The sequence below is a fragment of the Pantherophis guttatus genome, chromosome 9, assembly GCF_059756535.1.
Source record: "Pantherophis guttatus breed Tessera chromosome 9, ASM5975653v1, whole genome shotgun sequence".
NCBI lineage: Eukaryota > Metazoa > Chordata > Lepidosauria > Squamata > Colubridae > Pantherophis > Pantherophis guttatus.
Genome location: NC_142071.1, coordinates 9,410,032 through 9,482,120, shown reverse-complemented (window position 1 = coordinate 9,482,120; position 72,089 = coordinate 9,410,032). Strand labels below are relative to the sequence as shown.

Genomic DNA, 72,089 nt, shown 5'->3' with positions numbered 1-72,089 from the left:
TGGCTGGGGGATTCTGGGAGTTGAAGTCCACCCATCTTCAAGCTACCAAGGTTGAGAAACACTGTTCTAGAAGAAAGATATGAGTCCCCAAGTGATAGATACAGATTACACAAAATTTAGAGATGACATCAGGAAGAAATATTACTCAGCCTGATTTCTTCATTGCCAGCCTCTTCCAAAACAAAAATAGAAGAATTTAGATTTTTTTTTAAAAAAAAATAGAACAAAGTAAAACTGACAGATTTACCCAGCCCTAGTTGAAAAACACATTTTTATAATAAATGTTGCCCATATATTGTTACTATAAAGCAATTTATGTAAACGCAACCCCTCTCATTATTTACCACTCCTAAAGGGTTACCCAAGAAAGTCATATAAATTTTATGTAAACTCTCTTTTATCAGATATGAATGATTCAGCAGCATTAAATATTACTACTTTTGTCAAACGGCAAGTAAGAACAACAAAATACGATTTTATTAGCTGAGAAATAGATACACATGAAGACGAGCTAGTAAATTTGCTGAAATTGCTGGAATGACTGTCTTTCTATTTTTATGCTTTTATTCTACTGGCCAGTGGCCCTAATAAATATTTCTTCTATTAAAAGAAATGCTACCAATGGAGTTTGCCTTCCATTTTCTTACATTCTCCCAGTGTTTTTAATATTTTCAAGGGAGTGACCAGAATAGAATAGAATAGAATAGAATAGAATAGAATAGAATAGAATAGAATAGAATAGAATAGAATAGAATAGAATAGAATAGAATAGAACAGAACAGAACAGAACAGAATAGAACAGAACTTTATTATGGTCATCGACCAGCAATAGACATACAATAAATTAAAAATAATTCTGACATTATTCGTGAATAATAACATCTCTGTGATAAAATGAGGAGCCTGAGTGGCGTAGGAGGCTAATGCCTCCTACTAAGGCAGCATTTAACATCCAGCTGCCTGCAATTACTGTGAGTTCAATTCTCGCCAGGCTCAAGGTCGACTCTGCCTTCCATCCTTTCTAAGGTGGGTAAAATGAGGACCCAGTTTGTGGGGGCAATAAGCTGACTTTGTATTGCTATTGCTATTGCTTAACGCATTGTAAGCTGCCCTGAGTCTCCAGAGAAGGGCGGCATATAAAAATAAATAAATATAAAATATAAAATACATGATCTCAAACCTAATTTACATGCGTGTAAGTATGTGAGTAAATGTATTGTTATCGATCTCAAAAAATTGGCACCAGTTGATATTATAATTCGGTAACCAATTTTTTTCTTGTGGACATTGCAGCGACACAGAGTTTTGCCACTGCATGCGTGGAAGCCGGATTAGAGTCTTGGAGGAGAAAACCTACATAAAAGTCATCTTCCTCCCTGGCAATCTCTCTAGTAAGGGGAGAATGTATATTGACCTACATACTCTGTATAACTCACAGTACAATAAAACATGTGAGATATCTTCGACTTCTCCCTTTCCACATATACATACCCGTTCTGCTATCAGTGTTCTCTTGTACCTACCCTGGAGAAGTGCTGAGGGGAGAATATTAAATCTGGCTCTGACGAAAGCTATTCTTTATTTTGGGAAGATCAGATCCTTTAGATATCTTGCTGATTCCCACACACCCTGCTTGATTCTGTCCCTACAGTGGAGAGGCAACCTGCTTAGTTCTTCTTGGAACTCCGTGTCCTTCATTCTATCAATTACCACTTGCTTTGCTTTGTCAAAGCCGAGGGATGTGAGGGCGATCTGGCTGCGACATCTGTCAACCCCATTGATCGCCAGGGTTGATTCGGAGTGACCAGAGGAAAAAAAAAAAAGACTGAAATATATCCTGTAGGACAGCAGTCCCCAGCCTTTCTGTCTTTGTGGACTGCCACCTCCAGAGGCAACTGGGGCAGGGGGGGAGGAGATGGTTTTGTGCCCATGCCTGCCCTTTGCACAAACTTCCTGCTACTTGTGTGGCCTGGTTCTTTATGGGCCACAGCCAGGGGTGGGCTGCTCTGGGTTTGCAGGGATTCGGGAGAACCTCTAGCTAAGACTCTGTGCAGTTCGGAGAACCCCCAAATCTCTGGCTGGCCCCGCCCACCCAGCGCCTCCCAGGAGTCCCCACATGGCCCATTTTGGATGCAGGTAAGTGCAGGGTGCACACGGAGGCTCAGGGAGGGCAAAAAACTGGCCTACCTGAAATTCGAGCCCTCCAGAGAGCCTCTGGAGCCTGGGGAGGCTGTTTTTATCCTCCCAGAGGCTCAAGGAAAGCCTCCGGAGTCTGGGGAGGACAACCTCCCACACACATACCAACTAGGCCACACCCACCATGACCACGCCCACCCAGCAACCGGGCAGAATTGGTAAAATTATTGAAGCCCGCCCTGGCCACAGCCCAGTATCAGGCCATGGCCTATGGGTTGGGGAGTCCTGCTTTAGGACATCTGCAAATAGAAATACAATCCCTGGACCTATTATGACTTTGTTGTTATTTTAAACTCTCTTGGTTAGATTTATTTACTGAATCATGACACTGATAGTTCCCTTTCCCTGTAGATCCTGGTAATCTTGAAAGTATTCTGAGCTAAAGTACAAAGACTCAAACCAGATACTTCTACAGCTGACGGTGGATCACATGTCTTCAGTTCCATTGCAATTGTCAGGTCCTTGTCAGAATGCTGCCATTCTAGGGGTGGGGGTGGGAGGCTTCATGGGTTTAATGTTTTGCATGCTTTCACTTTTGCTGTAACTGCTTAGGAGTTTGAGGGGAGAGAATCAGCCATCTGCACAGGCTCCCTCTCAACCGGTTCTAGCCTGGTATTCAAGGTGGTGGCATTCCGAGGACAACCTCATCTCACCATCCTGCCTTGGAGTTTCCAAAACACCTTCGCGGCATTTTATTGGCTACCGATGGACATGGGGTACGGAGGTCAGGGTTGAAGGGGAATGTTAGCCGAATGCTTCACGTGAGAATTTCAGACTCCGCCTAATGTAAGGACCTGCCTCAGCTACCTTTTCAAGAAAGTAAATATCTTGAAGCGGTTTGCATTTCAAAAGGAACTTTTACTGAAAGATTATATCATGGAAAACTCTTGGGTGTTGGGGTGTTAGGGTGTTTTTTTCCCCACTGTTGTTTTGATGTAAGTGATTCCTTGTTTTTGTTTTATTCCCCCAGGCTCACATCACAATCCTAAAAGTCCCATTGAACTTAAAAATGTTTTATTATGTATGTACACATTAAAAAGTCATTCTTTAAATCTTGAGGGTTGCTATCCTTATTTGCTTTAACCTTAAAGTTGCTTTGCTTTTGCATTTCTTTAAAAAAAGAAAAACAAAACCAAACATTTGCAAATATCTATACACCCAAATATGTTGGTCAATGTTTCAATGGGATTACTATTCTTAATGTACTTTTCAAGCATTTATTTATTTATTTATTGGTTCGATTTATATGCCGCCCTTCTCCAGAGACTCAGGGCAGCTTACAATGCATTAAGCAATAGCCTTCATACTTTTGTATATACCTGCTTAGTAGGGCTTTCGGCCCCCCCTAAGTGGTGTTCTTTTTTATACAAAGTCAGCTTATTGCCCCCACAATCCGGGTCCTCATTTTACCTACCTCGGAAGGATGGAAGGCTGAGTCAACCTTGAGCCTGGTGAGATTTGAACTTGCAGTAATTGCAGGTAGCTGGCAACTAATTGCTACTTTAACAGCACTTAGTCCACTGTGCCACCAGGCTCCTATTTGAGTCCTATTTGAGTGTTATTTCTCTGTATCCATTAAAAAAAAAAAAGAGAAGGGGGCATAGAATTGCTGATTGCAATCTTGACGTAGATCATGCTACAGTATGCTTTCTCTGGTGGTGAAAACAATTCATGGACTAAATTGAGAACAGGAAATTTTTCATCCCACTGTGCAACTGAAGAACCAATCTGTTTCCTTTCTGTTCAAAGCATTTTCCTTATTGCTACAGTTCTTTATTTAACAATGAAAATATCAAACAGAATTAGTAGCAGAGACATATGAGCCTGCTAAAGAAGGTTCTCTTAAGCACACCATCATTAAAAAAAGGGATGTCAAGGTTTTTAATTAGATTAAAGTGGTGGTTAAGAAGGAAGTTTATCTTTTACAAAAGGTTTACAAGCATTTGTCCTTTGGGGGCTAATTCCTACTTCGTTAGTTGTGTTTTAGCACTTTGGCCAATCATATCTCAGAAGGGAGAGAAGGCTCCCTTCCTTTTTCCAAAGGCCATTCATCCCCATCATGCCATCCATAACTGGGTACCATTCATAGGAGGAGCTAAACTGCCATCATTTCATTTCCTCCTGACATCAGTAGCTCCACCAGATCAGTTGAAGGATGGACTGAGTGTTTTGGTTAAGTCCAGTTTCTAGCTTCTCATATAGTGAGTTGAAATGAGCTCTCAATAATGCATAAGATTAGTTTGACACAGTGTTTCTGGACCTCTGCAATTGTAAGATGCATGGACTTCAATTTCCAGAGTTCTCCAGATATATATATATGTAAATAAGTTGGTTAAAATATTTAAAATTCTGGTTAAAATCCCAGCTTAAAATCTTCTAAAAATCCCATCGCCTCTAAATGAAACAAGAGCCTGAAGATGACAGAGTTGTGAGCCTGTCGAAACGTTGCTATAAGAAAAACTTTTAAAGTCACTGGTAGGATTTTAGCTGAGGTTTTAAAGGACCTTGCAGAGTGCTCTGTAAGGATTTTTAGAAGATTTTAAGCTGGGATTTTAACCAGAATTTTAAATATTTTAACCAACTTATTTACAATGACGCAGGAAAACACCCGAGATTTTAATTTTTTGCATATGCACACCCGCATATATAAAATATATATAAGTTTATTAAAAACAAATGGACATGGCAACAAAGAACTGGTTATTTTACTTTCGTATTGTACACACAGTCTTCATCAGTTAGTTGGATTTGCTGTTGGAAATTCTGGGAGTTGAATAATATATCACAAGAACGTCAAGTTGGGGAAAGCAGCAATTACTAACAGCAGCTCTCCAGGGCTTTGAAATGAAGACTTTTCCAACTTTATCTTTAGAGAAATGAAGGATTCAATCTTGGAACTCTGACATATAAAAGATGAGTTCTGCTCCTTAGAGTCCTTCCAAACTATGATATCAGAACACAGATTTTCAAAACTAGCTTGGCTCCTTTCCGCATTGGTGGCAAACGGATGTATATAAAGCATCACAAAACTCTTGGGCAGATGGGCCTGGTGAACAAACCATGTGCCTTTAGTCACAAATAGCATGTCATTTGCATCTGTCACTTTGACAACGACGAAGGAGATCCATCCCCAAAATGTACGAGAGATGTTCAAAGCAGACTGCATCTGCCTACCCTTTGAAACAATATTGTGTCCTCGGGGAATCCTTTGCGGGTAGGGCTTTGAGAATTGGCACCTGTGTGCTCCATTTTAATATGCATTTCTTATTCTAATCAAACCTCTGTAAACATCAACCCCTTGAAAATAATAATCAGCATCAAGAGGTGCCTTGGCAAGCTCAGGGAAGACAAATTAAGATGCTTTTCTTTTTCCAATGCTAATCTTCTCCTAATTAGTCTCTATTAATATTATGTGGCAGACGGCTCTGCTCTTGTATATGCTTGTGTGTTTCCCTCCACTGCCTTGCCAGTAGCAGAAATCAAATTGCAAATGAATGCAATTTTTGTACAGTCCAATAATCTATATCTCCAATCTCTCTTTCATCACCATTCTGCATCCTCATTTTGGGGAACCAGGTGGATTTTTTCCCCCCTTTTCTACCCTTGTGTAAACTTTCTTTTCTTTCTTGATGAAATGCGACATTTTGGTACGGTGAGCTAACTGCAACACTATTCTCAGTAAAAACTGAGAAATCATTAGGAGATAAAAAGATTATTCGGGAAGTGAGGGGAGCCGAATGTCAACTTGCAAAGCTTTCAAGTTGCCATGAGCAGGAGGGAGGAAAAACTGATAGAGCTGATTGATTTCCCTAACTGAAGTGCATTCCATACATTCTTCCTGACCGCAATCAGAAGGAGGGTGTTGGATTTCACAGCCAGCCAAAGTGGTTAATTGGAGAATGTGATTTATGACATGGCCAGAGAGGAGGGGAGAGACAGGGTTATAGGGGAACGTAAATCTACGTGGGATTAGTTCTAACTGCATCCGAATATTGCCGAAATGGTGCCCCTAATAAATGATTGTATTTCTTTTGAAGTTCGGCTCACGCCTCATGAATTAATTAGGGGATCTTTCGGAAACTTCACAGATCGCTATTTTTGGTGATGTTTAACGGCTTTTTGATTGGGACTGTTTGATGGTGGTTATTTCTGGTAATGTTTAATTGTTTTTTGACTGGGACTGGTCTTTGATTATTTTGAAGATAGGAAATAAGAGGGGATTTGTTTAAATGGAAAGGAAGGATTTAAATTGGGTGTAAAATTATTTGTAATAGTTATGTTGTTATTTCTGATAAACCTTATGGGACTTTTGCTGATTAATATGGGGATCGGGTTTTAGAGATATGCTTATAAAAATGGGGGAGGAATATGGGATAAAGAGGTGCTTGCTTGTCTTTTAAGAGATAATGAGAAGGGAGTTGTTTCTTTTTCTATTTTTCTTTCTCTCCCTTTTCTTTCTTTTCTTTTTCTACAGTATTAAAAAAAAATCAAAGAATTAAATGTATTTCTGTATTATGTACTTGTATTAGTTTTATTTCTATAATATAATCTTTAATGAAATTATGAGAAAATAGAAGACAAAATTATAATCCTCAGGCTATATATAATCCTATGAATCTCGATATTAGTTTTATGTCACATTGCTAATGCTTCAAAATGAATTAGTTTATGAAGCCCCTCAGATGAATGAAAAATCATATGCTAAAAAAATATGTGCTAAAAAAGAAACATTACCTTGTCAGTTATCTGAAAGATATCACAACTGAAAAGTTCTTTTCCAGGGAACATGTATCCCAAATAATTGAATTTTAATTGAATTCTGCAATATCATCTGAGTATAGTGGCATTAGAACTTAGTGATGATTTTAGATTTTAGCCATGATTCAATGAAATTAATGAGTCATAACTATTTTAAATTCCACTGTTTTCAATGGAATTTAGAAATAATTAGTCATATCTAATTTCCTGCATCTTACACAAGGAAATAAGGTTTAAGTTTGCATGGTATACTAAAATAGATTATCTGCCAAGTGGATAAATTATCACTGATTTTTTTTTGAACATTTTTGAAACTTATTAGATATTTATGGGGAGTTAAGGGTGGAAATGGGAGAAATTGCTCCTGTTTTCACTCTTAAAACTCACATTCATCCCCTTCCAAATAATATGAAACCATGCTCCTCTAATCTATTCACAAAATTGCTGTATCATAGAAATACATAATGATGCAATTTTAGGCCACTGAGAGAGGTCAGGCTGGACATTAGAATGCTTTTCATGAGCTCCCTCTCCCCATTCCCACGTTTAATGCTGCTTAAAATGCCATATTTTACTATAAAATTTGATAATGATCTCAAGATGATTGGGATCTTGGAGGGCTGCATATTGTTTAGAGGTTCTGTGGGTTTGATCCGGAGGTTGTGTAAGTTGATTTAAACATCATCCAGGAGCTCTGGTGGCACAGTGGTTAAAGGGCAGTATTGCAGGCAAACTGTGCCCACATTCTAGAGTTCTACTCAGCCTTCCATCCTTCTAGGGTTCTGTAAAATGAGGACTCAGATTGGTGGGGGCAATGTGAGGACATTGTAAATCACCCAGAGAATACTGTAAGGTGCTATGGGGTGGTATATAAGCCTAAAGCTATTGCTATTGCTAACCAGCCTTGAACTGAGTCAAACCATGATTAAGTTGAATGGGTTTAACCCAGATTGAAGAATTGATAAATGTGCTCATTATAAACAGGTTTATTGCCAATCCAGAGCAAAAGTTTATTCTAATTAATTCTCTCTTCTGCCCTCTGAACAATGTGATATAAGGTTAGAGCAGCTGTGATATGCGGCTGTTCTAGCCATCTCTTTGGTTTAGCTTCCTTTTCATTTTGACTCTCTTGAAGTCATCTCACCTTATCCAATTATGACTTGGATACTTCTCTAGGAGAGGAGTCCACCGTCAATTTGTTAACAAGGAGCTCTCTAATCATAGACTGAAGGAAAAATGGGAAGCAAAAAAAGATTTTTCTTAGTGTATCTGAAAAACAAAGGCAGTTTTTCTCAATCTCCTTATTCTTCCTGCTGTTTGTCTGGAACAATTTAGCTGAGAAACAGGAAAGTGATTAAAATAATCAAGTAACAATGCATGAGGCTATCTTCTCTGTTGCATTGAGCTGAGTTGTTTGAGTTGAATTTAGTTGATTGAGTTGCAGTCCTTGGCCTTCCTTGATTCTTACATCCCTGCAGATACAACCAAGCCACTGTGAGCAACATGCTCTTGGTACTCCTTTCCATATCATCTCATCATTGTTTTTTTTTAAAAAAAAAACAAGGGTTCTTATACTTTAACAAGGCCCTTTATGTACCCAAAGTCTCCACTAGAGCTCTTCTAACTCTAGGAATACACATCTGGCTGGGGAATTTTGGGAGTTGAAGTCCACATTTCTTAAAGTTCCCAAATTTGGAGATCCTTGATCTAGATCACAATTCAGTTGAGGCATATTCATTGTGTTCCCCAGTTCAGATTGAACCAACAACTAATCATATATCAAAAGCTACATTTCTATCTCTTTTTCTAGCTTGGTTATTCTAACTAGATTTTACCAGTCCATTTCTCTGTTTGTTTTGTAGAGTAACACTTTTTGAATAGAGCTGTTTTTCCTACTCTGTTTTCATCATATAACCAATGTTCCTCTTTCCCTTTATATGGAGATATGAGCTAACCTTTACTCTCAATAGATACATTTCTTCACTTTGCAAAAAAATAGTTTTAATGCCCCATAGCTTGTCAAATATATCACAACAGAATGCACATTAAACTATTGCTATCTCTGTGTGTCTCTTTCTGTTTCTTTCTCACACTCTCTCTTTAAAGGACCCTACACAAAGCTTAAGATGTTTTTATTTTCTTGGAAGAGCGTCTTAATATTGACTTAGCAAGCAGCAACTTTATTTAATAGAACTTAGTTGGAGCTCTCCAGGGTCCTGTTCCTTTGCCCTTTTTTTATCTGAAGTCCTCTGTTTTGATTTATTTATTTATTTGTTCTCTTCCTTTTTCCTCAATCTAGGCAGAATATCTATTTTTCCCCTACCCTGTTTCATCATATGACCAAAGTACATGATTTTCTCCTTGCCTTAAGGGAGCAACTGGCCTTTATCTGATCTAGAGCAAATTGATTGGTTTGTTTTGCAGCCCATGGTAACCTTAATAGATGTCTCCAAAGTTATAATTCAAAGGCATCTATCTTATTTTCATCCCTTCTCAATATTCAGTCAAACATTGCTACTGGACAGTTAAATGGGCTTTAGTTGTAACATTTTTGTTGTTCTCTTCTATAATTTTGCCCTTTTTTGTCTTCTTGGCTATATCTATTTGTTGCATTACATTTTCTGGCACTCTAATCCATTTCATTGTTGTCTGATTAGGCATGTTTTACTTATAATGTTGGAGATCAAAGCCAAATTTGGTTTGATTTGGTTTTAGCTGCTCAGAAACATTTTTCACTGAATATAAAGAAGGGATGAAAAAGTGAAGGATTATTTGGAAGTCAAAGCCTTGTTAACAACTGGCTGCAGATGAAGGTCCCTTTTGTTTTTGAACAGCTTATCAAACACAAATCAAGTTCTAAAGGTGGCAGGTCTCTGTTGTTTTGCACTTCACAACCTTGATATTAGCATTCACCTATCACTTCCAAGGCAACCCCCTCTCCAAAATAAATCCCTAAACAAAAGTCTTTCCTATCCATTTCTCAAGTATCTATCAGCTATTGACTTAGAAGCATTTCCTGTGCTATAATAATAATAATAAAAAATCAAGCCATGTCATTTATAATGGGCATCTGACCAATATCTAGATATTGTTACTAAAACCTGCTTAATGAATATATTTATGTCCAGATATATTTGCTATTCAGAGCAATTTAATGTGAAGTCCTGTAAATGTAATGGTTATTACTAGCCAATCATACTCTACCATGGGGTTTACTTCCTATTGTTTCAGAAGCAGATAAGGATATGATGTTCCTCTCCATGTGAATAAACATATCTCAGAATAAGCATATTTTGTACTCCCCCAAATTTAATTTAAGAATACAAATTGCTCTGGGAAAACCAACCTTTTTGGTGCAAAATCTCACTGTAGAGATGCTTAAGACAGAAGTCAATGAATGACTGCTGTTAGTCTTGTTATTTGTACCAGCAGATACCCCAACAGGAGTACAGTCCTTAAAGCTGTTTCAGAACTTGCCATTAACTTCTTATGAAACAAAATACATATGGAAAAAAATTATTGTGTTTAATTAATTAGACCAAATTATATAAGTGCTATTGCTATATAAAAATTAGGATTTCTTCCTGTCCTCACTATTAACTTGCTCTAGCTTTCTCTACCAGAAGAGATGGTCTACTCCAATTTATACATCGGTCTCACCCAGATTGTCAATACTAAATACTTGGCATTTAAAAATTATTTCTAAAATGACTACTACTACCACACGTGGTGGTTATGCCCAAAAGCAAAACAATTTTGGAATAAAATCAAAACCCAACTGGAAGAAATAACAGCACAAAAAATACCATTAAAACCGGAAACATATTTATTAGGTATATTTACTAAAAATTACAAAAAAGAAACAATATATTTAATCACACACGTTTTGACCGCAGCGAGAATCATCTTCGCACAGAATTGGAAATTACAAGAAATCCCAATGCAAGATAAATTAATATCGAAAGTAATGGAATGTGCCGAGATGGACAAACTCACCATAGAACTCCAAGAAAAGGAAGAATCTGAATACAACCTGGTTTGGGAAAAATGGTATCAATGGTTGGAGAAAAAGAAAACAAAGTAAAAGACAACCCTAAAAACTTGAACTAATTCATGTACTAAACGAGACATATTAGAGTTAAAATAGAACTTAAAAATATCATTATATAAGGAGAGATGTGCATACAGATATTGAGAAATGTAAGTTACCGATGTACTATCTTAAGAAATAAGACACTAAGTTTAAATGTTGTATATGTAATGTATTGTTTTATTTGTATTTTTTCTTTTTCTGTATGTGTGTATGTTTTTAAAATTAATAAAATAAAAAAAAAATTTCTAAAACATTCTTGGCTTTTGAAAAGCTAGATATGTGCCCAATCCTTTATTCAAATATTCAGGTTGTGTTTTATTTCAAAATTCAAATATGGAAGGAAAAGCCTTGACTCTACATCCTTACTCAGCAAGTTGACATCCAACTGATACCTATGCACTTAGCATAATGTTTCCCTTCTGTTATGCCAAAAGCTTTATTTATTTTTAACCTGCCATGTATCAAATTATATCCAATAGGATCTGGGTTTAAAGTGGTTCTTGATTTATCTTGACAGAAATGTGCAGCACCTAAAGAGAAAGATGGGATAAAAATTAATCCTTGACAAAAATGTGGACCACAGGGAGATAACTAAAAACTTGACCTGAATGAATGATTTTGGGTGACAATCCAAAGAGACTCTGAGCATTGACCCAAGAAGAAGTTGCTATCCAAAGAGTGGGATGCTATTAATATCACTGGTGAACCATTTTTTTCTACTTTCCTTTGTCTTGAGATCAAGTCAGCATCATGATACTGTGCCGACCTCTGTCTAAAAGTATGTAAGAAAAAGTGGTTTGGGATAGCATTGATTTAGTGTTCGTTTGCATATAAGCTACCTGAAATGTAACCAAAGCTCCCACAATAGAAGAAAAGAAAATGGTGAGATGATGATAGATTGATGCAGTGGTGGGATTCAGCTGGCTCACACCAGTTCAGGTGAACCACTTGTTAAATTACCCAACCCCCACTATCAAAGTGGATCCTGGGCGCTGCGCTGCACTGCAATGGAGAAATGGGCAACAGAGTGGCCAGCACAAGGAAGGAGAAGGCCGCTTTCCCTCTTTCTTCTCCCTGCTCCTCCTCCTTCCCTCATGCCGGCCATTCCATAGCCCATTTCTCCATTGCAGTGTAGTGCCCAGGATCCACTTTGATAGCCAGGGGGGAAGAGTAATAATTTGTCTGGCCAAACTAACCCTGCAGTCTCCCCTACATTGGGTCCAGCTGCTGTGACCGAGGCCCACATAGTGATTACCAAACACAATTCAGTCCTGAACAAACTTATTTTATTAAAACAGCTGTGAATTAATTCATTCTCAGCTTAGTCCAAAACAAAATTCTTCATAACCAGTCCGTCGATCTTATCACCAACCTTTGATGTCTTTGGCAACCTGCCAAAGGCTTTTCTTGACAAAACCCCCACAAAGTTCAAGAGACGCTGACAAGAAGCACGGGAATCAACGTTGCTTTTCTACAAAGAACCCAACGGCTCGTTGCTCCTCTTTAAAGCTTTCTGGGAGGGGCCAATCATCTTCTGGCCTTACTCCTGGGTCGTCCTTTTTGCTTCAGCTGCTCTTGCATTCTGGCAGCTCTTCACATGCTTGCACTAGGAACAGGGTCCTCCTGTTCCTCTGCCTCTCTGCTGTCCGCCTCTAGAGGTTCCGGAGTCTGCGCATCACTCCCAGGTGGCCCTGACCCCATCTCTGTCTCCGATACAGAGCCCTTGTCCAGGCCTTCCCCAGACTCCAGGACTGGCCCATTGTCCTCCCCACCCTCCTCACTGACCGACTCCACTGCCAGGTCTGCAGGCTGCTGGTGGACCACAACACCATCTTCGATCGTGCTGCCAAATTAATTCCTCACCCCTCTCATTTTTGCCCACAGACTGACCAACTGTAGGTAGCTCCATGAGGAGGGAGGAATCCCTTCTCCCACTTCCTCCCAATTCTTCACCTTCCCGCACAAGCTCTTGGAAACATCAACTCCTTGTCTCTATGGTAACCCCCCCCACACACACACACCCCTGTTCCTTGGAAACCTCTTAAAGGAGCTGCATCCAGAAGGCTGAAACAGCCAGGAAACCAACATGCAAACAAGCACCTTCGGAAACAGCCTTTTGGCAAAGGGTGGAAATTTAACAACCAGTTCACCCAGGGTCAGGTTGGCTACCGCGGGAGGCTCATCCCACATGTGCGATGGAGCTGGAGGACAGGGATGGGCCACACCTCCCACAACAGCCAACCTGACCCTGGGTGAATCAGTTGTTAAATCATTTGAATCCCACCACTGGATGGATGGATGAATGGATGGATGGATGGATGGATGGATAGATAGATAGATAGATAGATAGATAGATAGATAGATAGATAGATAGATAGATAGATGAGAGATATGATTGACAGACAGATGGATTCAAAAGCAGTTTATTGTTAGCATCTCTTGTGGGCAATGTTAGTCTGATAGAAATTGGTTTGGGTTTAAGTTCTTAGTTAGGGTGAATGTGGGAGGAAAAAAGCCTAAATTTCCCAGAAGTTTTCAAAATAGATTATTCACTTAAATTATTCAATATAGTTAAAAAGCCTTACAAAGCCTTAGTAAAACCACACTTGGAATAGTGCATCCTATTCTGGTCACCACATTATAAAAAAGATGTTGAGACTCTGGAAAGAGTGCAGAGAAAAGCAACTAAGATGATTAGAGGACTGGAGGCTAAAACATATGAAGAATAGTTGGAGGATTTGGGTATGTCTAGTCTAGTGAAAAGAAGAACTGATACCACTGTTCCAATATTTTAAGGGCTCCTATAAAGATGAGGGGACCAAGTTATTTTCCAAAGCACCAAAAGGCAAGACGGGAAACAATGGTTTGAAAGTAACTAAGGAGGGAAGCAACCTAAAACTAAGGAGAAATTTCCTAACAGTGAGAGCAATCAACTAATGGAATAGCTTACCTTCAGAAGTTGTGAGTGCTCCATCACTGGAGGCTTTCAAAAAGAGACTGGACAACCATTTATCTGAAATGTTATAGGGTCTCCTGCTGAAGCAGGTGGTTGGACTACAAGACCTCTGAGGTCCCTTCCAACTCTATTATTCTATGTTCTAAAATATTGTTTGACTGTTCCATTGGAGTGTCTTTTTACTTTTTAAATTCCCAAACAAATAATACTACCAACACATCATTGGAAAAGACTAACAGGTGATCATGACCTATTATATCTTGTGATATGCAAGGCAACTGTGAGCATGAGAAATGTGATTGAAGGAAATAGACTACTGTCATCCATTAATTGAACTTATTATTGATGCACAATATATATTTCCAATGTAGCTTCCTCTTATAGCCAAAGCAGTTTATGTGCATAAACAAGCAGAAGTTCATGGGAAGTTACAGAATTGAAATGAGTAGTGAATTATGTGCCAACAGTGATGACAAACATTGCATGGATATATTTACTTAGTACTAGGATTTAGCATCTTGATAGGCAGTCATCAGCTGAAAGCATGTGACCTGTAGCAATCAACTTGGAATAATATTGATAACAGTTAGTTGTATATAACAGATAAAGGCTGTGCAAGGTTAGGTTTTGCATTAACTCAGTCAAGAAACAACCATTTGAACTGGCAAAAGAGTTCCCCACATAGAAAAAAGGGCTAATTGTTGATACTGTATTAACTTTGAAACTCAACCTTCTGCTGATAGACATTTTTATCAGATTTTGACTACAAAATCAGATCTGAAAATCTGTGCCATTATTGCAAAATTTAATGTCAGTTTTATTGTTTGCATATTTTCAGATCAAGAGCTTAATTCATATAATACTAATTCTCTCCCTCCTTCCCCCCTTCCCTCCCTCCCCTTTTCTCTTTCTTAATTGGAGATTTTGAATGGATGAACACTTTGGGACTGTTAGCTAGCTAATTTAATATGAATTTTGAATTGAAATATAATGACCCACCCCAGCTACTTTTTGCTTTTCATCTGATTTTTGTTGCATGTTTACTACTTTTCCCACCTAATGCACTCATGTATATTTATGTGACACTCTGAAATAGCCAAGAGCACTTTAATCAGAGGACTATCTGCAACGTAATCAGTGAAAACACTAATCAGAAAATTCAGAATATATTCCTACTCCAATGCAGCAGGGGAATTGTTTCCTGTTGTTTATAGCTCCTGCCTTCCAAATAAGAGTTAGCATTTTTTTTTTGATGGAGAGATGGCAGAAACTATTTATTATTTTGTATGCTGTAAATTTTTTAGATCTGCACTGCAGTGGCCAGCAGTTGGTAGATAAGGAAAAGTGTTACGAAGTTTTGCCAAGCCCAAGCAAGACTGCAATCCACCATTTTCCTAGTGTTCTAGGAAAAGAGGGGAAAAGACATAAGATAAAGCAAGGCTTGAGGCAAAGAGTAGAGTAGAGTAGAGTAGAGTAGAGTAGAGTAGAGTAGAGTAGAGTAGAGTAGAGTAGAGTAGAAGAACCTTGGAAGACTTGTAGTCCAATCCTCTGCTCAACCAGGAGACTCATATCAGACAAATGGCTGTCCAATCTCTTCTTCAAAGCCTCCAGTTTTGGAGTACCTACAACTTCTGAAAGCAAACAGTTCCACTGATTAATTCTTATAACTGTCACAAAAATTCTGCTTATTTCTAGATTGGATCTTCTTGATTAGTTTCCATCCATTGCTTCTTGTCTTTCCTTCTGGTGTTTTGGGCAATAGGCTGACTGACCCTTTCTTCTTTGTGGCATCCCTTTAGATATTAGAAAACTGCTATCATGTCACCCCAGTCCTTTTTAGTAAAAGAAACAATCATCATTTCATAAAACATGTTACTACCAACTAGTTAACATGTTGCCTACTTGGATAATGAAATGTCTTTGAGAAAACAGCCAAGATCAGTAAACATCACGGATTCCACAGTTTAACCTTGAGTTACAGATATTCTCTTCCAAAGTACTTCCTTCATTATGTTGTGGTCCTCCAGCAGCCTGCAGACCTGGCAGAGGAGTCGGACAGTGAGGAGGCTCGGGAGGACAATGGGCCAGTCCTGGAGTCTGGGGAAGGCCCGGACGAGGGCTCTGTGTCAGAGGCAGAGATGGGGCCAGGGCCATCTGGGAGCGATGTGCGGACTCCGGAGCCTCCAGAGGAGGACAGCAGAGAGGCAGAGGAACAGAAGGAGCCTGTTCCTAGTGCACACATGCGAAGAGCTGCCAGAAGGCAAGAGCAGCTGAAGAAAAAAGGACAACTCAGGAGTAAGGCCAGAAGATGATTGACCCCTCCCAGAAGGCTTAAAAGAGCAGCAACGAGCGGTTGGGTTCTTTGTAGAAAAGCAACGTTGATTCCCTTGCTTCTTGTCAGCGTCTCTTGAACTTTGTGGGGGTTTTGCCAGGAAAAGCCTTTGGCAGGTTGCCAAAGACATCAAAGGTTGGTGATAAGGCTGAGGGTATGACTATTAAGAATTTTGTTTTGGACTAAGCTGAGAATGAATTAATTTTCAGCTGTTTTAATAAAATAAGTTTGTTGAGGACTGAATTGTGTTTGTATAATCACTACTTGGGCCTTGGTCACAACACATTACTGAATGGAAGTGTGGGAATCAGGGAGACTGCAGATCACAGAGAGGGGGGGAGAGAGAGGGAGAGAGGGAGAAAGAGGGAGAGAAAGAGAAAGGATTGTAGTGTTAATATTTACCCCATCATAATCTAACCACGAAATGCATGCAGAAACATTGCACTTCTTCCTTTGAATGCACATGCAAAAACAATTACTTTTCATAAAATGGATGAAAGGTATTATGAGGAAAATCCTGGAAATTTTCTTTGCCAGAGTTAATACAAATTTTAGGGTGAACTTTCATCTCAGTTATGAAAGAACAAGTGACATTTAAATGCTAGTGGAACTTTGTCATACAAATGGTCGGTTTTGCAACCTTTATCCATCTGCAGGCATCCTATCAAGTTTCTTTTAAAAACAGCATCCGCACATTTAAATGTTTTTTTTAAAAGACCACAAAGAACAAGGTAAAAACTCCTTGAAGTTTTAAAATCTTAAATTAAAAAATAAATCCAAACCCATAAGAGGTTTGAAACTGGCAAGGCAGAGTGTATATAACACATCGCCCTTGTTCTTTGAGTGTTTTCTCTGACACCAAAGAAGGTGACGGTTCTTTCTCCTGAATTTATAAAATGATTCACCAGGAAAGCTGTCCCTTTTTCAAGACATAAACCGCCTTGGTTCTTTTACAGTGTTAGCAGCAGTATATATCTATGTATACATTTCTAGAAATCACTTTTCCTCAAACAATTAAAAATAATTCTTCATAGGAAAAACCCATATCCCTATAATTCCATGAATAATGTGAATTATTCATTATCCAGTGAGCTGACTTGGGACATTTATCTAGCATCTATCTATTTGTCGGCCTGCCTCCCTGTCTGCAGTCTATCATTTTCTTCTTCAAGTCAGACAATTCCTTATAGTTTTTTGGCAACATTTTCAGAAGTGGTCAATGGGCGATGAAAGAAAAAGATTGGTCCAAAGTTAACAGCTTCTGTGCATAAGACAAGACAAGACATAAAACAAGAACTCAGGGTCAGGATTCAACTCTTTATCTACATTAGACTCAACTCTAATGTACTATTTGTTAATCATTTCTTAGAGGAAATGATTAAAAACAACTGCTTAAGAAAACCTTTAATTTACACTGTAGATGTTACAAACAATTTTTTGTTTTTTGATTAGTTGTTTCATTTGGTTATTATTTTTTAGATAGATAGATGGTAGATGATGATAGATGATAGATAGATAGATGGATAGATAGATAGATAGATAGATAGATAGATAGATAGATAGATAGACAGATAGACAAATAGATGATAGACACACAGACAGACAGATACAAGAGAGAGAGAGAGACAAAGAGAGAGAGAAAGAGGTGGTAGAGACCATAAACAACACAAATATCACTTAGCACATTGTAAGCCACCCTGAGTCTCCGGAGAAGGGCGGCATATAAATCAAATTTATATATATTTATATATATTTATATATATTTATATATATTATATATTTATATATATTTATATATATTTATATATATTTATATATATTTATATATATATATTCATTTTTTGACTACTGGCATAAGCCTGATGATGGCAGATGGGATTCTGCCGAAACGTCGCTTCTACCCTTTTAGGGATATATCCACAATTACACGGGAAGAAACCCGAAATATTAACTATACACACATACATACCCGTGAAAACTTACATAAACATATATATATATTCCATAAATAACTGATGATACATGTTTACAGATTGAATTCTTGTGATCTGATTTAAATGTTCTGTGTATTTCAATAAACACAGAGTTTGCCACAAATAAAGTGATCTCCAATGAACAAATCTAACCATTCTCAAGTATAAAATCCTCTTTAGCAGTTAGTTGGCAGGTCCTGCTCCCTACAGGGCTATTTGTTGTGGTCTGCCAGCAGCCTGCAGAGCTGGCAGTGGAGTTGGACAGTGAGGAGGCTGGGGAGGAACATGGGTCAGTCCTGGAGTCTGGGAAAGGCTCGCACGAGGGCTCTGCATTGGAGGCAGAGATGGGGCCAAGGCCATCTGGGAGTTATGCGTGGACTCAGGAGCCTCCAGTGTCACATATCAGAGAGGCAGAGGAGGAGGAGGAGCCTGTTCCTAATGCGAGAATGCGCAGAGCTGCCAGAAAGCAAGAACAGTTAAAACTAAAGAGACGACTTGGGAGTAAGACCTGGAGATGATTGGCCCCTCCCATAATGCTTAAAGGAGGAGCAAAGGCACGTGGGCCCCTTGCAGGAAAGCAATGTTAATTCTGTTCCCAGTCATATCTGTTTGATTCTGGAATCCATGTGGCTTTGCCAAGTAGGTCTTTGGCAGCATGTCAAGGAAGATAAAGGTTGGTGATTATCCCGAAGGACTTCTCCCGAAGGACTTTTTGCAACTAATTGGGACTCAGCTGTGAATGAACGTAATTCACAGCTGTTGCAATAAAAGAGGTTTTTGGGACTACTCGTGTGTTTTAATGACTCAGGAAGCCTAGATCACAACACTATTTTGGAGATATACCACAAGCAGAACTGTCATAGCCATGTGAAGCTGAAAAACCCAGATCATTAATTCATGCCTTTTTCATCTATGACGTTTATAGAGAAGAGCAGGCAAGAGTTGTAACCCATTGTATAAGAATTTGCAACCACAAAGAGTCTGCTTTTGTCAGGAAAGCTTCTGTAAGCAGTCTATAGAATAAGTGATACCCACGGTTATGTGAAGTATTTATTACTGGATTATTTTAATACTTTGAAAAATATTTCTAGGTTCTGTTTTTGTATTCACTGTGTCTTTTATTATATAAACACAGATGGATCCGAGAATGTAACAAATAGATCAAGGGAAATGATGAAATCAAACATTTCTTGGAGCAATAAATCTAGCGCATTAAATTTATAAAAAATATTTAGGGCTTACATGGATATGTGTTCAATATTTTGTATATTGAGTGTTGTAGATAAATATATAGATTTCCTTCTCAATATATGACAGCTTTGCCTTAGAAAAAGGCTTTTTCCCCAGTTTCTGCATGTAAAAACTACATATTCAAGGGAGCTTCCTACTATATCCAAGTATACCAAAATATTTTATTCACATGTTGGAAATATATTTCACTGAACTCGGTGGCATTTACTGCTTGACTGGTATTTATAAGATTGTAATTTTAGTCTACTAAAGAAATATACATACATATGATGCTAGGTAAATTCAAAAAATGCATTCACCCCAAAAAAAGAAAATATGACTCCTTGAATTGAGTCTCTGAACTTTTTGGGGGCGAGGGGAGGATTTCCCAGATTTCTTTCAGAATCAGGTAGCACCTTTTAGATTAATAAATGTTATTAAAAAGTATAAGCTTTTGTAAACTGAAGGTCACATCTTCAGGTGCATGGAGTGGCTAAACTGATATAATATTTCAGTTGGGAAGGCGGGGGGAGACAAGACAGGTTGTTTTTCAGGTGCAAGTTACACGTGAAGCAATCTTACCAACTTGCAATTGAAATATGTCAAAAAATGTGTTTGTTTAGACCTGATATGTCCCAAAACCTTTTGAAGGATGTAACTTCAGCAATCTTTGCTCAACTCTGCTGGTAGAGTACTGGAACATATGCAAGAAAACAATCAAGCTCAGGGAACAGTAAGGACCCCGCATTTCAACCCTGAGCTACAAATATTCTCTTTTATTGGAATTTTTTCATTCCAAAACACTTAGAAATATGTAATGCAGTGTCCTAGGAGGTTAAAATGTTCTGATATTACTTTATACATTTTTTGACTCTGTGTGTCTGCAGCAGTGAGCTGTAGTTCATTAAAGTTTATGCCTTTTGATAGAAATTGTCAGATTGAAAAGGTGTTACTAGATTTCTTCTGATTTTGGCTACTATATTAATAAAGCTTTCTTCCTACAATGTCTGTCAAGCGAAGAGCAGTAAAATATACATGTCATCTTTCTTTTGAACAATAATTTATGACATGCATGACTTCTAACGGCTTTTTCAAAACTTCAAACTACAAAGTTTTGAGACAGCTATTACAAGTCATACATTTCATAAATTATGGTTTTCCTAACCATGGTTTATAGATTGAGCTTCTACTGGCTAAACTCATAGCACAGTACATTTGTCAATAAACTATAATATGCAACAACAATAATTGGCTCCACATTAAAAGTAGAAAATACATCTTAGTGCAATGGTTTCATTAATCCATGCACATCAGTGGTGGGTTCCTCCCAGTTTGGCCCAGTTCCGCCGAGCCAGTAGCGGTGACGATATGATGTCACCGAACCGGTTCTGCCCCCCTAGCCCCACCCGGGCCCACCCACCCACCCACCCCCGCGTTATTCTTATCTATTTATTTGGCCCCACCCCCAATCTATTGCTGCCTCCTGAGTCCCAGCTGATGGCTAGAGGGAAAAAAATTGTTTAAACTCTTGTTGTGGGGCTTCAAAGGGCTGCCCTACAGCTGATCAGTGTTAAAAGAAAACAAATGAGTAGATCGGTGCCTGCAAAAATACATGAGTAGATCAGTGCCTGCAAAAATACATGAGTAGATCGGTGCCTGCAAAAATACATGAGTAGATCGGTGCCTGCAAAAATACATGAGTAGATCGGTGCCTGCAAAAATACATGAGTAGATCGGTGCCTGCAAAAATACATGAGTAGATCGGTGCCTGCAAAAATACATGAGTAGATCGGTGCCTGCAAAAATACATGAGTAGATCGGTGCCTGCAAAAATACATGAGTAGATCGGTGCCTGCAAAAATACATGAGTAGATCGGTGCCTGCAAAAATACATGAGTAGATCGGTGCCTGCAAAAATACATGAGTAGATCGGTGCCTGCAAAAATACATGAGTAGATCGGTGCCTGCAAAAATACATGAGTAAATCAGTGCCTGCAAAAATACATGAGTAGATCGGTGCCTGCAAAAATACATGAGTAGATCAGTGCCTGCAAAAATAAATGGGTAGACCAGTGCCTTCAAAAATAAATGGGTAGATTGGTACAGCTCTGCAAGCAGTTAAAAGCCTGGTAGACCAGTACCTCTACTAAATCCTAAATAATTGTCACATGACTATCAAGCCACGCCCACAAAATAAGCCACAGAACCGGTAGTAAAAAAGTTTAGAAACCACCCCTGATGCACATGCATATTTTTTTTAAATGTTTTTCAGGTTTTCTACTGGTTTTGGATTTCTTTTTGAAGCCATATTACTCTTGAGGTTTTTTTAAAGGTTATTTAAATTTCTAATAGTCCAAAATTGTTCTTATGCTCTCTGAGTAGAAATATTCAGCAGTAAAAAAGGGGAGGAGGAAGGAGAACATATGAAGAATGGTTACAGGAATTGGATATGTCTAGTTGAATGAAAAGAAGGACTAGGGGAGACACGATAGCAGTCTTCCAATATCTGAGGACTCCTACACAGAGAAGTAAATCAAACTATTTTCCAAAGCACCAAAAAGTAAGACAAGAAACAACGGATGGAAACTAACCAACGAGAGAAGCAAGCCAGAACTAAGGAGAAATTTCCTAACAGTGGAATAGCTTGCCTCCAGAAGTTGTTTGGTGCTCCATCACTGGAGGTTTTCAAAAAGAGACTAGAAAATCATTTATCTGAAATGGTATAGAGTAGTATATCTCCTACTAGAGTGGAGGGTTGGATTAGAAGACCTCCACGGTCCCTTCCAACTCTATTATTCTATGTTCTCTATATACTACCTTTTTACATATATGTTAACTTCATTCATCTATCAAGTGTATATTATTAATAGATCCGCATGACGCATCTTCTTGCTGAACACAAAGATAAAAATTTAAAAATATACTTGTTTTTTAGTCAAAGTTGCTCTTTTGCTGACTTATATCACCGTGTAATAATGTATACAGAAATAATGAATATGATCTCCACGAGCAGAAGTTCATTTCAAAGTGGAAGCTGACTCTCACTGATAAGGAAATGACTCACAGAAAAGACATTTCACTGAATTAGCATCAAATTTTAATTACTATCAGTTGAAATTAATGGATACTTTTCTAGAATGGCTAAAGAGGGAAGAGGGAAGATTTATCCCGTGAGTGTATCACACCATGAAATTCAAATCCTCTCACTGTTCCCTCCATTTGGACAGACATGCTACTTTAACGCCTTTTCTGTATCAGCCAGCATTTGATCATTTATCTCAGGGATCTCCAAACTTGGCAACTTTAAGCCTTTTTTTTTAATTTTTTATTGAAAATTATTAAAAAATACAGGGAAAAAAGTATAACAATATGGATAGAATTGCAGAGAGTAATATAATACATACAGAGTTTTAAAGTATCAATTTTCGCCTAGAGAAAGTACATATCTCCATTAAGCCAACTCATCAAAAGAAAGAAAAGTTTATCCAGGAGAAAAAATTCTCAACTGTCATGCAATGCTCCTATAAATGTTTACCCATGTTCACATTAAGGTTAATATTTTCATTCTTAAGATTTCTTTTTTTTCAGCCAAGCATACCATCTGTCCCAGCTCCTATATAACCCCGATTCTTGTCTATCTCGCAAAAGTCCAGTAAGCTTGTCTGCTTCTGCACAGATGATCTTTGCGATTAACGTAGCCTCCAATGGAATATTTTTGGATTTCCATTCTTGCGCGAACGAGAGATCCTGGCTGCAATGATGATGTGGAGAGCGAGATACCAATTAGATTTGTTTAAGTTCTCTGGTTTCATGCCTAGTAAAAACGTTTCCGGGTTCAAATCTAATCTCCCAGAACTCTGGGAGTTGAAGTCCACAACTCTTAAAGTTGCCAAGTTTGGAAACCCCTGGTTTATCTGATTAAAAAAAGAGGATGAAAGGGGAAAAGAAACTTTCAATTGAAGACACTGGCTCAGATGGAGTCTGGTTCTCCTTCAACATTATTTGTTTGTTTATATATCCTCAGGCCACCCATAAATTCTTTTTCATTTGTCCATTGGTCTGATTGTAACCAGACAGAATTGTTGGGCCTTGGGTGGCTCCAAAATTCATTAAATAAATAAATAACACAAAGAATGCCAGGAATTTGTTTTGTTTTGTTTTTAATTTAGGTTAATTTTGTACAATACAAGGTGATGCATATAATTTCCCTCCTGCTGTTTTCCTCATAGCCCCAAACCTCTGCATCAAGTGCCCTGAGATTAGTAATTAGCAGCTCCTTAGATGTAGGTTTCACCTGTACCACTTAAAAGAAATAGCCACAGGTTAAACAGTTGGGAAAATTGCAGATTACAACAATGTCTTCCTTTATCCGATAACTGTTCAGATAAGCAAGAAATTGTTCCATATATCAACATAATGAGAACCAGCTAATACATCAATCACATAGAAAAAGCACTATTCAAAGCATCCAGCCAGCCACATACAAAACTGGTAGGTTAGGCAATGATATATTCCCTTCGCACTTATTCAGAAATGAATCACCTGGAATCTCAGAGAACTGGGATATAGTTCAATTCAAGAACAAATTCCTTTTTAAAGTGCCTTCTGGATCTAACTAAACAATTGCATGTGTCTGGAGACAAAATTAATTTCCTGATTTGAGAAAAGCAGTAGAACACAATATACCACAGTAAGTAGTGAAACAAAGGTGAAATCACAGAATCTGTGGTTATAGATGGGGGAAAGCATGCTGATTATTTCCTTTAACCATGAAGGCAACATTAGTTTGCAATGTCACAGGAAACTGGCAGAGTACATGTGGTAAAAACCAGTGCTAGGAAACATGTGATAGAGTGAGTAATTATAAGTGTATGGAAAGAGCAAACTATCAGATCAAACTATCAGATTAAATTTACTGGTTCACAATCTATTTCATAATTTTATTAAATTACAAGGATTTTCTTCTGTTTGAATACCTTCACACCTTTGAAAGAGCAGTAGAACTGTGTTTTCTGTATCTTTTTTATAATATTCTTCACAAAACAAAAGAGAATCTGGTTTTCAAAAAAGCATTTGTTTGCCTTAACATTAAGCTAGTCTCTTGTTGATTTTGTCTTGACGGTTGTTTAATGTCACATTTGTAGACCATATGATCAGAGCGGCAGTTTGGTCTACTGGTTAACGCACCAGGTTAGAAAGCAGGAGTCTGTAAGTTCAAGTCCTGCCTTAGCCATGAAAGCCAGCTAAGGTCAGTTAGTCCAGGGGTCCCAGCACAGGGCCCCAGCATGCCAGAATCCGTTTGTGCAAACAAACAAAGCCCCATCCACAGCATGAGAAACCATGCTCTCCTTTTTTGTGGAAAAACCTGTCTCCATGGAACGGGTCCCAGGGCCCGTTGAATTAATCTATTCAACCCAACCCATTTCACAATGTTGTTGTTCTGGGGGAAATAGAAAAAAGGAAGGTATGTTGGATATGTTGGCTGTCTTGTGTTATTTAAAAAATAAAGGAAAGAAGAAAAGGGAGGGAGGGAGGGAGGGAGCGAAGGAAGGAAGGAAGGAAGGAAGGAAGGAAGGAAGGAAGGAAGGAAGGAAGGAAGGAAGGAAGGAAGGAATCCACTGGAGAACAGTGGTCCCCGTTCAGATGCTACTAAAACAGAGGCCAATAGAAGACCAATGTGATAAGCATGAGTTAACAATAGTTCAAAAGTAGCCAACGTATGTGTTTGAGAATGAGAAGACAACAACTGGATGAGGGCAGCTATAATCCAAATGTCTGTTTGGGAGAAAATAATCACAATGATCTTAACTTTCGCACAGGGCTGCTTTTTTTTTTTTTTTTAATGTTCCGGTTCAATACTCTTTTTTTTTTTTTTTGCTTTTGCTATGTAGGAGGTACAAATTACTGCAATTTTGGTTGTTCCCATAAAGACTTAGCTGACCGTGGACTTTGAAGTAAGTTGTTACTCTTTTACTTTACTTTTTTTTTTTTTTTTTTTACTTTTATTTAATTTGTATACCGTCCTTCTCCCGAAGGACTCGGGGCAGTGAACAGCCAACAATAAAATACATACATACAAAATTTAAAAAACAGAACTAAAATCGAATTAAATAATTTGGCCCAGACAGATTAAAACCCCAATCAAATTAAAACAGATTTAAACTTTGAAAATTAAAAGATATTGAAAATATTAAAATATATAAATTGTTTAAAAATTGTTTAAAAAGAGGGAGAAAGTTAGGCCAGGCCCGCCTGGTGAAATAAAAAGTTCTTTAGAGTGCGGCGGAAGGTGCGCAGATCTGGGATCCTCCGTATCTCCGGGGGGAGCTCGTTCCAGATAGTAGGTGCCCCCACAGAGAAGGCTCTCCCCCTGAGGGCCGCCAGTTGACATTGTTTGGCCGACGGCACCCGGAGGAGCCCCTCTCTATGAGAGCGTACCGGCCGGTGGGAGGCTATTGGTGGTAGTAGGCGGTCCCGCAAGTACCCAGGTCCTGAGCCATGGAGCACTTTAAAGGTGGTAACCAAAACCTTGAAGCGCACCCGGAAGACCACCGGGAGCCAGTGCAGCTCGCGCAGGAGGGGTGTTACATGGGAGCGCCATGTCACTCCCATTACCACCCGCGCAGCCACACTCTGCACCAGTTGGAGCCTCCAGATGCTCCTCAAGGGGAGCCCCATGTAGAGAGTGTTACAATAGCCCAGGCGGGAGGTGACGAGGGCATGAGTGACCGTGCGTAAGGAGTCCCGATCCAGAAAGGGACGCAACTGGCGAATCAGGGGAACCTAATGAAAAATCCTCCCAGTCACGGCCGTCAAGTGCTCTTCTAAAGACAGCTGTGAATCAGGGAGGATGCCCAAGTTGCACGCCCTCTCCGTGGGGGCCAATGATTCACCCCCAATAGTCAGTGATGGCACCAACTGACTATATCGGGACGTCGGAAACCACAGCCACTCGGTCTTGGATGGGTTGAGCCTCAGCCTTTTCCTCCCCATCCAGATCCGCACGGCCTCCAGGCACCGGGACATCACTTCAAGGGCATCGTTGGGGTGGTCTAGGGTGAGATGTACAGCTGGGTGTCATCAGCATACTGGTGGTACTTCATCCCGAAGTACCACCACTCTTTCACTCTTAATAGTGAAAGAGGCAGGTTTATAAAAGAAGAGAATAATTATACTTTTCATAGCAAGCATGTTAATAGTTACTAGTTGTACATCTCATGTATAATTACTTGCTGTGAGAATCATGCATCTAAATCAGTTTTTTTTCCCCCAGACTTGGTAATTTAGAGCTGTGTCAACTTCAGCTCTCAGAATCCCCCAGTCAGTGTATTGGCTGGGGAATTCTGAGAGTTGAAGTTCGCACATCTTAAAGTTGTCAAGTTTGAAAAACACTGATTTAAATCAAAAGTGATTGATTGGACCACCACTTTAAAACAAAGTTTCAAAGCACAACACCTAAATAAATTCAGAAGCTTGAATAACATCAGGTGCTTCTGAATCATTTGAAAATTCAGTGGATGCCTACATTTGTTTTTTACTGAATATGGTAATCAAATTAATTCAATATTACTTTTATCATAGGCTTAAAGTGAGCCATATTAAATATTGTTGTTGAACTGGAAATTTGAATCAAATCAAACTGCCTTCTTGAAATGAATTACAAATTAAAATTGAATCTTGACTAATTTCCATAATCCCTCTATTTCACAATAAAGACTGAACAGCAAACTTATTCAGAATAATTTATTCAGCTATACCGTATGCATATAATTATTGGTCAATAAACCCTTAATAATTCATTATTTTTATTACAAATCATTTACATGTATAAAGAATTCCTCGGATGCAATATAAATTATACTCTATAAATAAAATATATAACATCAATAATAATACCACATACATTTTTCATTCATCTATAAACATTGAAATGTTAATGCTCAAATTTCAACATGAAGTTAAATTTAAAACTAATATATATAGAGAGAGTATAAATAACTTATATATTCTTTCAGCAGCCCAACAATTACAATGTTTCAAAAATTAAATTCAAAATTATAAGACATATAAATAGAAAATAACTGAATTGAACCATTATTTCAGCTAAGGACGAAACAAAATCCATTTTTCTTAAATTATTTATTTAAATTTTTCCCATTTTTAAAGATATAAAATAAATATTTCTGAACAACAAATGGTTAAATTCAAAGAAAATGTCATAATGTGCAGCCTGATTTTATATCACAGAGTCAAGAGAAAATAAGACTTGGAGCCACAATTGTCCTGTCCAAAATTTAGGTGAAGACTCCAGAACCATTATAAAAACATCCATACAATTGTAATTTTTACTCAGATGTCAACAGGAAAGTATGAAATATATAGTAACAACATCATTAACTAGATTCAGTTCATTTAATGTAATTTTAATTAAAATTGATTAAAATTAAATTATAAATTTGCCTTAGCCTCAATCCATCTTTTGGATTGTAGCTCCAAAATCTTATTCAAATTTGTAATTTATTCAGATTATTTTATTTTATACTTCTTGATGCAACCCATGAGAAAGGAATAACCATTCTCTGCTATTTTATCAAGTACAGGTTGAAATACCTTCCTTCATCCCTCGTCCCCCCGCATACATTATTATTTTCATTGGATTCGGTTAATCTGAACTGAATAATGAATAGGAAATTCTTCAGTGGAATTAACTTCCAAATAAATACACATAAAAATGTGTCCGGATTATGTTGCTGTGAGACATCTACAAGAGTGCAGTGCAAAAAAGGGAGAAGTAATAAAATCCATACAGGTAGTTCTCAATTTACAACAGTTCACTTAGTGACTGTTCAAAGTTGCAACAGCACTGAAAAAAGGGACTAATGACCATTTTTCACACATGATCATGGCAGTATCATGTTTATGACGGTCGCAGTGTCCCTGGGTCATGCATTCCCCTTTTGACTTTGCTTCTGGCAAGCAAAGTCAATGGGGAAGTCAGATTCACTTAACAATTATGGCAACGAAGGTTGTAAAATGAGGCAAACCGCTCTTAGCAAATGTCTCACTTAGCAACAGAAATGTTGGGCTCAGTTGTGGTCATAAGTCGAGGACTCTCTGTTTTACAATATCACGTTCTGCTTCTTATCACATTGAATGTGATGGATATTTTAATGTTAGGGCATAGCTTAGCAGATGTTTGGCATCCCCAATGAGCTTTTATGATTTTGTACATGGCACATAGACAGATTCTTTAAAAATTTGCCTTTCTACAAGATGCTAACTTGTATTAGAGTTAAGCTTGACCCCATATGTCTCTGTGTCTCTTAGAGCGTTGCATAATTTCAGCCCAATTGGTTAGGCTTAGTTCACCATAAGTAAAGGTAAAGGTTCCCCTCGCACATATGTGCTAATTGTTCCCGACTCTAGGGAGCAGTGCTCATCTCCATTTCAAAGCTGAAGAGCCAGTACTGTCCGAAGACGTCTCCATGGTTATGTAGCCGGCATGATTAAATGCCAAAGGTGCACGGAACACTGTTACCTTCCCACCAAAGGTGGTCCCTATTTTTCTACTTGCATTTTTTATGTGCTTTCGAACTGCTAGGTTGGCAGAAGCTGGGACAAGGAACGGGAGCTCACCCCATTACGCGGCACTAGGGATTCAAACCACTGAACTGCCAACCTTTTGATCAACAAGCTCAGTGTCTTAGCCACTGAGCCACCACATCCCTATACAATCCCTATCCCTATATAGCTTACTATACAAAGCCAGAAAATGGAATGATTTACTAGCAAAGTTTGCAACGTGAAAAATTTAAAAAAAATAAATATATTGTGATAACCAGCAAATAAATAAATGAATAAATACACAAATAAATAAATAAATAAAATTCACAGATTGCTCTGTGGTTAATAAATATACTCGGATTGTGTTTCCTTTGGATAGCATCACTGATGAGAGCCTTAAGGAGCATCTTGGCTTCTTTAACCAAGTGGGATGGACATAATCTAAGGTGCAAAGTTTCTTCTTGGAATCCTTCTTCCCAAAAAGAACTTTTCAAGAAACAAGAAACACGTCCTTATGCTGCATTATTCCACTCCTTCAGATGGTCTAGGAGGTTTTGAAGCAGCAGCTTGGGTCTTCCTTGAATGGTTGCACAATTCTGACCTGTCTGTTATTAAAAAGAAAGATTGTAGTGAAACTTCAAACAAGTTAAAGACTTTTAAGTTGCCACTTACCAGAAAATAGGAAGTCTGACACCTAAAGTTTCTTAACTGAATATGATATGGATCCCCTGATATAACCCACTTTTTGGATATATAATTGATCTATTGGATATAGCAATATAATTTCTTCTGTAACACCCAAATATAATATAATGATAAAGTGTAATAGCCTTATATGATCTACTCATCAAATCTACTTATCAAATTCTTTTGACCATTATTATCAAGCCATGCACATAGAAAACACACATACATACATTTAAAGGCATATAATTACACTCACTTACTACGTCTATGCTACAAACCAAACCACAAGGTAACGATACACAACTAACAAGCTTTGTCCAAATAACTAAATCTGCCAGCTCATAAGTGATGGCCTAATTCAGCCAACTTGCTGAGACAATGGGTGGATTTCTATAGTTCTATTCTGAATCACAGACCAACGAAACACCATTTTGGCTTGATCTGAACTCATGCTATTACCATCGTTGCAAGAATACTGCAGGCAATGCGTTCCTTGAATGCAATTTGTGCAAACAATTCATTTAGATGTGGTAATTAACTTCCACTGGTAGGGAAAAATCACATATTTAAAATTCATGTTTTCAGTGCCTTGACATCCTACTACAATTGCTACCAGTGAAAGTTAACTAATATATCTCCAGCATCACTTTCTTTTCCAAGGTGAAAGCTGGAAAGGAAAAGGGTTTCAAATCCAATTTCTTTCTCCATCGTCTTTGATGAAGAGATGCAAATGTTATTTCTTTACCACTATTTGTATAATCATATACTATACTGTAGGCTAGAGAATAAATTCTCAAAAAGGTACATTCTAGCCCAATTTTTTATAAACATAAAGGTAACAAATATACTTAATAAATGAAGGAATGAATTTTTTTTTAATTTGATTTATATGCCGCCCTTCTCCGAAGACTCAGGGCGGCTTACAATGTGCTCAGCAATAGCCTTCATCCTTTTGTATATTTATACAAAGTCAGCTTATTGCCCCCACAAACTGGGTCCTCATTTCACCTACCTTAGAAAGGATGGAAGGCTGAGTCAACCTTGAGCCTTGGCGAGATTCAAACCCTGCAGAAATTGCAGGCAGCTGGTCTTAATAACCAGCTTAATAACAGGGTGCCTTAAACCCCTGTACTACCAAGGCTCTTTTATTATAATGATATTTATGATTATAATAGGAGATGGCCAGGATGAGCCTGAGGGAGGGGTGAAATGCATCATCAGGCATGAGTCCCTGAGTGCCCACAAGAGATTCAAATCCAGCCCACCTTGAATTCCTTCTTAACCCCCACTAATTTCCTTTGACTGTTAATGGGTCAGATTCTTGTAGAGAGCTTAAGCTTGCAATAAATCTTTATGCTCATTTGAATTGAATTTGTCTGCCACTTGACATAATGGTTCATTTCTGATTTTTCCTTCCTTGTTGCAGTACAAGAAAGTGAGTAAAGTATATTTTGTATCACTGCAGCTACACGGATTTTTAATTATTAAGCTCTCCAGGACATCACAATGCTTTCACATTGTTAACAGAATATCAGTGGAACATATGAGCGATTCTGGATTTCTGCCATGATCTGCCATGTTATACCTGTCTCTGCCACTAAGGCAAAAACTGACAACAGCTTTATCATCGTTAAAACGTTTTAGATTGTCTCTTTGAAACAAACTGGAGAATTGTTACATACCTTTTCTGGGCCAGGCCACTTCTTACTAAGATCCGAAATGATTGTGTCACAATTGGAATGTGAAACGAATTGCCTTATTTTTCCCAATGACTCCGCAAAAATTTTCAGGTTATTTTTTATACAGCCATCCTGAAAAGGGAAAAATAAATTCAAGGGTCAGACTCAGAACACATTTGTAAATATGCTACCGCTATCCAGATGAGCGATTCTGGAATGATGCTACAATCAAAGCACACACAGAGTTTAATTCCAGATGCACTCAACACATTAGAAGCATTCTAAGGGCAAAGATAGAACCAAAGCTAAATTGGATGCAATTAAAATATAAATAAGATTGTTCATAGAAGCGTGTATAGTTTTCTCTTCTGACACATTTTTAGTGTCTTTTGAGAGGCGGAGGAAGTCACATTTAAAGGTATTGGTAGCCAAAAGTGGTCCACAAGTCTCAGATTGTATACTTACTGTATATTGGCATTATAATAGAGAGTAAGTCAATATCTGTCTCTCTGCTTCTTTATGATCTGATCTCTTTTTCATGTGCCTATAATTCTTATTCTACCCATGATAAATTACCGGCCCCACTTTTCAATAGAAACAGATGACAGATTTTTAAAAGCCGCTTACATTTAAAAAGCCTCATTGCTTGTATATCTTATACTTCATTTATTCTGTTCGTTCCATCAAATGCTTCTAACAAGGAATTCTTTAACCACCATCCAAAGCTGGCAAATTTAGTGTGCTTGGAATTATTTAGAGAAATTTGGATTTAAGAGTACCCATGATGGACAATCATGTCTCTATTGTACCCAATTCAGTGGTCCTAAGGAAAGGAAAACATCTATAAGCTATTTCCAGGCACAACCTAAAGGAACTAAATTATGTAGCTTTTGCAATATTTTCTACAGTTTTATCAGTTAGAACATATCCTATCAGTGATATTACTGAGTTTGACAATGGCAATCCCTTTTTTTCCTGAAATTTGATTGTCTTTCCTGAAATTGGTTTCTACTGTTGGCAGCTTAAATGACCTTTATCTTGACAAAATATGTTTATACAGAATATCTGGCTGTAATGTCACAACTCTACTCTCTTTCCACATTAGAAACTTTTCTTTTAGAGTCATCTAGTTATTGTGGCTTTATAACGTTTTAACAAGACCTGGGTGATGCTCTGAAAATATATTGAATAGAGATACACCTTGAAGGGACTTTGGGTGCTCAAGCAGGAGACCCTATACTATTCCAGACAAGTGGCTATCCAATATCTTCTTAAAAAGCTTCCAGTGATGTTGCACTCATTTCTGAAGGCAAGCCATTCCACTGATAAATTGTTCTGTTAGGATGTTTCTCCTTAATTCTAGGTTGCTTCTCTCCTTGATTAATTTCCATCCATTGTTTCTTGTCTTGTCTTCAGGTGCTTTGGAGAATAGGTTGACTCCCCTCTTCTTTGTGGCAACCCCTCAAATATCATGTCACCTGGTTGCAGGAATTGGAACCAGGTGACAGTCCTTCTTTTCTCTAGACTAGCTATACCCTTTCCTGAGTCATATGTTTTCTCAAACACATATAATTGATAAGAGAATGACTCAGGCCATGGAGAATCAAACTGAAATGGGTGACTAGCCCCCTAAGCATGTTTTCATAATAAGGCATGTTCATGAGTGGTCTATTAGATGTGTTTTTGTTTTTGTTTTTGAATTTTACATACTTGTATCATAAGCTTGAAAGGATGATTTATTTCTAAATGCTGCTGCAGTGATTCAGGAATGAGGAGTGATCAAATGAAAAGCATACTTAATGTTCCATTTGTGGCGCATTGTGGCTTATCATGATACATGATGTGTTAAAACATTAAATTCCAAAGGCTGATGGGAATTCATTATTTCATCCTCCGAGGAATTGGTTGGCAATAAAGTCTTTGTTTCAGTCTTTATCTTGCATAAAAAACAATTGAGTTTTTGAAAGCTCTGTCAGCAAGAGGTAAAATCACTCCTTTCCCCCTACCCTGCCATCTTCATTTCCACATTGCTAAGAAGTCCTAACTAATAGAATTCTTAAACTCTAGATTTTTAAGGAGTAACAGGAGAGGTCTACAATTTTGCTATGATATTGATAATAGTAATGGAATAATATAGTTGGAAGGGACCTTGAATGTCTTCTAGTCAAAACCCCTGCTCAACCATTCCAGTCAGTGGCTGTCCAGTCTCTTCTTGAAAGCCTCCAATGATAGAGCATCCAAAGCTTCTGAAGGCAAGCTGTTCCACTGGTTAATTATTCTCACTGTTAAGAAATGTCTTAGTTCTAGGTTGCTTCTCTCCTTGATTAGCTTCTATCCATTGTATCTTGCCTTGCCTTCTGGTGCTTTGGAAAATAGATTGAACCCCTCTTCTTTGTAATTATACAAAGAATAACTATATTACATTGGACATTTATATAACCACCACTTAGGACATCCTTAGAACTAGTATGATTCTGATATAAGTACAGAATACCTGCAGATGTTACAAGAGTCACTAAAAATATGATGCAACTGCTATGTAATATAGTCTATCACAATATTAAGCACAAAATTACTCCATTGTAATGATGGACATTCAATTAAGCGTCCGGCTTATAAATTTCCAATAATTGGATTAGATATTCATTACCAATAATAGTCTCTCAAGTGCAGTTCACTAATTAAATCCTGATACTGCCTGTCTTTTATCCTTCACTATTGATATTACTTCAATAATATGCTTACGGTTTCTTTAAACTAAATCCTGCATTAACCTTGAGAGTAATTTACCTTCACAATGTCCAGTTGAATGTTTGACTTGAAAATCTACACGAAGCACCAATAAAAGTACGATAACATTGTATTTAAAGTGTTGAGATAAAGTGGAAGGTTATTTTAGTTTTCTGAAGTGGCTGGGGCTTTTTATTTCTCTCATTTATTATCTCACCTTTCTAGTTGTCCACCTGCTCCATGGGAATTCAACATGGAGTCACGTTGAAAATAAGAAGCTAGGGAGACTGCATACTGACAAAGAGGTTTTTGTACAAGAGAGGTTCCCATGCACTCTTCACTAAATCATAAGTAAGGTAAGTCCAGGGGCTTTATTTCCCATCTATGAGAATATGAAGATATTCACATTCATTTTCTTTTTCAAAAATTGACAGCAATATCTGTTCTATCATCCTGAATGAGAATAGTTGCTAAGGAAATGCATCTATCATCAACACAGCTCTGGCTGAAAGATATTTATATTTCAAAGGAGAAACTGTTATGCTTTGCAGCAATTCTCCTAAATGTTAATACACATTTGTTCTTTCAATCTCTCCTAACACCGGCCCGATGTGGGGTGGCCACAAGTTATAATGATTGTCAAGTAAAGAGCCATGGTGGCGCAGTGGTTGGAATGCAGTATTCCAGGCTCGCTCACTGCTCACTGCCAAGAGTTCAATTCTGACCGGCTCAAGGTTGACTTGGCCTTCCATCCTTCCGAAGCCGGTAAAATAAGGACCCAAATTGTTGGGGACAATCTGCTGACTCTGTAAACTGCTTAGAGAGGGTTGTAAAGCATTGTGAAGGGGTATATACTGTAGGTATAAGTGCTATTGCTATTGTTATTACTAAAGGGATGGTCCATGCACATCCCTGCAGAGATACCAGATACAATGCCTGAAGCGCCCATGTTCCCCTTACAAGCAATGCATCTACAAATGTTTTGTATAGCATAATCACAACAGTCAATGTTGTGTTTGGAGATGCTTCACCCCATTTTCTCGGGGTTTTTTTTTTTCATTGCTTACCTCTAATGTTTCTGGAATATCTACCAAGGGTTCTGGAACATCGTTTTTCATCTGAAAATAACAAATGACAGTTCATGATTAGGTATCAGCATTAAAAACAAAGAGTTAACAGCTCATTATTTGACATCGGTAATAGTTAAAGGAGCCTTTTTCACAGTTAAGATATGACAACTGAAGTCAAGTTGCAGGACTGGCCAATAGTTTTGCTACCTGAGACAAAGAATAAGATGGCATGAGCTGCTAGCTAATACTGGAGAAGAAATATGGTTATCCCTGTATATTACCTTATCAGTGTTACCTTATCTTTGAGATGGGCAGCTAATATATTTAATACATGAATAATAATGATTACAACTAAATTGCAAGCAGCATTTTGACTGCACAGTAGGCTGCATGTAAAATAACTCTTTTCTTCAACAGGCCTCCTAAAATTTACCGGTTACAAATCCTTTTTCAGATATTTCTCTTTGTGTGTTAAAGTACAGTATCATTGTACACTTTAAAACTGATACCCTCATTCACCAATGGCCACTCACTGCCCTCAAACCACAAGAAGACCATAGGCTCGTTTCACACAACCTTTGGGTTAATTTCAAAGCCTAGTTACAAGACAGCAGTCTAAACTCTGCTAAGAATGGTCCATCCCTTCTATACAGCCAGAGACTTCCAGAACCAAGAAAATGAGGAACCTTTTCCTTTTTAGGCTTTTGTTCTCTTCACTTTTTGCTCCAGCCTTGCCTATTAGTTAGTCCCCCAAATGATTATTCTTGAAGGCATGAGCAGCAGAATAAAAAGTTGTCCACTCTTCATGAGCTAGCTTCATGGTGTAACTGAACATTTTGAGAGTTGATCAGAATGGAATTCCATTGATTTCTTTCTTTCTATATCTTGTCATGCCCTCTCCTTAAACTTGTGTCAATTATTCATCCAGAATATTGAAAGATTTCACTTGTTGAAAAACCAAGCTACAAGTTGGACTTTTTTCTTCAAGATTCTCCTCAAATACAGAACAATGTTCGATATGGAAAAGAGATTTTTGCATTAGAAGAGAGTTAGACAAATATAGACAGAGTTTCTCCATTGTCTGCTTACATACCTCAGTCAAGAAGAAGTCCATACATTTTATAGCTTCCTTTAGAGGAGCCTTGAATTCCTCTATTGGCATACAAGTGACATAAGTGCCAATGCAAAGAAAGATCAAATAGTTGAAGACCATTGTGATGAGAAATAGGCCCTTCAGTTTCCTCAGATGAATCTGGTAAAACTTTGAATGTTCTTCTCATATATATATAGCTCTCTCATAGTAATGGAAATGATTAATATCTTCCATAAAGCAAGCAAACTCAATGGAGATACAGACTAGAGGAAATTATCTCAAGCGATGGAATCTGCTCATTGCGTAGCTGATGTGGAGGCATGTCTTGAAATGAGGAGAGTTTTTATTCTGAAGAAAGATGTTTGCAGATAAGGATATGGGGCAACCAAATTGTACACATCCTCTTCAGTTTCATTTCATGGCACTGGCATGTTTGCATTCAAGTTCCACCCCCACCCCAAGGATTGCTAAAACAGAAATATATTTTAGTTAAATGTTATTTGGAAGCATTCAACAAGAAATTAATTCCTTGGATTTCTTATACATCTGTAACTAGGGCTACTTTATCTGGGCTACAAAAAAAAAAAAAATCCCTGCTGATCTCTACATATGAGCAAGCAGAGTTTTCTATGTGCCAATAAAGGAGGGTATTTGTAGCTCAGGATTGACGTGGGGGGTCCTTGGTGCTCTCTGAGCGTGCTTGTTTTCTTGCAGACATTTCATTGCCTAAACTACAGTAGGTAACATCATTGGTGCTGCATCAGTGCAGCACCGATGATGTTTCCAAGTTGGGGTAATGAAACCCCTCAGTTTTCTATCTCACAGTGCTGCCATACTGGTCCTCCATATAAGAGCCTTGATAGTACAGTGGTCTAAGCACCCTGTTATTAACACAGCTGCCTGCAATTACTGCTGGTTCAAATCTCTCCAAGGCTCAAGGTTGACTCAGCCTTCCATCCTTTCTAAGGTAGGTGAAATGAGGACCCAGTTTGTGGGGGCAATAAGCTGATTTTGTATAAATATACAAAAGTATGAAGGCTATTGCTTAACGCATTGTAAGCCGCCCTGAGTCTCCGGAGAAGGGCGGCATATAAATCAAATTTAAAAAAAAAAAATGCTTTCAGGGAAAACTTTTCATAGCAGTGACTTGCCACATTAACATTCTAGCCCATTTCACCAGGACAAATTCAACCAAATAAGCAAACTGCTTACTGATGTGCACAAACACACTAAATGGATCAAAAATTACAATTTTGGAAATTGAGGGTTCCTGATCTCTATTGCTCAGGATGTGCCCAATATATCATGAGTTCCCAGTGCTATAAGGTATTAGTTAGTTTTCATAGCCATCACTTAAGCTTTATTTTTCCATTTGTCAGGTAGAAATAGTGGCTTTGCAGCTAAGAAAATATTGGCAAGATGTGTACTGTTTTACCAAGCCTTTACCAAGTTCTGGTATGGACACCTTTTTTTTTTTTTAATTTGATTTATATGCCACCCTCCTCCGGAGACTCAGGGCAGCTTACAATGCGCTAAGCAATAGCCTTCATCCTTTTGTATATTTTATACAAAGTCAGCTTATTGCCCCCACAGCTGGGTCCTCAATTTACCTACCTTAGAAAGGATGGAAGGCTGAGTCAACCTTGAGCCTTGGCGAGATTCGAACCTGCAGTAATTGCAGGCATCTGGTCTTAATAACCAGCTTAATAACAGGGTGCCTTAGACCACTGTACTACCAAGGCTCTTAGTACAGAGCCTTGTACTACTACTACAGAGCCTTGGAGCCTACTAAGGCACCATCACCTTAGTACCGTGATGGTGAACCTATGGCACGTGTGTCCAAAGTGGCACGTGGAGCCATGTCGCCTGGCACGCACAGCATCACCCGTTCCTCTTCCAAGTTTCTGGCATGCATGCACCCATGATGATCAGCTGGATTTCATGCATGCGGCAGTGCCAGAAACTGGAAGAGCTGGTCTTCCATTTTCCTGCATGAGCATGCGTGCCGGTCATCTGATCATCATGCATGCATGCACACCAATAACTGGAAGACTAGTTTGCTGGCATGCATGCATGCGTCAGAAACCAGAAGTTCATTTTTGGGCACACACATGTACCCTGGGCAGCTCCTCTTCCGGGTTGTGGCCCAGACAAGTGTGCAGATGCGCACGCTCCCTTTTCGGCACTCGGTGCCCAAAAAGTTCACCATCACTGCCTTAGTACATTCACTACACTTTTTCTTCAGCTGTTTTTCTTTAGAGAACTAGAACCAGACTGGTGTAATGGTTAAGGTGCTGGCCTAGAAACCAGGGGACTGGGAGTCGTAGTCCTGCCTTAGGCGTGAAAAACCAGCTGGGTGACTTTGGGCCAGTCACTCTCTGTCAGCCCACTGCACCTCAAAGGGTTGCTGGGGTGAAGAAAATAGGAAGGAGTATTAGGTATGCTCAATGCCTTATACATAAAAAAGACTGGATAAAAATCTTTTTTTTTAAATTTGATTTATATGCCGCCCTTCTCCGGAGACTCAGGACGGCTTACAATGCGCTAAGCGATAGCCTTCATCCTTTTGTATATTTATACATAGTCAGCTTATTGCCCCCACAAACTGGGTCCTCATTTCACCTACCTTAGAAAGGATGGAAGGCTGAGTCAACCTTGAGCCTGGCGAGATTCGAACCTGCAGTAATTGCAGGCAGCTGGTCTTAATAACAGGGTGCTTTAGTTCCTTTTAAAAAAGGAACTCATTTGAATGAGTTTCCCACATTGATTAGATAGAGTTGAAAAAGCAATGTGCATGGTTAGGACTTTTTCAGGATGATGATGATGATGATGATGATGATGATGATGATGATGATGATGATGATATTAAACCCATATGCTGCCTGACTCCAAGTTACTCTGGATGGTTCACAACAAACAAAGGAATCAATACAATCAATAAAACGTAAAAATTGGCCATGTCAAAGCAAGGGGTCCAAGTCCTGGGTGAAGAGGCAGGTCTACACAGCTTTTCTAAACAACAGCGGAGTGGATCTCAGGAGGAACAAGAGGGAATTAGCAGAGGGCAGAGACTGTTAATTTAATTTAATTAATTTTATTAATTTTAATAATTTTATTTATAATTTAATTTAATATCATGGGGCTGTTGATTGGGTCAATTAACTTTTCCTTATCTTTCACTGAGGGTAGTTAAGAGTGATGGGAGTACAGATCCTAAGAGCTGGAACAGGCCTTTGTTATTTGTTGTCCTCTTTCTTTTTTTCAACTTTTGTTTTTGTGGTGTTTTTTAAAAAAACTTTTATAAGGCAGTGTTGTTTTGATGGTTAGCTAATTTATTTTTTACTTTCTGAAAGGATCCATCTTTTCTGTAGGCATCACTATAACCTCATTATCTATCAACTTGAGAGTCTGCAAAATTAGGCCAGTCTGAAAACAGAAATCAATTGCTGTGCACGACAATCTCCTTCAAGTAGACGGCAGCAGCTAAGAACACAGAACTATCTTTAATCAAAGGCACAAGGAAAAAATATGTTACTTTTGGAAAACAAAGTACCAGTACTTAATTACCAGATTTCTCCCTGTATTCACATCATTCATTGATTAACCTTCCTTAGTTTAGCTCACATGGGAGGAGAAAGTATTTTATTTTGTTAGTATTTACAAGATGGTGTGGGAAAGCAGGCAAATGATGACATGTCTTTAATGATATTATTAGATAAATGCCACAACTTTTGTATGATGTCAGGGTGCAGCTATGTCACAATGGCATTGGGATGTACGTTAATCCATGCCTGAGGTCATTTTATATCCTTGTGGGTTGCTGCAGGTGCAATTAGCTGTTATTTTGTTTTAAAAAAATAATTGACTTCTTGTTTCATCCTTGACTCCATGTTCATTTAACATTTTTAGATATTTACACTGATCCTAATGGATATTCATTATCGGATGACTCGAGCACATAATCATGACCTGCCTGGGTGAAGGATTCGCTATTGATCTAACTGTAAAATTAATATGTTCTCTTTTCAAGGGCCACTTCATATGACCTATATTCCAATCCACTCCACTAATGCCTATCAGTGCACATCTATCTGTATACCACTAAAATTCTCGTTGCCATGACCATTAACTGGGTGAAAGAGTGCGTCATAGGGCAAGAGTTTTTGAACCAAAGTACTTCAGATGGGCTAATTTATAGAATGTGCCCAAAATCCTGGACCCATGACTCCCAAGGGATTGAAATTTGGGGACGTTGTGCTATTGGCAACTGCTGCAAAACTGCTAGGCTACTACTGGGGTCATATGATCTTCATTTTCAATACACGATTGTAGTTATATGCTATTCCACTTCTATATATAACATAAAGTACTTTTCCTTTATATTAGAAAAGGAGGCCTCTAGTCATTCAGGCCTAGTTTTTTTTAATAAATTTTCTCTCCATAAAGTTGTGATATCCGAGCAGGATCAACTATAAAATCCTTGGAAAGTGTTGCTACCGTATTGTACTCCTTGGTACAAGACTGCTTTTATGTGCCATTTAGGAAATTTCCTTATATATTTTCTATCTGTTCCCATTTGTATTTCTCTGTAATTTTAACATTTTGGTGGGTTTCCGTTCTCTTTTATGATTTTAAAGCTAATTTTCCGCTATTCCAATTAGAAGACAATAAGCAAACAAACTTGTTCTCTCTCTTTTATCTGTCAAGCTACTTTAACAAGGTTACATAGTTTTATTGATGACCAAGGACAATTAAATCACTGTTTGGCAAAGCCGGAAATTTCTTTGAGAACATGTCCTTTTTTCTCTTTTTCATTGTTCTCCATTCCTTTGATATATCCAGCAAGATGATAGGGAATGCAGTCCTTGAAAGTAACAGTCTACTTTGTAGTGTTAGTGTCATGAATTGGAGCAATTTATTCTTCAGATGTAAATCAAACAGATGTAGAGGGGGGCTAAAAAAAAAGAAAAGAACAGAAGCAATATTTGTACCTTAATCTACCTTGATCTAAAGAATGAAAAGGTTCATGATGAACCTGAGTGAGACATTTGAGAATTGGCAATTCTGAGTTGTATGTAGAACACCGATAGTCTTCACAGCAAGAAAGCAGTAAGTTTGTTCTATGTTGCTGTAGCTACCCCGATAACTTTAGCACAACCTTATGTTGGTCTATGACTGTAATCAATATTTGATTTGGTCTTTTTAATACAATCTAAGAAATAGAATGGAAATGAGTTCTTGGTGTCATTTCCATTCATACCTGTAGATCTGAATGTACCAATTTGAAATTATCAGCACTGCCAACAAAATGACTGAACTTCAATGATACTGTTTTAGGCCATTTAGGGAAATAAGATGGTTTAAAAGTCACAATGAAAACACTTTGCTTCTACTAAGCCTCTTATCTTCAAACTAAACACAGTCAAGGAGTTATACTTTTAAGCAGAGAGACCTGATGATTAAATGGTGACATATTAGCCAATTTTAGATATTTGAAGGATTGCCACATAGACAATAGAGCAGATTTCTCTCTCTGATATTCCAGAGTGTACATCTCAAACAAGTTCAAATTATTTAAAAAGGAGATTCAGATTACATGGAAGAAAAATTCACTGGACATTCAAGGTCCATAGAAGAAGATACTTCCTTAAAATGCAACAGACCGTTCTTCGCAAGAACTTTTAAAGTAGATGGATGGCTATAGATCAAGAAAACTATAGAAAGAAATTCCAGTAGAAGGTTAGGCTATTTTAGTTTTGATGCATCTGAATTTAATACTTCCATCCTTTGCCTTTATAGAAGTTGCCAGGTTCAAGATACAAGATATATTTATATTTTGCATAAATTGCAAAACCTTGAGAACAAAATGTTATAGGAATGAACTTTTTGTTGTGGGTGTATACATAATAATGAGTACTCCTCTGTCAAAATACTATATACATATGCACACACAAACATATATACACATACATACATGTATGCCACTGTTTCTTCTTATAACCAATCAATTCACTTTCTTTGATTGTGTGAAACTCATTTGCAATTGACAAAATGGCTCCTGGGTCTGTAGGTGTATAGAAGGATGAGGAAACATAGTGAAGACACATTTTGAAGAGGAATATGAGGTCCTAAATGAATGTAACTATGGGTTTTGTTTTTATTTTATGACAATAGTAGGGAACTTCATCCCTTCTAGAAATGATATTCCTATATTGCAAACTGTTCCTCTCCTCCTTAGGTCATTAAAGTAAGCTGACATTGATAGATATTACAGGGCCAAACCAGAGCAGCAGTCATCTTGTCAAAGCAAGTATTTTTATTTAGAAAAACTTTTGATGTTCAAATATAAATAACATGATTTTCTGGCATACTTCATGCCTTATCAAATAAGGGTTACAGAAAAAAATTATGTAAATGCCATTTTAAGTCTCCAAACAGGAAGACAAATATCAAATAAGGAACTTAGTGGTTTACTGATAAAGAGCTGTATTATTCAAATTATGTTGGCATCACTTTGACTTTTTCCTCTTGAATGTTGAAGAATTATGGAAAACCTGAGGTCCAGTAATCTCCACTTTCAACCCATTCTGTTTCCATGATTAGAAATCCCCAGGTCTTGGTAAATGAGTAAATGGTAAATTTGGTAAATTTCTTCTTGCACTATGAGCTGTTACATAATTTACAATATTGCAAATGGAAAAAAATATTTCAAATATTAGGGGGCATGCAAGATCTTTGTAGCCTAAGAAGGAGGGAGATCCTTTTTTTTTTTTTTTACATGTACAGAAGTCACCTAATGTTGTGGTCCTCCAGCAGCCTGCAGAGCAGGCAGCAGAGTTGGACAGTGAGGAGTCTGGGGAGGAACATGGGTCAGTTCTGGAGTCTGGGGAAGGCTCGGACGACGACTCTGCATCGGAGGCAGAGATGGGGCCAAAGCCATCTGGGAGTAACTGTGTGTGCAGACTCCAGAGCCTCCAGAGTTGGACATCAGAGAGGCAGAGGAACAGGGGGAGCCTGTTCCTAGTGCGTGCATGTGCAGAGCTGCCAGAAGGCAAAAACAGTTAAAACAAAAGGAACGACTCAGGAGTAAGGCTTGGAGATGATTGGCCCCTCTCATAAGACATAAAGGAAGAGCAAAGGCACGTGGGCCTTTGCAGGAAGCAACGTTGTGGATGGTGTTGGTTTGTATTTTGAAGCTCCATTTTTGACTCTGTGTTTCCGTGTGGCCTTGCCAAGATAATTGCCAATTAGGTCTTTGGCAGCATGTCAAAGAAGATAAAGGTGGGTGTTTACCAGCCTTATCCGAAGGACTGTGGCAGACTTCTATTGGACTATTAATAAACTCTTGGTGATTCAGCACATGCTGTGAATGAAAGGAATTCACAGCCATTAAAATAAAAAAAGGGGGTTTGGGGACTAATTGTGTGCTTTTTACTATATCAGGAAGCCTAGCTCAGAACACTTATATTGATGGTGATTTGGAAACAAAGGCTCATTTTGAAGACACAGGACTGGTATAATATATGCAACTCTGGCTTTCCTGGTGCTCTCTGAGCTTTGTTGCTTTCTTGGTTAGTGGTTCCTTGATTAGGCTGTTGTTATTGTTTTCTTGTTCGTCTGAGTCAGTGATTCCTTGTTTGGGGGCAGCTACCAACTCAAACAAACAAACTAACAGTAAACAACAGCCTAATCAAGGAACTACCAATGCCACTCCCACCAACACTCTGAGGGTAAACCACTTGTACATCAACTTGTACATTTGGTCACCACACTATAAAAAAGATGTTGAGACTCTAGAAAGTGTGCAGAGAAGAGCAACCAAGATGATTAGGAGACTGGAGGCTAAAACATACAATGAACAGTTGCAGGAACTGGGCATGGCTAGTCTAGTGAAGAGAAGGACCAGGGGAGACATGATAGCAGTCTTCCAGTATTTGAGGGGCTGTCACAGAGAGGAGGGGGTCAATAGCAATAGCACTTAGACTTATATACCACTTCACAGTGCTTTACAGCCCTCTCCAAGCGGTTTACAGATTGGCCCAAACAATCTGGCTCCTCATTTTACCGAACTCAGAAGGATGGAAGGCTGAGTCAACCTTGAGCTGGTGGGAATTGAACTGCCAAACTGCTGGCAGCCAGCAGTCATCAGAAGTAGTCTGCAGTACTGCATTCTAACCACTGCACCACCATGGCTCATGGTCAAGCTATTTTCCATAGCACATGAAGGCCAGCCAAGGAATAATGGATGGAAACTGATCAAGGAGAGATTCAACCTGGAAATAAGGAGAAATTTTCTGACAGGGAGAGCAATCAACCCATGGAACAGAAATTGCCTTCAGAAGTTGTGGGAGTTTCATCACTGGAGGCTTTCAAGAAGAGACTGGACTGCCATCTATCAGAAGTGGTGCAGAGTCTCCTGCTTGGCCTAGATGACCTACAAGGTCCCTTCCAACTCTGTTAATCTTTAAATTAATCTGTAAACAGAGAGCAAACCCCAATTCCTTCTAGCACTGATGATGTTACCTAGTAAGAAACATTTGTAAGAAAACCACCAAGCTCAGAAGCACCAAGGACCCCACAGTTCAACCCTGAGCTGCATATATTCTCTTCAATTAGTACATGCAATTCTTTCCTCCATTGAAATGGAATGAACAAAGCGAAATAGTCACCTCAGGAGGCAGATGCTGAGGATTGCAGAAAGGTGTGTACTCAATGCTGTGTGTCCTATACCCAATAAGGCCAAACCACTAAGCCTGTCTAGATTTTCAGCATCATACAGTACTTGCATCAATGAAGGTCTGAGCAAAATGCTCCCTAAGCAACTCGCTTTCCTTGATTCCCTCATGGAGACAAGCACTCTTGTTCATGTCTCTTGCTTCTTCAGCACTTGTAATTTCTGGAATTAGTTTTTGTGCAGGTGCAGTGTATGCTCAGAAGCTTCTCTAGCTTTAGCAAGTGCCGGAGGATATTATGAGGAGAGTGTGAAGTGACACAGACTTGCTTGCAAAGCAAAGCACGTTGCCTTTTCATTATACAATACACCATAAAGCTATGAAACACTGTTTTCACATGTACTGGAGGTTGTGTCCCTTTGCAAAGCTGAAGATTCAAAATCTGCCTATCTGCCTGAAGTACCCTATTGTTCTCCTTTGTCTCAAAAAATAGATTATCTATTTATTTATTTATTTTATTTTATTTTATTAAATTTCTATACTGCCCTTCTCCCGAAGGACTCAGGGCGGTGAACAGCCACAAGATAAAACACATAAATACAAAAAAATTAAAATAAAATAAAAACGAATTAAATAATTTGGCTGAACAAATTTAAAATACCCCATAATTTAAAAACAAATTAAAATTTACATTTAAAAAGGGGAGAAGATTTAGGTCAGGCCAAAATCTATGATCAACCCTGGCTCTTCAATACCACACATCTCCTGATATACTAGTGTCTGGTGCTGAGGCATTAGTGTACCTGTTTAACAGAACTGCTGGACCATAGACCTAGATATAAATGCTATAATGATATAAATGATCAAGTATAGTAAGGCTACAATAAACATCAAAGACAACAGCTAATGTCAGAACACACAAGTCCATATGATTTCCACTCACCAAAGCTGCGATAAAAATTTTAGTGCATAAAATCTCATTAAATATTTCTGGAATTCTTGACTTTCTTTCTTCTCTGTTTTATCAAATCCAGTTAGTGAAAAAGTATTGTCTGAAAACTAAACAGTTGCCAATGCTAAACAAGAACAATTCTTTTTCGTATTCTGAAGTGTTTTCACCTGACGTGCGGAGACAGAAAGAGAAAATTTACAGAAATTATGACTTACAATAAAGCATGAACATTTTTGCTTTGCTATCTTGGCAAATATTTGCTTATTGTTCCTCCATGAAGAGCTTGGCTTTTACAGATTCAAGATGTTGCTTGGCTTGGTTTTCACTCCCCACATCTCATCTACCTACTGCAAATGGGATTGCTTACTAATAAGATGGAGCATAGATCTCCACAGGTTTATCTCTCCACAGGACACATCATTGCAAGTTATCTTCCATATCACACAAAAGATGAGCAAAGAAACAACATCTGTCTCATTCCTGAGAAAGGAGTCACTTTCCCACAAGCACTTCCTTACCTCACACTTTCCCACAAGCACTTCCCTACCTCACACTTTCCCACAAGCACTTCCCTACCTCACACTTTCCCACAAGCACTTTCTCACAAGCACTTTCCCACAAGCACTTTCCTACCTCACACTTTCCCACAAGCACTTCCCTACCTCACACTTTCCCACAAGCACTTTCTCACAAGCACTTTCCCACAAGCACTTTCCTACCTCACACTTTCCCACAAGCACTTTCCTACCTCACACTTTCCCACAAGCACTTTCCCACCTCACACTTTCCCACAAGCACTTTCCCACCTCACACTTTCCCACAAGCACTTCCCTACTTCACACTTTCCCACAAGCACTTTCCCACCTCACACTTTCCCACAAGCACTTCCCTACTTCACACTTTCCCACAAGCACTTTCCCACCTCACACTTTCCCACAAGCACTTTCCCACTTCTCACTTTCCGACAAGCACTTTCCCACCTCACACTTTCCCACAAGCACTTCCCTACCTCACACTTTCCCACAAGCACTTCCCTACCTCACACTTTCCCACAACCACTTCCCATCTCACACTTTCCCACAAGCACTTCCCTACCTCACACTTTCCCACAAGCACTTCCCTACCTCACACTTTCCCACAAGCACTTTCCCACCTCACACTTTCCCACAAGCACTTTCCCACCTCACACTTTCCCACAAGCAGTTGTGTGTCTTTTTGAGCTCCCACTGAACATATAGACAGTCTAATCAAAACACACTATTTCTCTGTCTATGAAAGCTAGATGGTATTTTCTTAGCGACTCAGAGTCAAGACCCTTCCATTGTAATGGGAACTGACAAGCCAGATTGACCATCTCTAGAAAAACAGTCACAATAGGTCTCAGCTTTGCCCTCAATCTTGTGTTTATTTGAGCTGGCTGCTTTCTTTCATTAAAAAGAGAGCAGGAAGAAAGAGAAAAGGGAGAGTATAAAGGATCCTCTGGACAAAGGGTTTTTTTTTTTTTATCTTTTTCTTTCTTTTTAGTCTGATATTCAAAATGTCCCCTCAGAAGGGGCCATGATAGAGTGTGTCAATTTTGGCAGCATTGCACCAAAATAAAGGAGCTTAGCCTCAACATTTCTTTTAACTCCATTGTTTTAATTTTGCTTTTAACCTCTCGTGCTGAGTACAGATTCGTTTCTCTCCGTCTCTCTCTCTCTCTCTCTCTCTCTCTCTCTCTCTCTCTCTCTCTCTCTCTCTCTCTCTCTCTCTCTTTAATTAATCATTTCTGATCCTTTGCTCCTTTCTGTCATTGAGAGCTGATGTAATGAACTGTTTAATGGATTATGCCTTCACGTGCTTTCTAAGTGGTGTTTTAGGAACTGTCTTAGGCTGCTGCTCTTAGGGAAGCTGAGAGAAAGTGATTATATCCTCATTTTGTGACACTGAGTTTAATGCCTCTTTAGAAAAGCTTCGTTTATAGAGTATGTAAGCTTTCAGAGTTGTTCAAAGGAGTTGTATTACTTTACAGGTAGTCCTACAACAATTCACTTAGTGACTGTTCAAATTTATAACAGCACTGAAAAAAGTGACTTATGACCATTTTTTTCACAATTATGACCATTGCAGCATCCCCATGGTCACATGATGAAAATTCGGATGTTAGGCAACTGATTCATATTTATGATGGTTGCAGTATTTCCCAGGGTCATGTGATCCCTTTTGTGACCCTGTTCCCGGTTCGAATCTCTCCAAGGCTCAAGGTTGACTCAGCCTTCCATCCTTTCTAAGGTAGGTAAATTAAGGACCCAGATTGTGGGGGCAATAAGATGACTTTGTATAAATATACAAAAGAATGAAGGCTATTGCTGAGCACATTGTAAGCCGCCCTGAGTCTCCAGAAAAGAGCGGCATATAAATCAAATTAAAAAAAAAAAAAGCAAAGTCAATGATGAAGCAAGATTCACTTAACAGCTGTGTCATTAATTTCACAACTTCAATGATTCACTTAACAACTATGGCAAGAAAAATCATAAAATAGGGCAAAATTGACTTAACAAATGTTTCAGCAACATAAATTTTGGGCCCATTTATGGTCTTAGGTCAAGGACTACTTGCATTGCCATTCATTTTCTAGAAATTTTACTTTTATACAGCTGTAAGATACAGGAAAAATAGGTAGTGCAGAATGTGTTTAACTAGCATTATCTGTTAAGTGTGATAAAGTATGGTGTGCAACACAAGGAAGAGGCAGCTTTTTGCATGCTCAGTCTTTAAGGCAAGACAGTTTTAGGTCTCACAAAGCCAGAACTGAGAAGGACTCTTGTCAGTCTAATTTTGCTGAAGAAGCTCAATCCTTGTCAACTGCAGCAGCTTTAAGAGCTATGGATTCCAACTAGAAAAATTTCCCAGCCAACCTGAAGTCCACACACCCTAAACTTATTGAGGATGAAAAATACTAATCTACATAGCTGCACCACTTGATACTAAGGGGCTAAGGAGCCCTTTTTCTATTCTCCCACTACAAGCAGAAAGATTAAGTGAATGTCTTTCTTTACTTGGTTTATTGTGATGTGAAAACGCAGTCGTCATAGTTTGTAAATCAGTACATGGTGATGACTCAGCAGGGGGTGTGATGGCTCAGTGGTTAAAGACACTGAGCTTGTAAACTGGAAAGCTGACAGCCCAGGTTCGAGACTCAATTACCGCATGATGGGGTGAGCTCCTGTTACTTGCCCCAGCTCCTGCCCTACTATCAGTTTAGAAGCATGCAAATCAGGGGTGGGTTCTAAGTTTTTTTACTACCGGTTCTGTGGGCGTGGCTTATTTTGTGGGCGTAGTTGATGGTCATGTGACAATTATTTAGGATTTAGCAGAGGTACTGGTCTACCAGGCTTTTAACTGCTTGCAGAGCTGTACCGATCTACCCATTTATTTTTGCAGGCCCTGATCTATTCATGTATTTTTGCAGGCACTGGTCTACTCATGTATTTTTGCAGGCACTGGTCTACCCATTTATTTTTGCAGGCACTGATCTACTCATGTATTTTTGCAGGCAATGATCTACTCATGTATTTTTGCAGGCACTGGTCTACCCATTTATTTTTGCAGGCACTGATCTACTCATATATTTTTGCAGGCACTGATCTACTCATGTATTTTTGCAGGCACCGGTCTACACATTTATTTTCTTTTAACACTGATCAGCTGTAGGGCGGCCCTTTGAAGCCCCGCGGCAAGAGTTTAAACAGTTTTTTTTCCCCTCTAGCCATCAGCTGAGACTCAGGAGGCAGCAGTAGATTGGGGGTGGGCCCAAATAAAAGGTAAGAATAACATGGGGGAGGGGTGGGGGCGGGAGGCAGAACAAGTTCGGTGACATCATATCGTCACCGCTACCGGCTCAGCAGAACTGGGCCGAACCAGGAGGAACCCACCACTGATGCAAATGCAAGTAGATAAATAGGTACACTTCAGTGGGAAGGTATCAGCATTCCATGCATCTCAGTGTATAGTCATGCTGGCCATATGACCACAAAAGTGTCTTCAGACAATGTTGGCTCCCTTGGCTAAGAAACAGAGATGAGTACTGCTCCTAGAATTTGATGCAACCAGACAGGGGAAACCTTTACTTTTGCCTATATGGTGTAGTAAGGCTTGTGAACAAACCATGAATTCAGATGATATGTAATCCCCTCTATTGGTTGGGTTCCCACTGAACAGTAAGCAATCACACAACGTATTGATTCAACACCTTGCATGAACCCAGTGGTTATAATTTATAAGAAGTTTTTTTTTAATGTGAATTATCAAAAAATTACACTTAGTTACCTGTTTTTTTTAGGAAGTGTTAAGGTTGTAGACAGGATGAAAACCCCATTCTAAGCAGTGAGAAATCAAATAAATCTTTATTCCATTATAGACCAGCAAATAAGTCACCATTAATTAAGATAAAAGGAAAAATATAGCTATTCTAAAATATCTTTAAAAGGGTTAGTCAATACCATGCCACACTGTGCAGACTATAGAACAGTACCTGGCTATGGTCAAGGAAATAAAATCAGATTGATTCAATAATAACACCTTGAGGTAAAACAAATTGGAATGACCAGGATATTTAGTAAAGAATGGAAATAATAATTCCAACTCACCATGGCCAAGTTGCTTCAGCCAACTTGCCATGGTCAACTCATTGCTGGACAACTTGCCACAGCCAACTCACTGCAGGACAACTCACTGCAGGACAAGAGTTACACTAAAAGGTAAAGGTTCCCCTCGCACATATGTGCTAGTCGTTCCCGACTCTAGGGGGCAGTGCTCATCTCTGTTTCAAAGCTGAAGAGCCAGCGCTGTCCAAAGACGTCTCTGTGGTCATGTGGCCAGCATGACTAAATACCAGAGGCGCACGGAATGCTGTTATCTTCCCACCAAAGGTGGTCCCTATTTTTCTACTTGCATTTCTCATGTGCTTTCGAACTGCTAGGTTGGCAGAAGCTGGGACAAGTAATGGGAGCTCCATCCCGTTACACGGCACTAGGGATTTGAACCACTGAACTGCCAACCTTTTGATCGACAAGCTCAGCGTCTTAGCCACTGAGCCACTGCATCCCAGAGATACACTAATATCAAAGAAATAGTGGAATAGAACCATCAAAGAAAGGATGTAAAAGGAGGGACAGAATGAAATGTGAATGGCAAAAATTAAAATATTTTTTCTTTATTTTAAATAATTAGATAGAATTGTTAAATTGTCCCATGGCAAGTTGGCCATAGTGAATCAGCTGTGGCAAGTTGTCCCATTCCGGCATAGAGAAGGTAATACAAAATAACAAGTTCCATTGATTCAATTATTCCTCCATCACATGACAAACTCTTTGTTCAAAGACGGGGGTTTTTTTTGTATCTTCCTTCAGTAACAAGTAGTGAAAGACCTGGCCCATAGAATTGCTAAGAGTTGGACAGGACTGAATAGATAACATCCTCATCCTCCTTCAGTAACATCTGTTGGGAGGGCATTGAATTTGGCTAAGGATAGGGCCCTTCTGACTTTGGGGATCATTATGTGGCTGAGATATCTAGCTGGTTGGAGAAGGGGTACAGAATAGCTCAAGAAGGAGTTTCTGGGTGCAATTGGAAAGTCTGCTTGCAGCAACAAAGTAAATGATGAACTATGTGAGATGCATTTTAATCATGACTTTCTCTTGGTTTAACCAAGAATCCCTCTGTGACCAACCCTTTTGCTATCTCCTACGTTTGACAAAAGAAAGCAACTTCTGCCATTCCCCACTCTTTGAGAAATTCACCTCTTCTGAAAGAAGACAAAAAAAAGAATCCTTCATTTGTAGAGACAGTGTGAACATAGGGGTCAAACGTTTGCCCGATGGTAATTTAAGAGCCTTGGTGGCACAGCAGACTAAAGTGCTGTTAAGTAGCACCAGCTGCCTGCAATTACTGCAAGTTCAAATCTCACCAGGCTCAAGGTTGACTCAGCCTTCCATCCTTTCGAGGTAGGTAAAATGAAGACCCGGATTGTGGGGGCCATAAGCTGACTTTGTATAAAAAAAGAACCCCACTTGGGGGGGACGGGCGAAAGCCCTACTAAGCAGGTATACTGTATACAAAGGTATGAAGGCTATTGCTTAATGCATTGTAAGCCGCCATGAGTCTCCAGAGAAGGGTGGCATATAAATCGAACCAATAAATAAATAAATAAGCAATAAAGAGATGCATAGTCAAAAATTGAAGGCAGACTCTCCTCTAATTGGTTTCCCTTTTTATTTAGCTGCATTCTATACAAATGGAGGGGAGAAAGTAGACAGAGGGGGCAAAAGCCATAGCACAATGTTAATTTGAAGTGGAGGTTGCTCTTCTTTAAAAAAAAGATATAGATATATATCATGAAAAGGTGTGTAGCAGGTGCCTGTTAGCCCATTTCCAGTAAAGTGATACCGGTAATAGATATGTGGGTGGCAGTAGATGCAGCTTTTCTCCCTCCCTTTCCTTATTCCTTCAGAAAAGATCCCTTACAAGAGCTATGTATCAAGGCAAGATGTTAATAATCATGTTCATAACCTTTAACCATGACTGTGAACCAATGTTCACCCTGTAGCAAATGTCCTACTGCACATTTAACACATGCTTCTTCCCAATTCTTAGATCTTAGGCCCTCTCTGATTCTGCTCATACTGGATTTCACTAGAATATTCAAGATGAATTGATCTCCTGAAGCAGTGGTAACCTTTCCCCCCGTTCCCTCTTCCTCCTCCTCCTCTTCCCATTTTCTATGAAATCACATCCAAGCCAATGATATTTCATAGACCACAAATGTTCTCAGCCATCAAGGGGAAGTTTCTTTCCTATATTATTTTTTTCCAAGTAGTACTTTTTAAGCAGTACTTTTCTTCTTCTCCTCAAGCTCTTTTTTTTTTCCTTAACATAATTTCACAAATTTCGGTTTTTTTAATATTAGCACAATTTTGCTTTTACAAATAATAGACAACACAATCACAGCCGCGATTTTCTTTTCAATGGAGGGAAGTGTTCCCTAGGAAATTTTCTTTGGAAAATGTTTAGAAACATTTCTGATGGTTGAAAAGCTGTCCCGCCTTTATTTCAGAAGAGAAAAGAGAAAGAGGAAAAGGAAGTCATAATTAGGTAAGGCACAATTTTAATTAGCTTATGGAGTTATTCAAAAAAGCCAAATGGCCCAATTAACACCTCATGTTGCTACCTATATCTACCTGCTGAGGAGCTATATCGAACTGAATTCTCCTGTGACTGCCAATAGTCATTCCATGCAATATTATACATACCAAGCTACATTAGATATATAGTCAATCAGGAGTTGTTGGGGGTGGGGAGAAGAGCTACAAAGATGATTAGGGGACTGGAGGCTAAAACATATGAAGAACGGTTGCAGGAACTGGGTATGTCTAGTTTAATGAAGAGAAGGACTAGGGGAGACATGATAGCAGTGTTCCAATATCTCAGGGGTTGACACAAAGAAGCAGGAGTCAAGCTATTCTTCAAAGCACCTGAACAAGAAGCAATGGGTAGAAACTAATAAAGGAGAGAAGCAACTTAGAACTAAGGAGAAGTTTCCTGACAGTTAGAACAATTAATAAGTGGAACAACTTGCCTCCAGAAGTTGTGAATGCTCCAACACTGGAAATTTTTAAGAAGAGATTGGATGTTGGCTTGCATTGGTTACCGGTTGCCCTCTGGGTGAGATTCAAGGTGCTGGTGTTAACCTATAAAGCCCTTCATGGCTTAGGCCCAGGCTATTTGTCGGACCACCTGCAACCAGCGTCAACTTCCCATTGCCCGGTGCGCTCTCACAGAGAGGGCCTACTCAGGGTGGTGTCGGCTAGACAATGTTGGCTGGCGACCCCCAGGGGTAGAGCCTTCTCTGTGAGCGCCCCCACCCTCTGGAATCAACTCTCCTTGGGGCTCCGGTTGGCCACTGACGTTCGCACCTTCCGCCGTGAATTGAAAACCTGGCTATTGATGTCCCCTGGCCTGGACTGATGGGGTAGTATATTTTAATTTTTTAAAAAAAAACTTTTATTCTTTTGTGTATATTTGTTGTTTTTAACAGTCGCTTGGTCGATTGTCGTTGTGAGCCGCCCTGAGTCCTCGGAGATAGGGCGGCATACAAATTTTATAAATAAATAAAAATAAATAAATTCATTTGTCTGAAGTGGTGTAGGGTTTCCTGCCTGGGCAGGGGGTTGGACTAGGAGACCTCCAAGGTACCTTCCAACTCTGTTATTCTATTCTATTCTAAATCCAAAATTATCCCAACTGTAATCCAACAATTTAACCCCCACCGCTGTTCAAGATTTCTTGTTCTTCAGATCTCTTGATCAGGCTGATTGATAAGCTCCTAGAAAAGTAGATATTCCATTTATTTTATTCACTGTTCTGCCTTTTTTTTCATCAAGAATTCTCAAGGATTAGAAGCAAGCAAAGTTTTGCTACTGTTTTCCTCCCATCTATGCCATGCATTCATTTTATACATTTGGTGTATGGTATTAAATGCTTACTCACAAAGATAAGAGTCTCCCACCACATGCCCTGGACATGCCATGAAGTAAAAGGATATTGGAGTAAGATCAGGGGATGGTTACAAGAAATAATTGGGGAAGATATTGAAATGACACCGGAAATATTTCTCCTGGGAATAGTGAGGAAGCCATATGGAAAGGAAAAGAGTCATTTAATAATACATATAATTACAGCTGCTATATTGGCCTACGCACAATATTGGAAAGAGAAAATCCAGCCACCAGAAGAGCTTATAACTAGGAAAATACTGGAGTGCGCAGAGATGACCAAATTAACCCATGAAATAAACGATAATGAGAATTCAGAATACTATACCGTGTGGGGAAGGTGGTATGAGTGGATGAACGATAAAATGAGAGGAAGAGAAAAAGGTGTGTTAAATAAAAGCAAAAAGTAACCAAAATGACACCAGAAATATATTCTGTATATAGTTAAAAACACTGTGCATCCGATATTAATGGAAATGTAAATATATATATGTTTATAAATTCAATAAATCCACCACCACAACAGACACATATATCTACACAAATTAGTTTCTTCCTGTGTTATCAAAAATGTAGCTTAGCACCAAATAGATTTGGCAGAAGGAAAACCTCCCTCAGTTCAAGCTCAATCCAGTCCTTAGTTTTCTTGGCAGTGTTGTTTTCCTATTGTCTCGCCATGGGGTGTTTTATCATATTTTAATTTTCCAGTCCAGTATTCTGTTCTTGGAAAAGCCAGTGGTTTCCCAATCAAGTGAAAACCAGTTCTAACCGCTTGATTTTTTTTCAACATCAGCACAGAATGGTTAGATGCTTCCGTTAAAATCATTAGAAATGATGGACAAAATAATAAGAAACTATCATCTGCAGCAGAGTTTTTCAAACTGGATTCCATGCCATAAAAATGTGACAGGGTTTCAAAGTAGATTGGGGGTGGATTGTAAATAATTGTAATATATTGTAATTGTATGTGGAAGTGACCTAGGAAGAGATGCTGCCCAGGGAAGGGTCAGATAAGAGGCAGCATAGACCATAGCTGCATAGTGGGCAAAACAAGATGCTACACAAAGGACCCACCCTATATTTTTTGGGATGTAAAGCAGTGGTGAAATGTAAAATTTGTTACTACTGGTTCTGTGGGCGTGGTTTGGTGGTGGTGGGGTAATGTGACTGGGTGGGCATGGCCAACTTTTTCTTTTTTACTTTTAAAAGCATTTTTTCTGCAACCTTAAGAGGTTGTAGAAAAAATGCTTTTAAAAGCCTCTGATGATCCCAGCTGAGCCACGTGATCATCAGAGGCTTTTTTTTTTTTTTTTTACTTTTAAAAGCATTTTTTTGGCCGAAGAGGTTGTAGAAAAAATGCTTTTAAAAGTAAAAAAAAAAAAAGCCTCTGATGATTGTGTGGCTCAGCTGGGCATGGGGGAGGGGGGAAAGGGATTTTTGCTACCGGTTCTCCGAACCACCCACAGCCATCGCTACCGGCTCAGACGATCCGGTCCGAACCGGGAGCATTTCACCCCTGATGTAAAGGTGACAGTGGGAAAATAGTACTTCCTGACTTGCAAAATTCAGTTAGTGTAGCTTTACAATCAAATAGATCAGCTTATCTGGCTGTGTTTCCTATATGGTTTAGCTGGTAAGGCTGACATGTGCACTTAAATGGTAACAAGCACCCATTTTCTGTTTTGCCATTTTACTACTCCTATATGCCTCCTGTTCAGGGATTCTAAAAAAATCAGTCAGAATAGAGCTGGAGGGGAGACCTTGGATGTCTTCTAGTTCAACCCCCTCCTCAAGCAGGAGACCCTATCATTCAAGACAAGTGACTGTCCAGTCTCCAGTGATGGAGCCCCCACAACTTCTGGAGGCAAGCTGTTCCACTAGCTAATTGTCCTCACTGTTAGGAAGTTTCTCCTTAATTCCAGGTTGCTTCTCTCCTTGATTAGTTTCCATCCATGGTTTCTTGTCTTTCTTTCTAGTCCAGAATGCGGCCGCGCGGGTGGTTATGGGCGCAACTCGTTGTGCCCACGTGACACCCCTCCTGCGTGAGCTGCACTGGCTCCCAGTGGTCTTCCGGGTGTGATTCAAGGTGTTGGTCACCACCTTTAAAGCGCTCCATGGCATGGGACCCAGGTACCTTGGAGACCGTCTTCTGCCACCAATAGCCTTCCACCGGCCAGTTCGCTCCAACAGAGAGGGTCTCCTCAGGGTGCCATCGGCCAAGTTATGTCGGCTGGCGACACCCAGGGGGAGGGCCTTCTCTGTGGGAGCCCCAGCCCTGTGGAATGAACTGCCCCCAGAAATGCGTAAGATCTCCGACCTCCGGGTATTTCGTTGTGCACTCAAGACCCTGTTGTTCCGCCAGGCCGGGCTATCAACATAACAATTTTAAATTGGGTTTTAAATTCCTGGGGTTTTAAATTGAGCTGAATTCATTTAATAATTTTCAACTATTTTAACTGATGTTGTCTTGTGTTTTTAATAGGCTGTACACCGCCCTGAGTCCTTCGGGAGAAGGGCGGTATAGAAATAAAATTATTCTATTCTATTCTATTCTTTCTGGTGCAAGTTAAAGTTAAAGTGTAAAATTAAAATAATTTTAACTAAAAAAATTGTGTCTTGAAAAGTTTGAAAATTCACAGTATGAATATTTGTATCCATGCCACCAAAATCACAGCTGATTCTTAGTGACCACACCAATAGCTTCTCTCCTGAATGATCTGCCCCAGCCTGGTCCTTCAGTTTCATTTACTGAATGCATACAGCTTCCCCATGATTTCAGCTACCGACATATCCCATTCCTTTTCCTTATTGAACGGCATGTCTTTATTTTATTGTATTGTATTTTTTTTAAGGAAATGTCATCCCCGTGCGTGAACAACATTTTCTAATGCTTATTTAAATATGTGCTTTGTGTGAAAAGATGTCTTTCAGGTGCCAAGTGCTGCATCTTAACCTTCAGAGAAGTGTGAAATAGGAAAGTTGCAATCTGCACATTAGACTGGGAGGTGAGAAGCAGGTCACTTCATAAAAGCTTGCTCAAATATTGAATTTCTCAAATGCTCCTAAAAAAGAAGGACATTGACCTGGGTTAAAGAAAAGAATCCTTTCTTCTTTTTTTCTGTTATAACACAGTGAGTGGTTGACTGCTTGTCTTAGAATCAGAGAGAGAGAAAACCTGGGGCAATTGAATAAGGCAACATTTGGGAAGATACCACTCTATAAAATCACATTACGGCTGTTCATTGATAAAATCTGAAAGGAGACGAGGGACAAGTGATTGGATTCTGAAGAACTTGACTGGGTCACTATAAAATTGATGGGGGTAGGGGGGTTTTTTTGAACTAGTGTCTGCTTTGGGAATTTTGAAGTATGCAATGAGTGCTCTTCCAAAATGGTTGCATATTTGGATTTTCTTCTGCACAAAATTGCTGCCAGTTACAACAGTCTAAATGACCGCCATCTGGAATAACCACTGAAGCGCAGCAAAGGATGACCGATTTCATTCATTCTTTTTTTTTTTTTTAATTTGATTTATATGCCGCCCTTCTCCAGAGACTCAGGGCAGCTTACAATGTGCTCAGCAATAGCCTTCATCCTTTTGTATATTTATACAAAGTCAACTTATTGCCCCCACAAACTGGGTCCTCATTTCACCTACCTTAGAAAGGATGGAAGGCTGAGTCAACCTTGAGCCTTGGAGAGATTCGAACCCTGCAGTAATTGCAGGCAGCTGGTCTTAATAAGCTTAATAACAGGGTGCCTTAAACCCCTGTACTACCAAGGCTGGTAGTACAGGGGTAGACATTCAGTCTTTACTGTCATTCTAGTGGCCATCTTCATTTTTGCAGCACTATCTGGAAGCTCTACAAAATGCTACTGTGTGTTTTGCTGATGATCATCTCTCTATTTCTATAAAATTCTTTTATATTATTGTTGTTGTAAACCACCCAGAGTTGCATTTTGATGAACTGTGTAACCATAGAAACCACATATAGCAATATAAGCCATACCCTGCCTTATCAGGCCCTTGGTCCATCTAATCCAATTGCCTGTCTTATAGTGGCCAACCAAGAGAAGCCTACTAGTCTCATAGCAAATGGCCTTCAGAGGAAGCCATTGCACCATCCAGGTTAATAATAATAATAATAATAATAATAATAATAATAATAATAATAATAATAATAATAATAATATTATTATTATTATTATTATTATTATTATTATTATTATTATTATTATTATTATTTATTGAATTTATATACCGCTCTACTCCCGAAGGACTCAGGGCAGTGAACAGCCAAAAGATAAAATACATATAATACAAACGTTAAAAAACCATTTAAAATACAATTTAATAATTTGGCCCAGAAAACAAATTTAAAACACCCCAATTTATAAGACAAATTTAAAATTTAAAAAACAGTTTAAAAGAAAAGTTAGGCCAGGCCAGCCTGCTGGAATAGGAATGTTTTGAGGGCACGGCGGAAAGCACGCAGATCTGGGATCCTCCTTATAATAGCTATAGATCTCCATGTTTTTCATGAATTAGTCCAACCCATTTTTGAAGGCAGTCAGGCTGGTAGCCACCCACATATCTTGTGGTAGTTAAACCTTTTAGATCAGATCAGATCAGATCAGATTAGCAGAGTTGGAAGGGACCTTGTAGGTCATCTAGTCCAACCCTCCACCCAAGCAGGAGACCCTACACCATTTCCAACAAATGGCACTCCAGTCTCTTCTTGAAAGTTTCCAGTGATGAAGCTCCCACAACTTCTGAAGGCAACTTCTGTTCCATTACTTGATTGTTCTCACTGTCAAACATTTTCTCCTTATTTCCAAGTTGAAGCTCTCCTTGGTCCGTTTCCATCCATTATTCCTTGTCTGGCCTACAGGTGCCTTGAAAAATAGGTTGACTCCCCCCCTCCTCTCTGTAGCAGCCCCTCAAATATTGGAACACTACTATCATATCTTCCCTGGTCCTTCTCTTCACTAGACTAGCCATGCCCAGTTCCTATAACCGTTCTTCATATGTTTTAGTCTCTTTTAAATGCATACATAAATTACCCAGATGATGGCCTATGCTGTGGCAACTTATTATTTATTTTCTAATGTCTATGGGACATAGGGGTCACTGCCATTTTGAAGATGAGCATACCAATTCCTCTATTTGTTGGCTTTGTCAGGTACCATGAGAAGCATCTGTATACATCAAGGGTCTCCAAACTTGGCAACTTTAAGACTTGTGGACTTCAACTGAATTCTGGGAGTTGAAGCAGTGGTGAAATCCAATTTTTTTTATTACTGGTTCTGAGGGCGTGGCTTGGTGGGTGTGGCAGGGGAAGGATACTGCAAAATCTCCATTCCCACCCCACTTTGGGGCTAGCCAGAGGTGGTATTTGCCGGTTCTCCGAACTACCCAAAACTTCCACTACCGGTTCTCTGAACTGCTCAAAGTGTTCGCTACCGGTTCTCCAGAACCTGTCAGAACCTGCTGGATTTCACCCCTGAGTTGAAATCCACAAATCTTAAAGCTGCTGAGTTTGGAGATCCCTGGTACACATAGTCGGGTCCAGAGGCATCAATGGCTCTGAAAGTGTCTCCCAAAATGTATCCATATTTACTGATATAGCAGAAGCCAGTAGACTGTCACCTGCCTGCAACTTTTCTCAGTCTTCTTTGTTAGCTTGAGGAGATCTTTCCTCATTATATTGTTGAAACTGGAGACACACTTTTAAAATCTTTTCTTTTAACATTTTGGAACTTTTAACACTTTGGAATAGTTTAGCCTTGAGTTAGTGTCTTCTTGTTTTTTTCTTAATTCAGTCCTAGAAGTGGGATTATTTTGTTAACATTTGTCCAGTTGCCAAGATGTTTTCATCTGGGAGTTCTGGGAGTAATCTCAGTGCTATATAGAGCTCTGAAACCCAACCTTCAGTGTGTAGTTGAAAGGCTAGTCAAACTTGGATGATGATGATGATGATGATGATGATGATGATGATGATGATGACGATGACGATATCCATTCCATCGCATCCGATTCTTGGCGATTCTAGGGGCCAGGTCTCTCCCCATCTCCCCATCTTGCATTGCTTCTTTGGGTTTTTCTATGCTCTGGCTGGTCTGGCTTTGATGATGTCCAGCTACCATGTTCTTTGATGTCTTGATTTCCTTTTACTGCTAACTCTTCTAAACATAATTGTTTTCTCCAGTGAATTCCCCTGCATGACATGGCTAAACTAAATGAGACACAATTTTGTGATTTTGAGTTAAATCTGGATATTCATCATGACACCCCTCAATCATTTCGAGAGTGATTTGGCTGTAATCCTGTTGTTTTGGCTCAGTTCTCAGTCAGTGCCCAACGATGGCAACCTCTTGTGGGAAGCTGTCCTTAAAAAAAAATCACAAGTGAAATAAGGATGTTTCTATAATTGTCTTGCTGGCAGTGTAACAAAGTATGCTGGACCTCAAATAATGAGGAAGGCAATGGGCTACTGTATGCCAGGAGGAAGGGAAACAAAAGCAAATAGTCAAGTCAATAAGAAGATCAGTGAGTTCTAAAATGAGTTGGGGGACACATGAAGAGAAGGATATCTATCTATCCATTCATCCATCCATCCATCCATTTTTTTTTCTATCTATCTATCTATCTATCTATCTATCTATCTATCCATCATCTATCCATTCATCCATCCATCTATCTATCTATCTATCTATCTATCTATCTATCTATCTATCTATCCATCCATCCATCCATCCATCCATCCCTATCTATCTATCTATCTATCTATCTATCTATCTATCTATCTATCTATCATCTAATTTATTGGCTGACCATTATCTCATTCTCTTTCTCTCTGTCTTACTGTCACAGAGATATTTAAATTTTCAAAACAATGCAGTTGAAAATCAAATGCAAGAAAATGTCAGGTGCAATTCAAGTTAACAAGAACTTGAAAAGAACACAAAAGTCATAAAATGGGGCAAAGTCACTTAACAAATGTTTCACTCAGCAACATAAATTTCAGACTCAGAAGTACGATATTTAATCATTCACATAATTACAGCAGCACAAATAGTTTACGCCCACAACTGGAAAAATAACAATATACCATCAGAATACAATGTGATTAGAAAAATTATGGAGTGTGCGGAAATGGATAAGCTTACGAAGGAGATACAAGAAAAAGAGGAAACAGAATACTACCTAGTCTGGGAGAGATGATATAAATGGTTGGAGGAAAAGGGAAAAAAAGGACAAGGGAAGATTAAATAACAGTTGAATTAAGTGGAGAAATATAGGAAGAAATGGGAAGAAATAAAAATTATGGAAAGGAAATTGGGTACACATTTATGTCAAATGTAAATAAAACAATTAGAATAATATAATACATTATAATGGTATATATATAATATATTAGAAATATATATATAAAAGATACACTAAGATAAGAGAGAGAAAATGTATAAGTATGGATTACCGATGCGAAACTGTTGAAAAGAAGAAAGTATTAATATCTTCTTTTGTCTTGTTATTTATTTATTTGTTTATTTATTTATTTTTATTTATTTTTATATGCCGCCCTTCTCCGGAGACTCAGGGCAGCTTACAATGCGTTAAGCAATAGCCTTCATACTTTTGAATATTTTATACAAAGTCAGCTTATTGCCCCCACAAACCGGGTCCTCATTTTACCCACCTTAGAAAGGATGGAAGGCTGAGTCAACCTTGAACCTGGTGAAAATTGAACTCACAGTAATTGCAGGCAGCTGGATGTTAAATGCTGCCTTAGTAGGAGGCATTAGCCTCCTACGCCACTCAGGCTCCTCAGTTTTTTTAAAAAAACTGTTTAATAAAAATATTTTTTTAAAAAAAATTCGGACTCGGTTGTGGTCATAACTTGAGGACAACCTGTAAATAAATAATTCTTCAATAAATCTCTCTGTCTGCCTCTCTCTCACACACATACATACACACACACTATACACACACACTCACACACACACATGTGGTGAGATAAAATCAGACCCACTCTCTTTCATGTGGCAATCCCTGTGGCTCTTCAAATGATTGGGGTTGGGAGGGAAATCAAGGTTGTAGCCTCAGAGACTGTGACTGTTACGCCCTCCTGCTATACATGGTAGTTATCCTGAAGTACTGCTTAATCTAGTTTTTCTAGAAGGTCCATAATGTACATAAATGTCTTTCTGGAGTTATAAAGAGGATGTTATAAAACAGAACTCAGTACCTACCAGTATAATTCAAGGGAATTATCATCGGCACTATTTGACAGAATTGATGTGCACAGATAAACCTCCAAGTGCCCTCAATGACTCTCCGAAAGAATGTTTATTTTATTTATTTTATTTATTTTATTTTTGAATTTGTATACCGCCCTTCTCCCTGAGGACTCAGGGCGGTGAACAGCCAAGTAAAAACATCAAATACAAATATTAAAATACAGTTAAAATATACATATATAAATTTGTTAATGATCAGATGACTGCAAGGAATATAAATCTTTCCATTCCTTACCATTCAGTCTAGTGGTGGGTTGCTTCCGGTTCGGTCCGGTTCTATAGAACTGGTAGCAAAATGGTGGGAGGCTCCACCCACCTGCCCCAACATCATCAAGGGTAATCTGCGCATAAATCCTAAGAAATTATCATGTATGTACTCGAATTTGCAAGCTAAATGTTGGAGATGTGAATGTAATGATGCAACCTATTACCATATATGGTGGACTTGCAAGAAAATCAAGGCATTTTGGATAAAAATTTGGTGGGTGATGCAGAACATTTTGAAAAGAAGGTTAAAATTTACTCCTCAACTGTTTCTATTGGGTATAACTACAGACTGTACAGTTTCAGAGACTAAATTGATTTTGAACTTAATATCAGCAGCTAGGCTGCTGGTAGCTCAATATTGGAAGAAAGACTCTTTGCCTACTATTGAAGAGTGGACATTGAAAGTAACAAACCTAGCAGAAATGGCGAAAATCTCGGCGTATTTGAAGGACCACACGCAAGAAAGATACGTATCGGAATGGAGAAGATGGATTGATTATATTCAAAATAAGTATCAGACAAGAAAATATCAAATATCTTATGAATGACTGTTAGTATTAGAAGTATTTGGTTATCGATAGTGGAGTTAAGGTTTCAGTGGGGGAGGTAGTACTTTGAGGATAAGTAGATTAATCTAGTTTATGTTTGACTAAATGAAATACCTTGTATTTTGCTCTGGGAAGTCGGGGGGGGAGGGTGGGATGAAGGGGGGTAAAGGGTGGGGGGAACGGGGGGAAATTTTCTCTTTTTTGTAAAACTTTTTAATAAAAAAAGGGGTAATCTGCGCATGCGCAGATGCACGCATGTGTATGCAAAGCGACCATACGTGCGCTCCCGTTGCGAACCGGTAGCGAAGGTAAGTAGAACCCACCCCGATTCTGTCAGACCTGAAGAAGCTTCTTGGACGAGAAGCGAAACTCCTTCAAGAAAAAACAAGCAAGTACAGTTGCCTCTTGAAAAAGCACCTTTGGGATATCAGAGCTGAAGCATATCCATGCGTGGTTGGGCTGGTAACTTTGTAAATGCGACATGAAAGGCCTTAAATTCCACCCGTAAGAAGAATGGGGAGTTGTTCCATTAATAAGCAACTAATGGGAACTGCAGCAACCCATTGCATAGAGCAGTGATGGCTAACCTTTTTGCTGTCGCGTGTCAAAAGCGGGGGGAGCATGGGGGTCGCATGCGTGCATGCCCACACCCATAATTCAATGCCCCCGCACCCATGCGCACACAACCCCCCCCCGTGCTCCCCCTCCTTTTGGCACGCGATGGCAAAAAGATTACTGGTGAGCCCAGTAGGCCCATTTTTTGCCCTCCCCAGGCTCCAGAGGCTTCCTAGGAGCCTGGGGAGGGCGAAAATGGTCTCCCCCACCAGTAATTTCTGACTTCTGGTGGGCCCGGAAGGTCCGAAATTCAGCTGGCCGGTGTGTGTATGCGCGCTGGAACTGAGCAAGGGCAACGCTTGCGTGCCCACAGATATGGCTCCACGTGCCACCTGTGGCACGCGTGCCATAGGTTCGCCATCACGGGCAAAGAGCAGTCCTGTCCATTATTCCAGCCAGCCACCATAATGATTTCTTTTTCAGATTTTATTCTATTTTCCTTCACACTCAATTTTCCCTTCTGTGCTCTCCCAGTAGTCAGTTAGTACTCCCTGGCTGCAGATGTGAGCTGTCAAAGTTTCCCATGATCAATTTTAATGTTTTCTATTTCTTCCAGGGTTTTTCTACCCCTTATTTTTCCAGGTTTTGGGGGTGGGGTCCTCTGAGGCAGATTAAAATTCCTTATGTGGAATAGAGCATTTTTGTTCTTTGGATCTCAGCAGAAATATCACATTTGAAGGAAAGATATATTCCTTAGAGAAATACCGCAGGAGAAAGGGTTAATTTCTCCCTCTCTTAAACACATAGCCATATACTCATAGACAAGTTCATACATACATTCACACAGTGGTGAAAACATTAAGCTTTCAGACTGAAACCAGGAAGACTCACCTAATCTGTTGAAAGACTTTGACTTTCACTCTCTATCAGTCCAGCAATATGACAAAATTGTTGTGTATATTGTGCAGAAGATTTGCATCACAATATGGTTAGGCTTATCGTCATCACCATCATTTTCAATCATCTTCACAATTCACTGCAAATGGCCCGATATAGACTGCCTCTGAACTAATAAGAGCAGAATGGAACTTTGTTCCATTTGTGAAAACTTATAAAAGGCAATTTAAACTACAAACATCTGGGAGCTGATGATAAAGATGTAGCGAAACAACATCTGGCCTTCCCACCTCCCTCTTTTCTTTTCTCGAAAGCCATCTTGGTTATATATGTGGTGAATAGAAATAGGAACATCAATAATAGTTGAAGTAGTAGATCCATCTTATAATAATAAATACGAACAGGGAACATTAATATTACATTCATGATAATTAATCTTCCATCTTAGGGAACTTTCTATCTATTATGTGATGACAAAATGGTTTTATGCCTGATTTTGGCCTGTTATTTGGTTTGTCTCATTATCCTCTTTTAATGATCTTGCAGAGTATACTTGATCATGTCACTTGAATAATAATAATAATAATTTTATTGTCATTGTACGTGTATACACAGTATATCCATACATCGAAATTCACTTAACATCCAAAGACCAGGTCCAACGCACATAACAATCCCCAAACACACTCCCACCCACCACAAATTCCCCGCCCCTAAACCACCCAAACATCCACACAACAGACCAAGTAATGCTGTCCAACAGCTCATCGATGATGGCCCTTTAGTTCATTGTTGAGTGCAATTATAGCTCTGGGATAAAAACTATTCAGAAAACGTGTGGTCCGAGTTTTAATTGTTCTGTATCTTCTGCCAGAAGGCAACAGTCCAAAAAGATTGTAAGCAGGATGGGAAGAGTCTCTGAGAATGTTATGCAACTTCCTCAAAATAATAATATCAGTTAAGTAACATTGTACCTCCTCTCGTGGGCACTAGATCAGCCATGATACTTTTAAATGGCATCTTTGAATACCAGGTAGTCCTTGACTTACAACAGTTTGTTTAGTGACTGTTCAAAGTTACAACGGCACTGAAAAAAGTGATTTATGATCATTTTTCACATTTATGACCATTGCAGCATTCTCATGGTCATGTGATTTATATTTGGAGGCCTGACTACTGGTCTAAATTTATGACGGTTGCAGTGTCCCAGGGTCATGTGATCACCTTTTGTGATGCTTTTTGACAAGCAAAGTCAACGGGGAAGCCAGATTCACTTAACCCAACTGTGTTACTAATTTAACAACTGTGAAGTTTCCGAAAGATGCCCTAATTAATTCATGCGTCATGAGCTTTCAAGTTGCCAACAACTTCAGTGATTCACTTAACAAATGTGGCAAGAAAAGTTGTACAATGGGGCAAAATTCAAATTTCTCACTTAACAACATCAATTTTGGGTTCAATTGCGTTGGATTCAGTCAGTACAGGTAGTCTGTAAGTTGAGGACTACCTGTACTGAAACTTAATTTAAAAAGAAAATAATAATAGTGGGCAAATTATTAAATCTTGCAAAGATCTATAAAATCTTCTGAGAGTTCCATCCAGTATGGCAAAATCTAATGAGATTTTTGGATTCTTGTACATAATTACATGGGCCTATTCCATCTGGCCAAAGTGGTTGGTTAAAGAATTGCGACTGGCAGGATGTAGGAGAAGGCAGGGCCTTGTCTGCTGTTGCCCCCCAACCCTGTGAAACAACTTACCGTCACAGGTGAGAAAAGCCCTCCTCCTTCCAGAACAGTGTTAAGATCTGGCTAAGAGTGTTATGGTGGCCTAATGCAACCATGGGAATGTCTGCTAGTCTCTCTCTGCCTTGTTAACCCTTTAACCTTGTGGACTTTTAAACTTTGATCCTTACTTTTAACTTGTAAAATTTAACCTTGTTTTTTAATTTTGTTTTTGACTGAGCTTTCTAGTCAAGCTTTTATATTGTTTTATTATGTTGTTTCTAAATCGCCCAGAGTCACTTAAGTGAGATGGACAGGTAGATATTTGATAAAATAATCATATGTAATTGGGGCATTTTTACATACAGAAGTTGGAGCAAGAAAGATGAAATCTCTATCTCATTGTTTTTCCTTTATATCCATCAGATAACACTGTGAAATTCTTTGGGGTGGGGGCAGGATGGGGGGTATGACTGAGAAACTTGCCAGGCACCAGTCTAAATATGACTAAATAGTCCCACGGATGTGGTCACCTCTATCAGAGATCATTCTGAGAAGCAACTGGCAGTGTCATTTCAAAAGTTTTGGGGCATTTTTATCTTCATTTCCATAGTCCTTTTGTAGGTTTTGACTGGAAACTACTACCTTAAGTGTATGACCATGCAGGCTTCATAAGTCTTCTGTTGTTTATCTTCCTAGTCCTCTTTCTCCAACCACAATCTTTCTAAATATAACAGGCATTGAAAAGATTGGCTGTTTGAATCTGATTTTTTTGACCTGATCTACTAAAGTTATTGCTGTGACATGAATTTTAGAATACAGGTAGCCCTTGACTTACAACAGTTCATTTAGTGACTGTTCAAAGTTACAACGGCACTGAAAAAAGGGACTTAGCATTTTTCACACGACCATTGCAGCATCCCCATGGTCATGTGATCAAAATTCAGACGATGGACAACTGACTGACATTTTTGAACAACTTTTGAATCAGTGGGACAACTTGCCTCCAGAAGTTGCAAATGCTCCAACACTGGATGTTTTTAAGAAGATGTTGGATAACCATTTGTCTGAAGTGGTGTAGGGTTTCCTCCCTAAGCAGAGGGTTGGACTAGAAGACCTCCAAGGTCCCTTCCAACTCTGTTATTCTACTCTATTCTATACATCTATGACAGTTGCAGTGTCCAAGGGTCATGTGATCACCTTTTGCAACCTTCTGACAAGCAAAGTCAATGGGGAAGCCAGATTCACTTAGCAACCGTGGGACTAACTTGTTGTTCAGTGCAATGATTTATTTATTTTTTAATTTGATTTATATGCCGCCCTTCTCCGGAGACTCAGGGCAGCTTACAATGTGCTCAGCAATAGCCTTCATCCTTTTGTATATTTATACAAAGTCAGCTTATTGCCCCCACAAACTAGGTCCTCATTTAACCTACCTTAGAAAGGATGGAAGGCTGAGTCAACCTTGAGCCTTGGCGAGATTCGAACCTGCAGTAATTGCAGGCAGCTGGTCTTAATAACCAGCTTAATAACAGGGTGCCTTAGACCACTGTACTACCAATGATTCACTTAACAACTCTGTCGAGACATGTCATAAAATGGGGCAAAGCTCACTTAACAAGTTTATCACTTAATAACAGAAATTTTGGGCTGAATTGTGGTAATAAGTCAAAAATTACCTTTACTACCTATTTGTACCAGTGATGGGTCGCCCCCGGTTTGCACCGGTTCTATAGAACTGGTAGTAAAACCGACGGGAGGCTCCGCCCACTGACCCTGACGTCATCAAAATGCTTCTGCGCTTGCGGCCCCGCTGCGAACCAGTAGTAAAGGTAAGTAGAACCCACCCCTGATTTGTACCCACCACCGTTGATTCATAAATTAATTTGAATAATTAATTAATAATTAATAATAACAATAAATAATAATTAATAATAACAATTAATTCAAAACTTAGGGAACTGTCAGGAAAGCAGGCTTTGGAAAATATCTATATGCTGAAGCATTTCCATGATGGTGATGACATTATTTTATTAATAGTTTTGTATGGCTGCATAGTTTTCTTTTGTTAATGAATTCAGCAATATAAAATTACAAAAATTGGGGGGGGGGTCAGCTATAAAGAGCCCTTTTGTTTCATTCTCATATGAATAAAATCTTTCCCATTTTTATCATCTCCTTGAATTTTTTTTTAAATCACCCCTTTTTAATTTTTGAATTAAGTCAGAGAGAAAGGCAGAAAAAGAGAGGAAAGAGACCAGGGTGGCAGAATCTTTCCGATAGTGCAAAACTTTACAGCTACTACAAAGAATATTGAGATTTTTTTTAAGAGGCTGTTTGAACCTTTGATCATATATTTGATCTTCTTCGCTTCAAAGCAGTTTGGCTGCTCTAATTTCCATATAGCTGTCATTTCTTCCACCCAGAAATAGGTAACCTATCCATAGGTAACCACATATTCATTACACAGAAAGCTCCCTTTCACATCAGGCTGAAATTATTCTGCATTTCTTTAACCGTTTGTCATTCAGTTTGACTGAAAATAAATGGCTTTTTGAACATTTTTCAAAGGATAAAATCTTGGTGATTTTTTTCCTGGATGGGGTTTATGTGGCTGCTATGCAACTGTGTATGTGGTGCACAACCTTACTGGCTTCCTGCAGTTCTGTTAAGTCACAAGGGGAGATTTCAAGGAAGAACTTCTACAAGTGTTTTTCAGGTCAAGAAATGAGACAGCCAGATTGCCCTGTACCTTCTGACACTTCCCAACAGTAAAATATCCTCAGTGATGCCACCAATGCATCAGAAAATAAGGTACCAAAGCAGAACTTTATTTTGCAAAGGAAAAAAAAAATTGGCTGAAATCAAAAAGCATAGATTTGGGCATGGTAGCTACCATACCTGCTTAGATATTTCAACCTTTCATCAAATCATTGAGGAATTTCATAATTCCAGAATAGCAGAGTTGGAAGGGACACGGGAGGTCTTCTAGTGCAACCCTCCAACTCAAGCTCAGCTCAAGCTCCTATATGGCTCAGGGCCAGGCTATCTTCGAGACCGCCTTCTATCACATAGCTCCCAGCGACCGGTAAGATCCCACAGAGTCGGTCTTCTCCGGGTCCCGTTAGCTAAACAATGCTGGCTGGCGGGCCCGCGGGGGAGGGCCTTCTCTGTGGCTGCCCCGGCTCTCTGGAACCAATTACCTCCTGAGGTCCGGACCGCCCCCACCTTATTGGCCTTCCGCAAAGCGGCTTTTCCGACAGGCCTGGGGCCGTTGATCTTGTTATAATGATCTTGTGAGAACCGGCCATGAATTGGAGTGCATGTGTTTTAACTTTTTTAAAGTTTTTAATGTTTTAATGTTTTTCTTTTTAACATTTTTTATGGGATTGTTCGCATTGTTTTATTCTTTGTTGTAAACCGCCCAGAGTCCCTTGGGAGTTGGGCGGCATAGAAATGCGACAAAATAAATAAATAAAATAAATAAGCAAGAGACCCTATACCAGGGGTGAAATCCGACCGGTTCGGACTGGTTTGGGTGAACCACTGGGGATTATTGGCATCGGTTTGCTGAACCGGTAGTAATCACCCCTCGTTGGCCCTACCCACGCCCAGCTGGTCGCCGCTCACCTCTTCCAGCCACTCGATATTCCACAGAATTCAATGTTAAATGCAGCAGAGACAATCCTAACTGTTCTCCCTCCATTCACAAAGGACCTGCTGCAACCTGTCCCTTTAAAGTAATCCCCAGGAGGGAGGGAGACAAGGGGGAGCAGCTGGAATGGAGCTGTTTTCGTCAAAGGCAGGAAAATGGGGAAGGGGATTTTCCTGCCTTTCATCCATTCCTCAATCTCAGCACAGACTGAGAAAAGAAAAGATGGTAGGCAGGAATATTCCCCTCCCCATTTTCCTGCCATTCGCGACAAGGAGTGGCTGGGAGGGGAGGGGCTGGTGAGGAGCCCCTAGATGTGAGTGATGTCGAGTTGGCCACGCCCACCCAGTCACATGACCTCCTCCAACAAGCCACGCCCACAAAACCGGTAAAGGAAATGTTTTAATTTCACCACTGCCCTATACCATTTCAGACAAATGGTTGTCCAACCTCATCTTAAAAGCCTTCAATGATGGAGCAACCCCAATTTTTGAAAGCAACCCATTCAATTGGTTAATTGTTCTTATTGTTAGGAAGTTTCTCCTTAGTTTTAGGTTGGTTGTCTCTTTGATTAGTTTGATCAAGGAGATTGATCTATTGCTTCTTGATTTATTGCTTCTTGTTCTGCTTCAGGTGCTTTAGAGAATAGGTTGACTCCCTCTTCTTTGTGGCAGCTTCTGAAATATTGGAAATATTTTCACAGCCCTCTTTTTGACTCGTGCAGTATACAGGTCCTCAATGGAAGGCAAGTTGGTAGTAATTGTTTTTTCTGCAGTTCTAATTATTCTCTGAAGTCTGTGTCCGTCTTTTTGGATTGCAGAGCCAAACCAGACAGTTATAGAGGTGTAGATGACAGACTCAATAGTTCCTCTATAGAACTGTATCAGCAGCTCCTTGGACAATTTGAGCTTCCTGAGTTGGTGCAGAAAGAACATTCTCTGTTGTGCTTTTCTGATGACATTTTTGATGTTAGGTGTCCATTTTAGGTCTTGAGATATGATAGAACCTAGAAATTTAAAGGTCTCTACTGTTGATACTGTGTTGTCTAGTACTGTATGAGGTGGTAGTATGGGAGGGTTTCTCCTAAAGTCTACCACCATTTCTACTGTTTCGAGTGTGTTCAGTTCCAGATTGTTCCAGTTGCACTACAAGGCTACCGTTTCCTCACTTATGGTGTTCTAAATTCAGGTTCTAAAATACAACCTGAGCGGTTGTATTTCTAGAGAGGTCACAGCCTCAGAGCAGGGCAATGTGGATTTAGGATCAGTAAGTACACCTATATCTGTACAATTATAGGCAGGTAGATGCCTCTCTTCAGATATATTGAAAAGTCAGAAGATGTAGCAGCATAGGAATAAATCCAATGGTAGAATTCTACTCCCTTTCCTATCATGGAGTGAGCTCATGAGGGAGGTTAAGTAAGGCTATCATATATGGACTGCAAAAATCTGGAAAATCACTGGGTTGAAAGAGTTGGAACTGGAGCTTAATTTCAGTAATCTGTGCAAACCATCAAGTGATCATCCATAGTGTGTAATCCAGCAATAGCTGTCCGGTGATAATGTTGCTAGAACAATTTGTTTCTGACTCGGGATGCAAAATATTTTTTTTTAAGAAGCTAGCCTACCT

The 72,089-nt window shown here is 39.1% G+C and overlaps 1 long non-coding RNA gene across 1 annotated transcript; it reads left to right on the top strand.

Annotated features, from left to right (window-relative positions):
- The first annotated feature begins 25,427 nt into the window (after window positions 1–25,427).
- Window positions 25,428–41,140, top strand: LOC117676998 (uncharacterized). Its single transcript, XR_004594600.2, has 3 exons — window positions 25,428–25,492; window positions 34,424–34,554; window positions 39,733–41,140. It is a non-coding gene; the product is annotated as an uncharacterized LOC117676998 (long non-coding RNA).
- Window positions 41,141–72,089: the final 30,949 nt, after the last annotated feature.